This window comes from Ochotona princeps, chromosome 1, assembly GCF_030435755.1.
Source record: "Ochotona princeps isolate mOchPri1 chromosome 1, mOchPri1.hap1, whole genome shotgun sequence".
Lineage (NCBI taxonomy): Eukaryota > Metazoa > Chordata > Mammalia > Lagomorpha > Ochotonidae > Ochotona > Ochotona princeps.
This window is the reverse complement of record NC_080832.1, coordinates 73,884,251-73,956,339: the sequence shown is the minus strand read 5'-3', so window position 1 is coordinate 73,956,339 and position 72,089 is coordinate 73,884,251. Positions and strand designations below refer to the sequence as shown.

Genomic DNA, 72,089 nt, shown 5'->3' with positions numbered 1-72,089 from the left:
AAACTTTTAAAAGATCTAAAAGCATATTATAGACTGGTGTGGCAAAGGGTTCATGTTAAATTGTGAAATACCTAGCAGTTAACATTCAACTATTGAATTCAAAGTGCTAAAGTGTAATAAATGTGTGTGCTTGGTGCACATATATCAGCACAATAATTAAATCATCATATGTCATACAATTCCAGCCTTTGAAAGAAAAATTCAGATCAACATCCATCTCCTGTCTCTTGTCTACTGCTGATGCATAAAAACACGATAATTTCTTGGGCCATTCTATGCATCTGTGGCAACAAAGAGTTGCCAAAAATAGTATAAGAAAAATTATGTATTAAATTATGAGCAATTTAACACAGGATGAGCATTATTCATTTTTCTTGGATATTGCTCAATTTCTCTACTCCTCGGGGAAGAATAAAACTCTACATTTCAGTTTTATTTTGCAATAGAATAATCTGAAACACTCTAACTTATGAACTGAAATGCCTCCTTTAAAATCTGATGAAAACTATGACTTTGCTGACTAGTTCAAAACAGTTGCAAATGCATGGTCTATAATTTAGAGCCTGAGCAAATTTAAACTGCTTCCTGTCCTGCCCAAGGCCATTGGAGTTGTTGCAATGGGCTCCAGAGTCAGGTTGCAAGGGAACCAGTGAATGCATGAAAGGCCGTCTAAAATTTACATTGTCTTTTGTTTCTGTATCACTCAGGGATACTGAATGAGCCAAGAGTCCATGCACAGAGCTTCATCTCTTGATTAGAATGCAAACACTTGATTTGGAGACGATTTTGCTCTTTGGTATCACCTTTTTGGCCTGAAACAATACACATGTATTTACATACATTTCTATGTGTAAAATATCCTAGCCCTGACTTTGGGAATGAAATAACTACACCAGAAATCCACTGTCTGAGCTTTCTGTTTAAATAGCTTCAGAAAAACTCATTCAGCGTTACCGGGTGCGAAAAAGATCATGCCAGACAAGTCTAAGATGTAATAAGGAGTCTTTATTAACCAAGCTTGGCAATGGCAGAGCCCACTAGAAATTAGCAAATGACAAGTCACCATGGCAATTCAGTCTGAATCAAAACTCTGAGAGGGACAAGTGGTCACAGCCGCAAAGTCCATCTATTAAACTGAAGACCTATGTTCCAGCTTCCGCAGCAATATAAATTATCGTCTCCCATCCAAGTACTAACCAGGCCCGACCCTGCTTAGCTTCCGAGATCAGACAAGATCGGGCACATTCAGGGTGGTATGGCCATAGACTAAATTACTGTAAAATTTGTCAGCAAACAACCTGGACACACTTACAAAAGTGCAACCATTCTCCCTTTACTGGTTTCTCTTTCCACATTCCATTACTGCTACGCCTCACCTCTCCAGGAATTCTTGAAAGTACACAAATTAGAAATAAGCATCTTAGCATTTGCAACTTCACTGACTTCTCAAAGCAGTGAACGTGAACAGAGGGTGAGGAACACAGACATTCAGGGACCATGTTCAGAGGCTCTCTGTCCTCGAAGTCTGTCCATGGGAAGCCAGAGAGCAAGCAGGTACTGGGGAGGTCAAGAATCAAATGCCAGAGCAATGGAAGCATGCTACCAAGAAAGCAAGCCTGTCTCCTTTAGGGGCTTTTACAGGGGCTGGTGAGGGGAGTGGTTATGCAACAACACAATACTGCCTTCTTTCAGGTCCCAGGTAGTGAGAGGTGAGCATCATTTGACCACAGATGGGCAGAAAGGATTACATGGGTAGGAAGGTGTGACTTCCAAGCTCCTGACCCTGAACTAGCTTCCTAAGACCATAACATTAGAACATAGCTAGAGACAAAGTACATTTTTTAAAGCTCATCAAAAATTAAATTTTAAGGTAGTTAATTACACTTAAATAACAGACTGATGGACTTAGGAGTGCTTATGAAGGACTATACTATTATAATAATGTGTGAGGAGTCAGAAAGGAAAGTAGGCAGTTAGCGTTTTCTGGGTCCGCAGTCATTTTTCTCAAATGCAAAAATGGTATTTTCTCCCCCATGACTTAAATTCACCAAAGCATGTTTCTTCCAAGAGACAAGGGCAAAACTAATATATAAGCTCCCCACCTAAAGCATCCCCCAATTCCACTTTCAGGCCATTGTCAAGGGGGTAGTGTCTGAATGATAAGATTATCATTAGAAAAGGACTGAGGAAGCTAACCCATAACATCTTTCTGAGCTTTCTGTCTCAGAACCAGGTACCAGGGAAACCAGTGTTTTTCCTTGTTTTTGAAAAAACTTCTTTGAAGTGAAGTTTTAGAAGACACTATCTCCGTCCACTATTAACTTGGGTTTTACTCCTACTACTCTGGCAGGTCTGGGTTTTTCCTCCCTTGGAGTCCCCTCCTGTCACTAAGGCAGGAGCTCTTTCTTTCCTAAATAAATCATACTTTGCTAACTAGAGTGTGTCTGCATGAACATTCTTGTTTCATGTGAGACAAGAATTGAGATTGCTGTCGTGTCTTGTGTCGAAAAGTTCTACAACAATAATAGGAAAATCAGCCGATGGGGGGGGTGCGAACTTGGGGGGAGGAGGTAGGGAAATCCCAGTCCCTATGGAATTGTACCATAAATTTCAAAATTAAAAAAATAAATAAATAAAGGTAGTTAATTTTGAGACAAATAAAATTTAAAATCTATGCATACATAGAATTTCTATGGTAAATATTTTTCATAAGTTTTTGAAGATCTGTTTTTAAATAAGTTTAGACCCATAGCAATTCATTTGGGATTTTAAAACTGTTTTGAAGATTTATTTATTTTTATTGGAAAGGCAACTTGTGGAAAGGAGGAGAAACAGAAAACAAGATCTTCCATCTGCTAATTCACCCCTCAAATGGTTGCAACAGTCAGAGCTGTGCCAATCCTGAAGCCAGGAGCCAGGATCTGGGTCTTATTCTGGGTCTCCCACACAGGTACAGGGCCCCAAGACTGTACCATCCTCTCTATTGCTTTCCTAGGCCACAAGTAAGAGGCTGGACTGGAAGCAGAACAATTGGGATACAAATCGGCACTCATACGGGATCCCAGCGCATGGAAGTTGAGAACTTCAGCCACTAGGCTATTGTACTGGACCCTGAATTTTTAAATTTTTATTCAAACATTTATTGAATATATACTGGCTACATGTTAACTTTCTCAGTACTTGAAGTTGAATGTTGCACCCAAAGAGCTCACTATCTTAACCCTAAAGCTTAAATTTAATTCTTGATTAATTGATAATGATTTTCAGATCCTCCAGAATATCCCATAGATACACACTTTTCTAAATAGTACTTAACTTGGCTTCCAATGGGTATATAAAAAATAAAGGCTTTCTATAAGTAAGGGAAGCTTGCCCATGGAAAGGATCTCATTCATTCCATGTAATTCCTGCTCTTTTCTCTAGCACAAGAATGGGAGGGGAGATGTTAGAAAAAGGATGTTGACACCTGAAAAGGAAAGAGCTGGCAAGGGGCGGAGGCACAGCTCTTTCAACAGAACACTACGGAGTTGTAATCCCAAATGAGTTGGAGTTCTTCTGCCCTACCTTTAAATCCCATTAAATAAATGCACTTGGAAAGAGTAACAAAAATTTCAATAGCTATTTTTAGGGATTCCCTCCCTTTGTTTGCACATTTGGCTCTCATTGCTTTTGGAACTATCCTCTACAGAATGTGTTTCCTAATTGTTAGTTAAATGTTCTTGTTTCAAGATCGCTTTCTGTCTTTCAAATAAAGATAAAATAATTTTTTAAAATATTTTTACTTCTTCCAACAAAACTTTAAAGTGAAGAAGCATGGAACAAAGAAGCTTAAAATTTTTTTTTCATTTTATTTTGTTTCATTTTATGACACAGTTTCATAGGCTCTGCGATTCCCAAAATCCTTCCCCATGCCTTCCACCCATGGTGGATTCCTCCACATTGTTGCAGTATTGCAGTTCAAATTCAGTCATGATTCCTTCATTGCAAGCATGTACCATGCATAAAGTTCATTCAGCATCTTATTGTCCAGATAAGTTCAACAGTTTCTTGGGGAGACCATCTCTGGTTTAAAAGCAGAGATCAGTCAGCTTGGACTCACATATACCCTACTAGGTAGTACACAAAGATTAATTACTCCTCATTAAGGTATTGAAGATTTCTCTGCACACCCCTCCTAAAACTGTTCTGCACCTCAGTTGTTAAAATATGCCTTGTTAGAGTTATAAGCCACTATGGACTATCCTAAAATTCACCAAGTTCAGTAAAAATCATGCTTTAAAATTTTTTTAAAGTCCCCCAAAATTTTTGTACTGAAGGGTGGAACAACACAGGTTCTTAATGCTGGAAAGTTTCAAATCTTTTCCTACATTTGCCCTGAAGTTAGCCATTCTTCGGACTCAACTATTTCAGGAATGAACCAAGACTGAAGGAATCAGAGTTGGCAAGGAAAACGTCTTTTCCTCTGCAGCTTCTAGCTGCATACTCGATAAAGACAGGATATTTGAAGTAAGAGCATAATTGACTTGTCAGAAACATTTTGATTTCTCTTAAGTACCAGGCAATCTGACAACCACTTTTCCCACAACTAAGCAGAATCTACTAACATGAGAGGCACTTGCAGACGTGTTAAAATTTTTGTAGCTATTAACACATTCCTAAGACAAATACTGCTGGAGACACAAGAAAGCCAAGGATAACAATCTTCTCCTTCCAGTGAAAACGTTTAATCTGTTTGATTAAAGGAAGATAAATGAAGGGGCAAAGGGAGCTCACCTCATATTCAATGCTACAGTTTGGTCTGCCTGGAGATCAAATTGTCTAGATTAAGGGAAAATGGCAGTCCTTCTTTAAAGACCCTATATTCCTGAGGCAGAGAATCTGGTAAAACTGCTTAAAACTCAGTGAAGATCCTGACTGGCTCAGAAGGGCTTTGTTTAAGGTGTAGCTCTGGTAAAGGGTAAGAAGAGACAAAGTTTCCATAAGAATGCAGCATAACCCTCTGCACCAGAAGACCTGAGCTCTGGTCCCCAGTTTTACAACAACTGTGACCTTGGACAAGTCATTGGTACCTTCTGAGTTTCAGGAATAAGGGTGTTTTGATTCAAACACTTATTGAATATATACTGGCTACATGTTACTTTCTCAGTACTTGAAGATGATTATTGCAACCAAAGAGCTCACTATCTTAACCCTAAAGCTTAAATTTAATTCTTGATTGATAATAATTTTCAGATACCTACAGAATATCCCATAGATACACACTTTTCTAAGTAGTACTTAACTTGGCTTCCAATGGGTATATAAAAATAAAGGCTTTCAGTAGATAAGGGAAGCTTACCCATAATATTGAAAAACTAATATTTTTCAAACTGAGGTATAGTTATTGGTATAGCATAAATCATCTTGGTAGGGGTCATCATAAGGGAACTTTTCAGAAAAATTTAGAGATGTATTTATGTATTTGAAAGGTAGAAAAATGGAGAGGCTAATGACTGTAATAGCTGGAACTGGGCTAGGATCCTGGAACTCCATCCAGGATTACCATTTGGGTGCAGGGGCCCAAGAACTTGAGCCATCTTCTGCTGCTTTATCAGCCCCCATTAGCAGGGAGCTGGACCAGAAATGGAGCACCCAGGATTCTGGCTAGCACGTCCTGGGGCTCTGTACCACACCAGAGCCACACACTAGGGAACTTTTACAAAGAAGATGGAAGAGAACAGAACAGGACAAGGCAGGAAAGGGTAAAAACATTACCATGTTGCATCACAAATTGTTTCATGAAACTTTTGTTTCAGTTATTTGTGTGAGGCTTTTGCTTCAATTATTTGTGTATATATGTGTGTATCCATGAATACACGTGTTAATCGTTCTTATTTTTTATTGTGTCAAGTTCTTTGGCAAACCCTGAATTTAAAACCTTCTTCAATTTTCCCTGACTTCAGTTACCTGTAGTTAGGTAATGCATGTAGATACCATTCTGACCAATCTGTACTGTTGGCCTACTGTAGATCTTAGTATACTTTGTTACTGAACATGAGTTTTTTTTATATAATTTGAGCTCACTGAAATCTTGCATATGTCTGTGTATTGAGATGCATGCATATTTGTGTTTTTATCTAAGCTAACATATTGTCTATACAGAAAGCTAGCATTAAAATATAACATGATTATTATAAAATATATATGTATATACATCTATGTATTCACAAACCAGTGACCTCCAAGTTCAGAGGAATCCATTTCCAGATAAGCATCCTTTATGCCTGAAGCTGTTTTTCCCTGAGGCACAATAACAGAAAGACAGCTATCCATACATTGCAATAGTCTGATAGCTAGAAGTCAAGAACTACTGTAAAAATGATGATTTTGAATATAGAACCATAATAATCTCCATAGCTCAGATTTTTTCATGAAAATGTTCCTATAAGAGAGTTATTGTTCACTTCACTAATAACTCCCTTCCCCAGTATCACATATAGTCAAATGCCTTGTTACAAACACATAGCACTTCCCACCACTGGAACTCGGTGAGAACAAACTAAAGAGACAGAATGATTTATTTTTATTTGAGCCTACAGAACATAAAGAACTATATGTCATGCCAGATAAAAATCAGAAGTGAATACAGGTAAGATGTCAAAGCCCATGAAATTTTAAGTTCCATGACTACCAACTTTCCTTGATTTTTCTTCTCTTACAATGGTTCTATGCTGTCTAAGGATAGGGAAGATAGGAATATTCTAATAAAGCCAAACAAAGTACATATCCCTGTTGAAAACAAGGGTGAGAACAAATCTTTAATATTTTTATTCTTTCTACAAAACAATTCACAGTCCTGCTTGATGGCCTAGGAGTAACAACTCATTTCTTGCAGTGGGTTATGACTTAGAGCATTTAACCCCCACGTTTTCAATTTAAATTAATTCTCTTCATAAAAATTCATAAGGTATGTGTTGTTAAGTCTCTCAGGAAGTATGGGTGTGGCACGATGGCTCAGCAGCTAAGTCTTTCAGGAAGTAGGCTATATCTTACATATGTGATTTTTATTGCTAACCTCCCCTTATTACTGTTTTTTCTTGTATAAATTGTAGGATTTTTTTATTTTTAAAGAGTTATTTATTTTTACTGGAAAGGCTGTTTACAGAGGGAAGGAAAGACAGAAAAATTTTCCATCTGCTGATTCACTCCCCAGATGGCCACAACAGCAAACCTGAGCTGATCCACATCCAGGAGCCAGGAGCCAGGAGCTTTTCTGGATTTTCCACATAGATGCAGGGACCCAAAAACTTGAGCCATCCTCCACTGCTTTCCCAGGCCACTAGGAAGCTGGACTAAAAGTAGATCAGCCAGGATAAGAATCAGCACTCATATGAGATGCTGGCACTGCAAGGTGGAGGATTAGCTTGTCCAGCTATATCACCTGAGCCAGTTTTGTTTTCTATTTTGTAGGAAGCATTAATATAATTGCAAATATGCTCTAGGATTTTTGGAGATGAACCATTCTATTTTCATTCATCTGGAACGAGCTTCCACTTGCTGAATAAAGCTCCACATGGTCTTTGTTTAAGAGTATATGGTGGGGCCCGGTGGCATGGCCTAGCGGCTTAAGTCCTCGCCTTGAACACCCCGGGATCCCATATGCACGCCGGTTCTAATCCCAGAAGCTCCACTTCCCATCCAGCTCCCTGCTTGTGGCCTGGGAAAGCAGTTGAGGACGGCCCAATGCAGTGGGACCCTGCACCCGTGTGGGAGACCTGGAAGAGGTTCCTGGTTCCCGGCATCGGATCGGCACAGCACTGGCCCATTGTGGCTCACTTGGGGAGTGAATCATCAGACGGAAGATCTTCCTCTCTGTCTCTCCTCCTCTTTGTATATCTGACTTTGCAATAAAAATAAATAGATCTTTAAAAAAAAAAAGAGTATATGATGAAGAGGTAGGATGGGTATTGTAAGGAATAATTCTAGTATACTTAAATACTATCAAGCTTTGGTGTGTGAATGTATGTAACAAAGCATAATAATCATTGCTACTGTCATATTTTTTTTCTTACCCAATATAAACATGAAATTTTTGGCCTCTACCAAGTTGATAGGAAAGCAAAGGACAGGGATGAGAATATAAATTTATTCATAACTGATGGACCTATTTATTGAATAATCAATTTTGAAAAACAGTAATAATAATAATAATGCAGAATTTGACATACAGATAAGTGTGAAGAATGCCTAACAACAGTCTGCAAGGTTGTATCTCTTTATCTGCCAAAATCAATATAAAGAAGCTACAAAAGGGGGCTGGTACCAGGTTTAGCTGGCTAAGCCTCTCCCTGCAATGCCAGCAATCTGTACACATGTGTTCTACCTGCTCCACTTTCAATCCAGCTCCCTGCATATGATCTGGGAAAGCAGCAGAGGATGACTCAAGTCTTGAGTCCCCCTGCACCACTGTGGGAGACCCAGAAGAAGCTCCTGGATCTTGGCTTTAGTTTGGCTCAGCTCTAACAGTTGAGGCCATTTGGGCAGTGAATCAGCAAAGACCTCTGTCTCTCCTCTCTGTAACTATCCCTTTCAAATAAAAATAAAATAAATACTTTACAGAAGATCCTACAAAGGAAGAAATATTTACGGATCTCAGAAGTAGAATAACTATAAGGAAGGAGAAAGCAACAGAACTCTTTTGACAAGAAGAGAGCAATGGAAAAGGATTTTCAGCTGGTTAGGAGGGGGTTGAAGTACTGGGTTCTGAAAATAGATTTCTGATGTATTACTATTTGGATCAGCCAAATAATCAACAATGGGTAATCTGGGGAGACCATTTCACTCTTCATTCCACTGCAGGCAAGACTGTGTTGATGTATAAATGTACGTTCTGGTTTCCAATTGTTGTATTCACTCAGCAATGAAGCATGAAGCCTGGGAAACCACAGATATTTAGACCTAAGAAGATATTTTATTTCCCCTCCACAGGGCTGCAAAGTGGAAAATACACAAGACACTTCATCTTAGTCCTGTGAGTTCTCATAGACTTGTAACTTTCTTTCTCTAAGCTTCATGCTCATTAACTTGCTCTATACATAATTCCATTGTTAAAAGGGCTCCCAGGCCAGGATGGGTAAAATTGCATTTCTCTGCAGGGGCTGCACACCTTACTCTGATAACAACTGCATGGAAAAGACTATGTTCAAAGGAAGTTGTAAGGAAAAGACTATGTTCAAATGAAAAGAGTTTTTGCAATTTTCAGTTGCAAGGAAAACTATGTTCAAATAAGCAGTATCAATCTTCTATCAGGGAAGAAAAGGGGATCAAACGATGAATTAAGTTTCCCAGCATGGTTTTTGCTTTCCCAAAACCTTAGAGAACTCCTTCCACAACTTTTTTCCCAGCTGTACTTGGAAGCTGTTACAGATCCAGAGACCATTTTAGAACCTCATTTGTATTGTCCTGACACTCAGGAATCCAGTTTCTGTTAGAGAGATGTCATCAAAGTTGGTGGGCTCAAAACATGACCTACTTTTTAAAACCCATCTGTTAGAAGCCTATAGATTTTCTTGGTTTGTTTGTTTCTGACTGTCTACAGAAAGAGCAACAGCAACGTTCTCACTTTCCAAGGCCTCCCCCAAATAGCAATAAACTGAATGTTCACTATGAAGGAACTGAATGCCTTCCAAATATGCAGCAAGAATACACACACACACTCACACACCAGTGATTTTCCTTAATCTGAAGGAAGAAAAATGAAGATCAGGAAGAAGTATTCAATTTAATTAATACACACCTTTTTTTAGGCTATTTTTCCTCAAAAATGTATTGTGGCCCAAAGAACAACTTTACAAACCAGAATCAGCTTACCATGTTTTTTCCTCTGTGATGGCCATGATGTCGCATTTCTCTCTAACAATGGGGGTTCCTAAAATCACACATAGAGAAGGAGCTTTGTGGACTGCAAGTTGAAGTTAATAAATCTTATCACTGCAAACCAAGGCACTTGTACTGGTGACTAGCTCTTTAATGTTTCATCTCCACTAATTTTACCTCAGCTCCCTGACCACACACACACACACACACTGGAATTTCCAATGGTACAAAGTCAATTATGCCTGGATTAGAATATAGCTACAAATACAGGCATAGTGTATATGAAATGGGAGGGAAAGAGGAAAGACTAAAAGGAGAGAGGAAGAAAAGAGTTGAAGAGGGGGAAGGAAAGAGTGGGAAGAAAGGAACAGGAAAAGCAGGAAGAAAAAACAGAACACATATGTGTTGGTTCTTCAGCTAGGTTGTTCACCTACTAAAAAAATCAGATTCCAGATTTGTGAATGTTTATTTTCGTGTGTCACAGACCCAGATCTAGATTTAGTTACTTGTGAGATGCTTCAGAATCATATTTTAGAGTTTTTTTTAACTAAAACCCCACCTCCTCACTTACAAACTTCTTCCAATGTCCAATTCCATAAGGAATCTTCTTTTCTTTTTGGGGGGAGGGGGGAATGTCAAAATTGCAATAAAAGATACACCTTTAGAAATCTGTAATTCATGTATAACTTTATGGTCACTGATTTCCAACATTCCAACAATCAAAAAATAGAATCACATCATGCTCTAAATTATGCTCCTCAATTCATACATCTGTCCAATTCACTACATCTTTTTAATTTAAAAAAACCTTCAATATTATTTTTCTTATACAGTTCCATAGGCATAGGGATGTTGCAGTATGCATCTCTGCTGCTAATAAAAGGAAGACTCCCAATGAAACTGTTATTTATACCTTGACAATAGGACACTAGACTATCTACCATCACCTATACCTACAATGCTATGATACACTAAGTAGCAAAATGTTGGACTTGTAACTATTGCTGAAGGAGTATACTACTGTAATAATATGGGGAGATAAAGGGGGCCTTGAGGCAGAGGGGGGAATCCCTGGGCCTCTGGAATCTCTCTTAAAATTGACACTCTACTCCTCTTTACTCTTGCCTCTCTTGTGCTCAAAATTTTATCAGTGGCTTTGCCATGTGCCTAGAAAATGTTAAAAATGGCCTAACATTCAAAATCTGCTAAAACTGACTCAAACCTTCAATTTAAAAATTTTCTTCCTGCCTTCACTAGGATGCTCACAAAATGGCTTTTCTACCTTGGGTTGTTTCTATATTTTTGAGTGAGAATAAGAAGAAAAAAGTTAGAAAAAAGTAATAAAAGCTTTCAGCTATACCAGTAAAGCAGAAACTTCTCAAGAAATACCTAAAACATCAATTTGTATCTTATATTTCAAAGGGCTCAAATGGTCACCAATAGCTGCAAAGGCGTCTTGGAAGGATAATAATTCTCTGTGAAAACCAAGATTCTGGAAGGAAGGAGGGAAGAACAGTCAATAGATAAACAATTTGCAAACTCTCCAAAAGTGCCAAAAGTCAATGATGGAAAGCTGTTCCAACATATTTTGGTAACATTCTTTACGTCTACTCCAACTGGTAAATAAGGTTGAACTTTAACCAGGAAAGGGAAATTAAATTGCTTGACAATCCAGTTTGATTATAGTGAAACTATTTCTTTAAGGGATCAAGGAGGAGTGGGCATTTGGCTCGGTAGGCAAATCGCCCCTTGTAATGTGCACATTCCATACCACAGTGCCTGGTCTGAGTCCAGGCTGCTCTGTTTCCAATTCTACTTCCTGTGAATGCACCCTGTGAGTCATCAAGTGATAGTTCAAACAATAGGGTCCCTGCCACACATGTAGTAGTCTGGAATTGAGTGGTAGGCTTTTGGCTTCAGCCTGGTCCATCTCTGGCTGCAATCAGCCTTTGGGATGTGAACACATAGATGAAAGATCTCTCTATCTCCCATACCCCCTGGCCCATTTATGAGTGTGTGTGTATTTGTGACTTTCAAATATATTTAAAATAAATAAGAAACAAGGAGATTTCACACATAGTTATACACTAGCAGAGAAACTTCCTATCTCCATTTAGTCACCAGTGACTACTAATATGGACTTGATTTCTCACTTTTTGGTACTCTTATTTTTGGTTTCTATAATATCTTAACTTTTAAGCCAAAGTTATCGTAGATTTGTGTTTCTAATTTAATTTTAGCAAGCTTCTAAGCCCACACCAAAAATAAGTGTTCTGCACACAAATCTGTAGAAATATAGGCACAACTGAAGTACCCAGCCTTTCAAGCTGCACTTTGCAGTTTCCCTCTGTGCTGGGTTAAGACAATTCATCTCTCTTCTTCCATCCCTTTCTTTTTGAGTGGAAATAACAGCAGTCATCCTTACTTACTGCACTGTTTCTTTTATCATTAAACATTTATTAGACACACACATGTATGACACAAAGTTGGAGCTGTAGAGATTAAGCCAGAGAGGCACTGTCCTTGATTTCAGATAGTTTTCCTGGCACAAAACACAGGCAGAACACGTGCACGTATATACAGAGTAAGTGTATACAAACATGCACGTGTGTGCACTAAAGAACAAAGGCTGGAATCATAGCCCTTTGCCATTTTTTTGACATGTATTTTCCTTGATTTAGGATTATCTCTGACTATGAAAAAATAGAAATATACTTGATTTTCAAAAATGTTGTACTTTATGCAAGTAAATAACCAGATTCTTCATCCTTTGTTGTTTGCACAGGGGACATTCACTGACATCTATCAGAAGTGCACAGGAACACATCTGACTTCCCCAGAATATCAAGCAATCAAACTCAGCATCAACAAGTTGTCCTGTACTGGTATGATCTGAGTGCATAACATCACAGTGACAGTGCTTATTGCAGTAAAAGACTGTATTGTAATGATTATTTCTGCTAACAAAATACTTTCTCTGACCAGAATAAGTAATTTAGAGAAAGAGTAATAATGGGATGCAGAATGGAAATTACCTTATTATTTATACATCTTTAGCAAAGAAGTCCCAGCTTTTCCCACTAACATTGTGCCAGTTGATATTATTAAAACACAGCCAATTTGCGAGGTACATTGCAATCTTTTTAAGCAAATAATAGCTGGAAGTTTTCATCTGGGTCTTAGTGTGTTTTTCTTGTTTGCTTAATCTAGGCTTTCAGTCTTCCTCAAAGATGAAAGTCTGCCATTTTAGCCTCAATACCTCTTAATATGTATGTTAAACTCAGCACTGCCTCATTATTTATTAATGTCAAGTTGTTATACTTCAGTGGAGGATGGGGGCTGAAGCCACAATGGTGACAGATGTTCCAACAGATCAGCTTATATAATGAGAAGTTGGGCCAAATCTGTTGAAAGGGGTGTTTTTAAAAAAAACACTCTGACTTCAAAGAAATGAGTTGTGGCATCTGTAACATCTATGGAATAGTGTCAGTGGAGGCAAGCAGCTCTGCAGACAAGCAGCTCAAGTCATGCGATTATTGGAGCTTGGAGCGCAATGACTGGAACAACATCTGGGCTGCAGCAAGCTGGCCAGGACACTTTAAAAGAGCTCCTGTGGTGCCTCAAACTTTGATTTTACGGATCTGCAGGGAAAGAAAACGGCTGCATTCAAAAGCTCGTGTGTTTTGGCTCACACATTTTATCCTCCATCACTGTGAAAGGCCCACTCCACAGCCAAACCTAAGTATTTCTCTGGGATAGTCATTGCCTGCCCACTTTGCTAGCTCTGTGAGCTTGTGCTGCAATTGCTGCAAAGGATGTAAAATAAGAAATATCCTTCACCAATCCATGGAAATTTCACTTGCTCTTTTTCAGTAAGAAACTCTCAAGAGATGAATCTGTGAAAGAAATTAACACCTACTCATTGGATTTGGATAGTATGCCAGCTGGAAACTAAAAAGTGTGTTATGTGTATGTGTTACTATGAGGATAAGGATATTACTTCCTAAAACTTGGAAGTAAGAATTTATATCCAAAGAATCCATTCCACATACAACAGTGTTATAAGTACTTGTTTCACGCCCCTTCCTACATTCGTTTTTTGAACAAATATTATTGTGAAACTGCTGTGTATGTGATATATAATAGGAAGCATGTTGGGCAAAGAGGTCCAAAACTGACTCTTGGCCCTGCACTTCTCCAGTTCAGTGATCATACTGCTGCAACGCTTTGGAAAACACTTAAATGGTATTTGGATCTCTGAAGCCCAGGAACATTATGAATGTGGTAGGATAGCATTGTGATGGGGACATGGTCCCTGCATCCAAAACCCTTGGATACAATTTTTTACTTTGCAATTCACAGGCTGTATGAACTTTGGCACATCATTTTTTAAAGAGGTGATAAAAACATGACACATTACAGAGACTTGTTGATGGGGGCAAATGCATTAATACTGACAGAATTTAATTGGCACTTAGGAAGAATTATGTCAGCATTTGCTCCTTTAAAACACACTGTCTCTTCTCCCCTTCTCTTTTTCCTTTTTCCCTTTCTCCCTCTTTCCTTTCCTTCCCTCTCATATTTCTCTCACTTTCTTCCTCCCTTTGTCCCCAGAGCCTACAGAGGCACACATGTCAGAGTTCCTAGTTGAGTCCATGGTCAACCTATAACCACAGATCAAATTCAGGGAGGAGTATGGGATACAGAAAGGCCTAAGCCAGTAAAAAGGAAGAAAAAAGAAACCTATTTCTTTGCTTTTCTTCATTTTAAGTCACAGATGCTTAACTGTATGAAAATGCTATTCCTCATTTATTGGTTGAAAATAAACGAATTGATGAAAATCTTCATTGTATTTAGTTAGGGGGGAAAAGTCACAATAGGGCTAGCACGAGGAAAAAAATTCAGAGTCTATGGAAAAGAAATATTGTTTTAAACAATGTCAAGGACTTGAAGTTTAATGCCTAAGAATCCAAATTCACCAACAAAGATAACTTCAATAATTATTATATTTTGTCTGTGCTATATCGAAGCTGATCCAGTCTATACAAGTGAGTCTTATAATGGCAGAACATTTTATGTCCACAGACATAAAGGACTTACAAAAATCATCCTGATTTGGAAACCCATAAATAAGACACTTTAGGAACAGCAGGTTTAGTTTCTTTTTATAAACTCGTAAACAGATCATAGCCTATAGAAGCCATAGTGAAACTCTCTATCCAACTCATTTTCACTTCAGGATGGAGATGGTGTTGGGAACCAGAGAGTTTTCTTGGATTATGACGGACCAGCTAAACAACCAACCTCTTCTTTGATATCTCTCTTTTCTTCATTATCTAAGCCAACTCCACTTTTTATTAGATGTCCACTACTTCGATCCTTGTGATTTCAGTTCCTGTGATTGTGTTTATTTGAAAGGCAGAATTATAGAGAGAAGGAGAGAGAGAGTGTGTGTGCTTCCATCCACTGGTTCACTCCCCAAATGACCACAATGGCTGGAGCTGAGCTGATCCAAAGCCAGGATCCAAAAACTTCTATTGGATTTCCCATATGGCTGCAGGGACCCAACGAATTGAGCTCCTCCACTGCCTTCCTGGTTCTATAATCAGGGAACTGGATCAGAAGTGGAGCAGCCAGGACATAAGCCAACGTCAATATAGGATGCCAATGCCACAAGTGGAGGATTAGCATCCTAGCTACCAAGTTTTTTTTAACAGTTACAGCGCTGGCCCCAAGTTTTTGTAACTGTTACAGCTAATGGAAGTTTATCAATTTTAATATCATTAGTTAAATCACTGCATCATGAAGGGCTGGCATATTCCCATGATAAGTTGCTACCTTGTCCTCCAGCCTAGAAATATTGGCATAGTGCTTTGTTGGAGAGCCTGAACTACATCTACAGCCATGTCTCAGTGCCAGAGCCTAAACACAGACAATCCTGAGAAGATTTAGGCTGAAGAAAAAGCACTACTCTCTGGGAATCAATAGGAAAATGGTTATACTCAAAATGACTCCAGCAACCAGTTTAAATGAATGAGAAAGTTCACTTGCTTCTTCAATATCACCTGTCCCACTCAGAGCCGTCAACACTTACAATAGTGACAAGTAAGTCCAGAATCTAATTTTATCTATGCCTCCTTTCTTAAATACATGCAATTCTAACACGCTAGGAATAATTAGTATTTATTAATTACAGACAATTATTTTAATGTAGCATGAGAGATATTCCTTTTTTTTTCTCCAGAAATCATGCTAAGATTGTCTTTATTGAGGACCTATCCTGTATCCCAACAACTTAACCACCTACATTTGTACTAAGTACCAAAAAAAAAGGTAGGATGGGATAAAGTAGAAAAGTAGAGTATATTGACATTTACTAGCATCTTTTATGCATTTGTTCTCCTTTGCAACTTCATGTAACTTTCATTCATATTGCGAATGATAGCTGCCAAGCTCCTAAGGATAGACCCCACATTTTAAGCACTGTTGAAATCTCTGGTCCATCTCTATCAGCTTCTGTTTGCAGGCCTTCTTTCCTAAAGAAAAAAGATGTTCTTAATGTCCCAGTTTCCAAATAAACCCTAGGAATCACAATACTTATATTGCTCATTCTACCAGTAACGCAGGAATAAGACCACATTTGCTAAAAGTCTATGAAAAATGAAGATTCTATTTTTATCAATAATGTCCAAGAACTATGCCGTCCAGCATGGCAGCCAAGAGACTTGTGGGAGATTAAGTACTTGATATATGCCAAATGTAGCTGCAGAACTAGATTTCCTATTTTACTCAACCTTAATATTTAAGGTTACATTTAAAAACAGAATCCATGTAAATTATTTTGGTATAGGTCTAACTTCATTATTTTGGAAGGGCTATACTGAAAATTCAGAAGCTGAATTGTGATATGTTGTTAGAGTCAAATAGACTTTGCAAACTTAGGAGAAACAAAAGAATATATAATCTTTCATTTATAAGCTTTATATTTAATTACATATTGAAACAATAACATTTAGGATATACTGGGTCAGATAAATTATTGGAGTTAATCTCACCTCTTATTCAATGTAGCCTTTAAAAGTTTTTACATTATATGTGTGACTCATTTAATGTTCCTACTGAGTTGTAATGATCTAGACAGAGAATCTAGAACAAAGAGTATTTTCTACGTTGAAACAGAGGGCAGGGCCAACAATGTCACACAGCAGGTTGAACTGCTGCCTGCAATGCCAGCATACTATCTGGGCCTCAATTCAGGACCTGGTTTCTCAACTTCCACCCCAACTCCCCGCCAAAGTGCCCAAAGAAAAAGTGAAAGATGGTCCAAGAACCTGAGAATGAAGCATCTTGATTCAGCCTGGTCCAGCCGCAACCATTATAGTCATTTGGGCAGTAAACCAGCAAATGGAAGATCTCTATTTTTTTCCACCTTTCTCCCAGTAACTTTGCTTTGAGACAAATAAAATATATTTTTAAAAAAGAAATGCAAACTACAAAGAAAAGAGCGGAAAATCAGAAAAACAAATTTAGCCTAGCAAAATATATGAATGAATTATAATCTGGGTCGGGCACATGAAGCGGAACTCTGCTTCATCAGCCAAGATTGGCCGATGAAATGGATGAAGCAGCCCACCCTCCCGGCCACTTTTTAAGCAGTTGGCACCGTCTTTATTCGGTGGGCTGCCCTCCAATGAGCTCTGGGGAGTTGCGGTGATGAAATATTGCCTATGGACATCCATGGATACGGACACCATATGTGAAAGTGAGGAATTAATCCTGAAGGACACCCAACAACAGGGTCATAATATTGGCTGTTAAGCGAGGGGACTGAGACCTGGTGGTATGGAGGGGAGAGACTGGAAGATCTGTATGGCTCAGACTGATTCACAAACCCACATAGGAGTCCTGAGATGGGCTTGTTAGAACAGAGCATCACTGACCACCACAAGCCATACCACACGACAGCTATGGCTGGGGGCCTGTCTAGCAGACCTAGATCCAAGTACCTGATCGAGTGTTGGAACAGGGAATAGGTCACATCAGGCAGGGCCATCACACTAACCAGCACATGAGAGAACGAGGCCTGGGAGTAGATTCTGTGGAGGATAAGTGGGCCCAACCCTATGGAAATACAAGTACTGCTGGTTAGCTCAAGAGTTAGGGTGGTGACTGGCTGAATTAGGAGTGAACATGGAACCCAGCAACACTCATGGGGTACTGGAGCTGAAACAGGCTGGGCAGATCCAAGCTCCAGCACCTGCATGTGCATCCTAAAACAGGGTGTAGTGTGGGCCAGCCTGAAACATCCACCAGCTCAAAGGCCAAGATGGAGGGGCAGTCTATGCCGGGCAAGGGCTTAGAACCTGCTGGAGCATGTGAGATCTGGGCATGGGAGTGGACTGAGTGGGGAAACAGGTAGACTCCCCTACTGGACCATAGCTCCCACTGGTGAGCATGTGGTCCAGACCTAGGGGTCAGGCAAGCTGGGCAAGGTAGCCCCACACGTTGGCAAGTGTGTGGTTTGGTTTTGGAAGGGGGCAGGGCTGAGCATATCTTAGCCCACTGGCAAGTGCAGAAACCAGGCTGGAGTGTAGGTCATGCTGGACTACGGTATTGCACCTACTGGCTCACATGAGATGGGAGCAGAGCCAGGTTGCAGCACCCGCCAGCGAGAGTTGGGACAGGGGGCTGGATAGGTCAGGCCAGGCTACAGCATCCGAAGGCAAAGGCTAAGATGGATGGGGGCTATGCCAGGCCAGGTCACAGCAAGTACTGGCCTGGCACGAAATCTGTGGAGTGGAGCAGGTCTGGCTGGGGAGCTAAGGGGAGCCCTGGCCGGGTTGTGATTCTCATTTGAGAGTGTGAGGGCCAGGGTGGGGGCTGTGGTCTGGTCTGGATATGGCTGCAGAATCGCTCATCCTGTGTGTGGGCTGGATATGGGATGCACCAGACTGGGCTAGAATCCAGCACCCATTGGTACTCATGAGAACCAGGGTAGGTATAGGATGAGCTAGGCCAGGTCTCTGCCCCCGCTAAGCCATGTGTGAGCTGTATCTGGGTATGGAGCAGCCTTGGCTGGGCTGTAGCACACAGCAACAAGAACCGGAATGGGTGAGGGATGGTGAGGAAAGGCCACTGTTCCTGCTAGGACAGGAGGTGGAATAAGTAGGGCTGGCCCATGGACCCACTGGTGTGCACAAGATCTGGCACTGGGAGAGACCTGGATGGAGGAGCATGGGGTACTCCTCTGTTGGGACACATTCCCTGCAGGTGAGTGCAAGAGCTAAGATGGGGCAGCCCAGACCAGGACAAAATACGGTACCCACCAGCATACATTTGGTGCAGGTGAGGGGCAGACCAGACTGGGTCAGTCCATATCACCAACTGGCGAATCTGAGTGTCAGAAAGGAGTGTGGGTCAGGCTGGGTCAGGGTGCAATACCAGCCAGTCCACATGAGGGCCAGGATTGGGGGCTGGCAGGGCTGAACTAAGCTATAGCCCCCACCAGCGTGAGTTGGAATTGGGGGTAGGCCAGACTGGGCCGCAGCACCCAACCAGCACATGTGAAACATGGGGGGGGGGTAGCACATGGTCCCAGTGAGAGGCCCCCCTATTGGGCCACTACTCCCACTGGCTAGCACAAGAGCTGGGATGGGGGCAGATCAGGCCAGGCAGGGCCATATCCAATGGCCTACGTGTGAGGTAGATCAGAGAAAAGCAAGGCTGGGCCAACTGTACTTTCTGGTACATGCATAAGCCAGTGTTGGTGTTCACTGATTGGGCTTTGACGCAGCATCAGCTGGAAGATGCTGGCACGGGGCCAAATTCTGTCAGGCGCAGACATAGCCTAGATAGATGATGGCACCCACTGGCACCAGTGTGGATTGGATACCGGGGCTGGTTGGGATGAACTGGGCTTCAATATCCATCAACATGTATGAGAGCTGAATGGGATGTGGGACAGACTGAACAAGTCTGCTGTACATATTGGCAAGCACAGGAACCAGGGCAGGGGCAGGCCTGGTGGAGGGTTTTGTGGGTCGCTCCAACTTGGCTGAAGCTCCCATTGGTTTATGTGAAGGCCGAGTATGGGGTGGGCAGGATTGAGCTGGGCTCCAACACCCAATCGGGTTTCATAAAACACAAGGCTGGAGACAGAACTGACCCAGCAATTGCAACTACCAGTGTGCGTGTAGGCTGATTCGGGTGACAGACAGTGCCAGACCCTGTATTGGCAAACACACAAGAATAAGGTCTGGAATGGTCTCAGAAGTTTCTTGGGTGATTCCCTACCAACTAAACTGCTGGATTCAGAACCCTAACCATGGAGAGAATTGTGGGAGTGGATGTGTCAGAGCTGGGCCTCCTCAGTAGCTCAGATAGAGCAGAGCACAGCATATCCAAATGTACATGGAGGAGATGGCAACACATTGGAGCCTCCAGAGGACACCTGATACCATGGCAGAGGATGGAGGACAGAACAAATTGATCAGCCAGCTACCTCAGCCAATCATTGGCTGTGAAGATCTGGGCATAGGGAGACACTAAGGTGGACTATAGCAGCCAGTGGATTCGGGAGAGATTTCATTGTGATTGGAGTGGCGGGATCTCCAGCAATTCAGGACTGTTGAACTATCAAAATCTCTTGAGAAATTCATGGTGTTGTAAATTTCTATTTTTCTTCCTGTTGTTGATTTTGTATTGTGGCTTTTCATTTAATAGGGATGTGTGCTGACTGTGTAATGGATACTATCATGTCCAGATATGAGGTTGCAGTGTGCATCTCTACTTCCAGATTAAAGATGGACTCCCAATGAAACTATTAGCTGTATCTTGACAATGGGAGGCTGGACCCTCTGCCACTGTCCATGCCTGCAATGATGAACATGTGACTGTTTATGAAGAGCTATGCTATAGTAATAATGTAGGGGAATTTGGTGGGGGGAGGGGATTTGGGGAGGGGGCAGGGGAAATAAAAATAATACGTACATACATACATACATAAAAGAATTATAATCTAATTTGGAAGTAAATCCTGGGCTTGTAATTTGCAGAAGGGTTAATTTCTATTGCATGTTCCTAATCAAAACTGACCTTGGGAAACCTCCACTGGCAGCTTCCCAGTGCTGAGATGCTGTGTGATGCTGACTACCCAAGGTCTGAGCTTACTACACACACACACACATATTATCTAAGTACTTAAAATGGTGTCAAGCACAGCTTACAGCAATAGCAGTAAATGTCCCCCACCCCGTATGGTATTTGTGTGGAGCATAATGAGATGGAAGGATAGCAAGAAAAGTTTGTGTGAAAATGACTCTTTAAAGTGAGACTGTAGATCAAAGTTCACCACGGCTAAATATACAACTTGAGAACAAACTCAAGTGCTGCTATTAATCATGGTTTCTGGGGATCTGATGACACAGATTAAACTGCTAAACAGAATACTGCTGTGCATCATGTTCTTGCAACTGTCATCAACGCTTCCACCAAGTGTCCGCAGATCAGGGAAAAAGTTGCTCAGCTTTTACTGGAGGTGTCTCTTTCACTGAGCTTAGTCAGGAAGCTGAGCAACTGGTTTAGGTCTGTGACAACATCTCAAAGCTATCTGCAAAGCCATAGCTTTCTTAGGAAAGAAAAGTCTTGAAGTAATTGAAAGATAAAGTAGAAATGTGTCATGAGAAGAATCAAACTGAGATCATAAAGGACTTTCCCGTGCAAGTGTATCGTGGCCCAGAACAGGATGCCTACAACCCATAGGAGTGTCTGGGGGGTTTCAATCCCACCTACATGTGTCATTTCAGTTTACTTCTAATGTACTCCCTGGGAGGCATCAGGTTACGGCTCTAATATTTGGGTCCCTGCCACACACATGAAAAGTTTAGTTCCTGACCCCTAGCTTTAGCCCTGGACTAGCCTTAGCTGTTGTAGACACTTGGGGAATGAACCAGTGGATGGGAGTCATTTATTTTCTTTCTCTCCATCTGCACACACCAAAAGGCAGAGAAAGAGAAAGAAAAGGCAAAAATATGACATTACTCAAATATGTGGTTATCATAAATAATTATATCAATCCCATATTTTATTACAAAGCAAAATCAAATCCTTGATAGAGCCAAACAAATATAAATCAACATATAGTTTGTTTGAGATATGTACCAAAAGATAGCTTATATCTTTCCAAACTATGCCATACAAGACATAACTTCATAAACAATAGGGCAGGTATTTAGCCTAGCAGTAATCAAGCCCATGTCCAACATCAGAATACCTGAATATGATTCCTGGTCTGGCTCTTGACCCAAGCTTCCTTCAGACAGATGGTAACAGACAGTGCTGACAGCCAGTTTTGATTCCTTGCTACCTACATGGGAGACTGGGATTGAGCTACGAGGTCCCAAGTTTGGCATTTGAATAGTGAACCAGCAGATGGATATTGCCTCTGTCTGTGTCTCTCTCTCTTTCTGCCTCTGAAATAAATAAATTATTTGAAAACAAGAGATATTGTGAATGTTGCAGAGTACTATGGAATAGTCTTTGAATCAGGTTTAACTGCATATTTTCCATCTTAGTGGTTCAAAATATGTTAACACATTTTAGGTTCAAAAAAATAATATATAGTGTATAAAAGTGAGTATCTAAACCTTGCTTTCTCAGTTTATTTTGGACAGCACTAAAACACTAGATGGGGCTTCCTGGTCTTTGGGCAAACAATAAGTTGTCTCTTACTTTCTAACATAAGAGATGCTTGGAAATGATTTAAGTATCTCCTTGTTTGCTTTTCCAGATGGTTGATATAAATATATAAATCGCTTGGTTTTTACATATTAACAACATGCAGTTACAATTTCTCTGTGTGCTCTAACCTATAAATAACATTAAGTGATCTTCTTTTCTTTACTCAAGGTGTAATAGAAACAACCATAGAGATTTACCAAATAATGTTCACAGACTGTTTTGATTGGCATGAGACTCAAATGCTTATAAATTAGAAGAGAATCAGCATAAACCTGTTGCATTTGTGACAAAAGCGCAGGTTCATTTGTGTACCATGCTTTGTGTGCCACACTTTGGTAGTCATGAAAGAAGTATTTCCCTTTCCTTTTCAGTAAAACAATGTCACAAATATACTTGGTTTGCAATGATGAAGAACTTGGGAGGTCACTGCTATATACATTGTAATAGAGGCAACAGGATATTTCACCCTGCAAGCAAGTGCACAAGTCTAGGTTTCCTATTTACAATCCTTCTCTCTTACATTTGTTCTCCTGGCACTGTAGATGGATTTCTCATGGAGGACACTAGCACTGCAGTGACTATGTTCCTTTTTAGTTATCATTGAGACATGTCTGTTTCCTCTGTTAGACTGCATCTGCTATGTGTACAGGAAAATTCTTTGTTTTTGCCAATATTCCCAATGTCTGGAATGAAGTCTGATTCATAACTGATGCTCAGCAATATTTGTTGCATAATGAAAAAATGAAGGCATACATAATTGTGCAATTTATTTTCTGAAAGCCATGCCAACTCTCTTTTACTGCAATTAATTCAGTGTTAGGAATGTGCTAGCATCTTGTTTAAATTTTTATTGTTATAAAATATGTATAACTTTAAAGTTTGTTACTTTAAAGAATTATATGATTCTGTGGAATTAAATACATTCACACTGGCATGTATCCATCACCACAATCCATTTTTTTATCTTCCCAAATTGAACTCTGTACCCATAAAACCCTTAATTTAATCTGATCTCTCCTCTCCCAACCGTTGGTAACTACCATTTTATCCCTGCTGTTATGAATATGACTTCTCTAGTAGCCATACAAATGAAAATATAATATTTATCCTTTTATGTCTAACTTATTTCACTTGACATGTTTTCAAGATTCATCCATATTGCAACATGTGTCAGAACTGAATTCCTTTTTAAAGCTGAGTAATATTCCAATAAATGTATATACAACACTTTTTATCCAATTTTTCATCAACTGTCTCTCCTCTCTGTGTATCTGACTTTCCAATAAAAATGAATCTTAACAAAAAAATTCTAAAAATTTTAAAAAGAATAATCTGGTATCATTGTTCTATATATCTTCACTAATTCAACATATTCTGCAATAGAAGTCACCTCACTCATCTAAGATGCTCTCTTCCACACAGCTAGCTTCTTAGTCAATAGTCATGCATAGGCTTTCTCAAAGCAAAGGTAAGTAGATGTCTTGGATCCATACCAAGAAAGAAAAAAAACATACTTTGCCAGGTGATCCTTAATCTATGGGTATTTAGAGAAATCCCCAGGTCCTTTTATCTTATCATTCCATAGTAGGAAACAGGCAGTCTTTATTATTATTGTATCATATTTATTGCAGTAGCAGCTCACCTATACTTTTGCAAAATCAACAATCTAGAGGTAGTAGTAGCTTAAGACTGAAATTCCTTTAGAGGATTACCTGGTCGCCATATTCCCATCTCATGGGAATCCAGAGCTTCTCCACCACCTTGTTTCATTGTAATCAATAATACACATTTAGCCAAAGGGATGTGCTAGGATTTGAAAAGATTCACTTTCTAAAAGTCATTTCCAGACTAGACTCTAGGGGCTGCCTGCAACAGAAGCACAGAGTTCCAGATGCTAGAGCACAGGATATGCATCCCTTGGGTTGCCTTTGATACCCTCTTCCCTTATAAGTACTTCCCTTTAAGATTCATAGAACCCCCTGGTGATTTTGGAAGACGTGATATAAAGAACGTCTAGAGTTTAGGCAGAAACAGTTTATTTAGATGCTAACACAACCTCCCTCACTTCCCTTCACTCCCTTCCCTTCCCCTCCTTTCCTCCCTCCCCTGCCCCCTCCTTCACTCTCTCACTTCCCTTTCCTACCCCTCCCTTTCCTTCCCTTTTCTCTGCTCCCTCTTCCCCTCCCTCCTTCCCCCTCCTCCCTTTCTACTTCCTTCCCTGCCCACCTCATTCCCTCCCCTTCTCTCCTTCCTCTTTCCTCCCCCTTCTCTTTTCTTCCCTTCCTTTCCCTTCCCTCCCCTTCCCCCTCCTCACTCCCTTGCTCCCTCCTTCCTTCTCCTCCAACTCCTTCCCTTCCAACCCCTTCCCCTTCCCTTCCCTCCCTCCCTTCTCCTCCCTTGCTCCTCTTGTCTTCCGTCCCTTGCTTGGCTCCCCTCTCCTTCCCTTCCTTGCTCCACTCCCCACTCCCCTTCTCTTCCTCCACTCCCCTTCCACTTCCCTCCCTCCCCTGGCCTCCCCCTTCTCTCCATCCCCTTCCCTCCCCTTTCCCTCCCTACTACCTCCTTTCCTCCCTCCCCTCCTCTCTTCTCCCTCCCCTCCCCTCCCCTATCTCTTGTTGCTCTGTTTTTCTCTTTTTCTCCATTGGTCTTATTGCCAACTATATAAATGAATAAGCAATTCTTCTTTTCAAAAAAAATAAAATGCTTGATAAGTTAAGCAAATCATTTCTAAGTGAGCTTAGAAAAGAAAAGAAAATGCTTGGTAAGTTAAGTGAATTGTCTCTGAATGAGCTTAGTACCCTCTATGAAGCTTGTGGATTAGTCAAAATGTCTAACAGGAAGTCTGCAAAGTTTCTCTCTGCTATGGCCGGGATATTGTTTGAGTATGATCCCCAAAGTTTTATGTGCTGGAAGCTTTACCCACAGAATGATGACAGTAAAAACTCATAAAAGCCTTAATGATATTATCACTTATGGAAGGTAAGTAACTCATAAAGGCATGGTATTATAAGAAATTAATGCTAGGTTCATGAAGTGAGATTTTGAAAGACTTACAAAATAGGATGACATACTTAGTCTCTGCCATACATAGCCTGCTGCTCTGCCATGATGCAAAACACAGCCAGGAGGCACTTGCCAGGATGCCAACACTTTCCTGTTTGGACCTTCCAGCCACCAGAATCCTGAGCCAAATAGACTTCTTTTCGTTACTGGGTACCCAGTCCAGAGTATTCTCTTACAGCAACACAAAGTAGACTATGCGACTCTCCTACGTAATCTCTGAGGAACTTATAGTACTACATTTTTGTGTGTTCCTGCCTTCTCAGAATCCTCAAGGTAAAACTGAGTAGACAGCAAGGATCTAAACATACACCAGTGCTACTATTTCTCTTCCTCATACACCAAAGTCACAAAACAGAAAATCAAATATGCATGGGACGCTACATGGGATCCACATGATGTTCACTCACTGTGAGCCAACTTTCCCCAAGAAATGAGACTACTGTGCCTTTGCGAAATTCCTTGATAAAGACCCCAGCACAATGGTTCAATTGGCTAATCTGCCCTACACAAGTTCTGAGATCCCATATGGGTGCCAGTTTGTGTCCCAACTGCTCCACTTTCCATCCAGTTCCCTGTTTATGACCTGGGAAAGCAGTGGAGGATGGTCCAAAGCCTTGCGACCTGCAGCCATGTGGGAGACCTGGAGGACTGCTCCTGGCTTCAGATCAGCTCAGTTACAGTAGCCATTTGGGGAGTGAACCAGCAGATAGAAACTCTTTCTCTCTGTAGATCTGACTTTCCAATTAAAAAATGAATAAATCTTAAAAAAAGAAGAAATAAAGAAACCCCTTGATAGAAGCACCTTTAAACATTGTCTTCATTGTTTTCCAATAAGAACTTCCATTTTGTTTGGGCAACATGTGTTCAGATAATTTTCCCTCAAATTATTCAGACAAATTTTAAAAATACATCAGTAAATCTCTGCAATCCATTTTACCAAATACCTTTAGGAAAAAACATGTGAAGGTTTTCCAAAACCCCAACAAGCAAGGTTTTCCTTTCCTGCTAGTAATAGAGAAATATCTTATTACACTTCTGCAAACATGGCCAAACTTTAAGAAAAAAAATTAAATATTCTTAGAGTTTCCAAAGAAAACCACAAAGCAAATGCTGAGTTAAGGCGATAATGCATCCCTGTTGTATCTTGGCACATGAGCAAGTGTTCTGCAGTGACCAGTTGGGATATGTAATATTCTAATAAGGGTGAGGGCACCCACTCATAGAAAAATCAGAAGGGGGCTTTTAAATGTCAGTGTGATATACTGCAGAATGAATTTTTTTTCTATAGCAAACTGGCATTTCAACTTAAAAATGGCATTTGGAGACACCAAATGTGTAATTCACTGTGGTATAACCTAATGTTTAAAACAATGCCAAGTAAACAGACAATGTTCAATAAATATTTACTGACTGAATAAATATTCAAAGTGCCAACTATGTACAATGGTAATTCAAAGATTACAATGCCTTTGAATCCTTTTAAGTTTTCTTAAGACACTGAAGGATTTATTTTCCCAAGATCATTTTAGGAGTTTGGGAGGGAGGATAATTTATTATGTACTTTAAAATGAATATCCTTGTACTTTTAAAATGCACTTCTGCTACTACTGCTTATATTATGAATCTGAAACAGCAGATTAAAAGAGTTCATCAAAATATTTGGGCTTCATTTCAAAAGCACAATCAACAAGATGAAGAAAAGGGATAAATGAAACCAAAAAGTTAAAACCTTTTTGTAGAGCAAGAGTCACCAATAAGAAAGTTAAAAGACAGTCCACAGAATGGGAGAAAGTATTGGGAATCATGTCTTACAATGGATTTGTTGCCTGAATCTGCACGCAACTTAGACCTCAATAACAAAGACAACACAGTTAACATATGTACAAAACACCAGAACATAAATTTCTCCAAAAAGATATGCAAATGGCCAATAAAGCTTATGAAGAATATTCAAAATCAGCAGTCATCAGGAAAATGAACTAAAACTGCAATGAGGTATCATCACATGCCCATGGGACTGGCTGTAGTAAAAACAGACTGGTAATAAATGTTGCTGAGAATGAATTCTCACTTTTGTTAGTAAGCATGTGTAATAGTGTAAATGTTTTGCAAAATAGGTGGCAGCACTTCAGTAGGAACCTACAATTCTACTTCTAGGTACATACTGAAAAGAAATACAAGTATTGTGCCCACACTATAACTTAGGCAGCATTGTTTGGAATAGCTAGAAATAACCCACATTTTCATCATCTGACTTAAAAACAAATTGTGGCAGGTTGCTACAGTGTAATATAAGGCATTAAAAGAAAACAAGATATTGACATATGCCACAGTATGAATAACCTTGAAGATTTAAGTGAAAAAAGAAAGTAACAGAGGATCACATATTTTATGACACTATTTACATGGAGTGTACACAATAGGAAATCTATGAAAAGAGAAAGTAGATGCCTGGGACTCGGGAGTAAGGAAGGAGTGGAGCAAAGGAGAGTTAACTGTTAAAAGTGTTTGTGTTTCTGGGGATATGTATTTTTTGAAGTGATGAAAATATTCACAAAGTGACCATAATGATAGTTGTATAATGCTGAATTTTAAAAATCACTGGATTATCTAATTTAAATAGATACATTATATGGCATGTGAATTAATTTCAACAAAACTATTATTTAGGAAAAAGTGTCTTGCCTTATTAAGTAATTCCAGTACCTTGATTACTATGATTGAAAAGATGGACACACAGGATGTGTATGTTGACCCAGCCTTAGCTAAACTCAGCAAGTTGCAGAGTAATAAACCTCTTCATGTTATTGTATCTGAGTCTCAGCATGTATAAACTCTATGAAAAGACAAGTTCAAATGTTTTCTCAAGGGTTTAAATGCATTTTGAACGGGCTTAGAATGATCTCTGTGTTGCTAGACTTGTCAGATCCTAAAATGAAAAGTTTTTTATGCTATGCAAATAAAACTACCATGAAAAATAAATTTTAATAAACCTTTATGTTCACTGTAAAGATTTTAAATATAAGGCCTGGTACAGTAGCCTAGTGGATCAAGTTCTCGCCTTGCACGCACCAGGATCCTTTATACATGCTGCTTCTTGTCCCAGCTGCTCATTTCCCACTTAGCTCCCTGCTTGTGGTCTGGGAAAGCAGTCGAAGACGGCCCAAAGCCTTGCCTTTCACCCATGTGGGACACCCAGAAGAAGCTCCTGGCTTCGGATTTGCTCACCTCTGGCCACTGCGGAAACTTGGGGTGTGAATCAGCTTATGGAATATCTTTCTCTTTGTCTCTCCTTCTCTCTGCAGATCTGGCTTTCCTATTATGACTAAGCGAAGCAGTTTCATTTAAAAGATAAATTCTAAGTAACCTAATAGCTTGAAAATAATCCTTTAAAATCCAAAAGTGTGTGTGTGTGTACATATACCCACACATATTTACATATATACACATCTTTCTAAAGTTGCAATAGTTTTCTAAAACTATTTCTGTGATGTTGAGCTGCTTATACATGAGGGTCATATAAATTTGAAACTAAAACACATAGTAAAGATTCTTATCTCAGCCACTTCTTCAATACATAAGAGAACTGCTTTACCCAGTTTCATTAAGAAATCCACAATTTGAAATAAGTTGTCTAGTTCTTAAGGATACTTTCGCAACATCAAAATTCAGAAAAAAAAAACATAATTATTTGAAAATCTATCAGCATGTAGAGTGATACTAAGTCTATATATCTTGTGGCTATTTCTATACTTGAATGTGTATTCTGTCATAATGTTAACTTTCAAGTTTAGAGATTTAGCATTCTGTACTCATGTGTATGCATACAACTGCTCACATGCTTAACTCACTCTCTACTTGTCTTAACACATTTTAAAAAAGGATGACCCATGAGAGTAAAACACAAGATGTAATAACATTATTTTTGGGAGTAGGTGTTGTGTTGTAGATGTGGTGCCTGCAACACTGGTATCCAATAAATTACCCATTGCTGACACAACTCCTGTTGCTAATGGGCCTTGGGAAGCAGCGTAAGATGGCCCAAGAACCTGGGCCCTTGTGACTACGTGGGAGACCTGGAACAAGCTCCAGCTTCCGCCTGACCCAGCCCTAACCATTATGACCATTTGGGAAGTAAAACAGCAGATATAAGATTCTCTCTCTCTCTCTCTCTTCCTTTCTCCCCGTCCCCTTTCTTTGAGACTCTTTCAAATATATAAACAAAATTTAAACTTCAAAAAATATTTAAATCCCAACAGAAAGGAAAACCTTCATTGATGTGATTCAATAAATTCTCCTGAGGAACCCTACCCCACATACACTTTAAAATTCAACTCCTGGGTCCCACAAGGTAGCCTGGTGGGTAAAATCCTCCCCTTGAATGCACTGGAATCCCATATTGGCACCAATTTGTATCCCAGAGGCACAACTTCCCACCCAGCTCTCTGCTTGAGGCCTGGGAAACAGCTGAGGATGGCCCAAAGCCTTAGGACCCTGTGCCCATGTTAGGAGACCCGGAAGAAGTTCAAGGGTCTTGGCTTCAGATTGGCTAAGATCCAGCCATTGTGGTCACTTGGGGAGTGAACCAACTGATGGAAGATCTTCCTCTCTGCCTCTCCTTCTCTCTGTAAAACTGACTTTCCAATAAAAAATAAATATTTTAAAAATTTACAAAAGGGCCTGGCTCAGTAGCCACTGGCTAAAGTCCTCGCCTTGCATGCGCCAGGATCCCTTCTGGGCGTCGATTCTAATCCTGCTGGCCTCATTTTCCATCCAGTTCCCTGCCTGAGACCTGGGAAAGCAGCTCAGGATGGCCCAAGGCCTTGAGTGCCTTCACCCGTGTGGGAGACCCAGAAGAGGCTCCTTCCTGGCTTTGAATAGGTGCAGCTCTGGCTGTTTTGGCCAACTGAGGTGTGAGTCAGCAGACAGAAGATCTTCCTCTCTGTCTCTCCTCTTCTCTGTATATCTGACTTTCCAGTAAACAAAAATAATAAATTGTTTAAAAAATAAAATAGAAACAAATTAGAAATTACCAAAAAATAAAAAAATCAAGGTCCTTTACGAACCTGCCTAAGCATAGAGAATCTCTAGTGGTATTCACCAACTACTCTGTGACTCCTGAAAGCTCATGAAATGATTGTTTTAGTGGATCTGTGCCAGAACTTCATGTGAATCTGCAGATTGTTTAAAGATTTCTCTTGTATTTCTTTTTCTCCATGAAAATATTCCCAGAACTGCCCTGACACAATTATTTATTTCCTTCTTAATCAAACCTCCAGCAATCAAGAAAACCTCTGCTTATTTATTTTACTCTAATTGGACAATGGTGAGCTCTTTGTATTTTGAAAGATTTCCTTTTTAGAGAATGAGTGTGGTCCTTCTTTATACAGGCTACAATGTGCCCCAACCTCCTCTGATGGCCACCAAGGACTCCTGACCTCCTACATTCCAGCCATCAGGGGTCAGCAACTGGGTGCCGCACTTGTGAAAAAGTTGTTGACCTCTGGAAGGAAGCTGGTGTGGAAGCAAGTGTTAATTTTCAGAATGTGACTGGTTTGATAGCAGCAACCTCATCTCATCTTGATGTCTCTTGGAATGCTTTCTGGCCAAGGGGCCTAGAAGTCATCTGTCATCACTGGAAGCGATGCAACAGCTTATTCTTGCATCTTTGCATTTCTCTCCTGCATGTGAAACAAAACATCCAACTCCATCCTCCTTTCACATTCAAGTTTTCACGTGTTCAACATTTGTCAGGGCCTTCACCTTGAATGACATGGTCAACACCAAGAAATTATACTTCACATATGGAAAGTGAATAACAAGTCCATGTCCTTTTGCCTTGTGAATTAGCTGTTGTAAATTTAAAACTAATTTACATTTGGAGTGTGATTATTCCTGAAACAATATTTATAGACACTTAAAATGATTACCCTCCAAAATCCACAAAAGGGTTTAATAACACACTTTAATATAGTTTCATAACCATTTTAATACAGATATATAATTATAATTATCAATGTACCTATATCATCCAGTATGATAAAAGACTATCTTTGAAATGATATGGTGATTAATATTTACAGTAAAACAAAACGGGAACATCATCTACCCAATATTGCTATTTCATCCACAAAAGATTTAAAAGAAAATCTACTAATATGGTGGTGTTATCTCAAGCTATCAATAACAAAAACAAAGATGCTCTCCTTATTAATACATGTGGATATAGAGCATTCCTTTCCACGATTCCTGCAGAAGGAAAGGATTTTTTATTCCTTAGATTATACCAAGCACTAGTGTTGGGATGAACACACTTTCAGAATCTTTTCCCAAATCTTCGCAAAAATATTCATATATATAAACATCTTACAACGATACACCTATTGCAGATATTTTATGTCCCTTCATACCATTTTCAAATTTAAAAATCAGTACTAGTTCGACAAACTGCTATAGAACCCAGAAGGAAATTTATCAACATCCTTAGAGTACACCTTGTGCAAATTCTGTTCAAACATCATATTCCCCTAAATATTTCACACTGACACTAGTTAAAAGTAAAGAGGAAAATCAGGAGCTATACCATTTAAACTAGAAACAATCCTGATTAGCAATAAAAGGAAATCACACACAGTCCTTTTTCTTCTTGAAAGTTGCTTAGGTGAGGGGCCAACACATCACTTTGGTTTCTCAGCAGAAGGGGAATGCACCTCATCACCCTCTCTTAGCTTTTTCTAGCTAACTTGCAATATTCTATCAAAGCTATTTGTTTTGAACTACTAAGTCATGGTCACATTATTTTAGGTTTTTTTTTTTAATAAAGCTGTTTTCATTTCTGTGGTTCCCAGGTTAGAATGCAACAGAGGTTAAAAGTTTTATAGTTCCTTTATCATAATTAGTATCTTCCTCCTTAGTCCTCCAAGAGGACCTTTATTGTAATGGGTTTTGGCCTTTGCACTACAACCCCCAAAAGACAGATTGCTGAAGATAACCCACTTAAATTCCTTACCCGGTTATTTAACACCATAAAGGCTCTAAACCAATCTGTTTAGGGAAAGACCTAGACAAGAGACAAGGTTCAGGAAGGAGATTTCATTCTGCAGGAGTTAGAAGATGTAGGTAACATAAATGCCATCTCCTTACATACAGAGCGTGGGTTGGGAATCTCAAAGCTAGTGCCTTAAATTAAAAGCCAAACTTTACATAAATTCAAGAAACAACTGGCAATATTATTCTTCTAGACTTAAAAAGATAGATATTTCTCACTGGAATCACAGAATTTGAGATGCATTTATTCTTCTTTTCACCATGTCATTCGTATCACACATTCCTTCCCTGATGAAAACTGGATTTTAAAAATGTTTGTAGAACATTCTTTAATGGTCTAGTGGATAAAGTAAATAAACTAGCAAAAAAATCAAATTACTGGAAATTCATTCTCTGTGGCTGAGTAGGTACAACTCATGTGTCCAATGGAAAGTGAAAAAAAAATAAAGAAGCTTCTCCTCCACCTTCCTTAAGAAAACAGCAATTACTATAGGTTACAAGTTTTATAGACCCAAAGTCATATAGTATGAGTAGTAAATAAAAACCAGCAGCAATCCAAAGCTAATCCTTCATTATTACAAATATTTCAGAACTAAGATAAAGACTTCAAATGGATTTTGCACTTTTGATTTTTTCAAACTGTGTCCAAGAAAAACAGAAATCACAAAAATTTATATGCTGGTTACTCCTGGTTATCAACACTCAAGTATGGAACTGTTTAGAACATTTTTCTAACAAATTAAGCTATAAGTCTTTGGTTAGTATCATGCCAAGTTTTAAGTTTACCACTTTATTTTTACAAGAGTCTGAGAATTTGGGCTAAAAATATGACATGTGTGTCAACACTACGTGCCACTGGATGAATCAGGATGAACAAGGAGAAATAACAGAAGCTGCAGTATTCAACATGCCTTGTATATACAGTCTACATACATACAGTCTTGCCATGAGAAAGTTAAAAACCTCAGTAAGTCCCTTTTCTTTTATATGTACATTTTAGAAGCTACAGATAGTTTCTTTCCACATCGCTTTTAAAAACTACGTCTGACAGATCCAAATGTAGTTCAACGTGGAGGCTTCATCAGACCATATGTGCAGACACTTGAGATGATGACAGAGTTAAGCTTCCTAGGGTCCTAGAGTCAAAGAAACTCTGCTGACCCCCACTGCTAAGCAGGTGCACTCCTTCCACGGGGGGCAACATCTGCCGATCAGTCATGGTTCCACTCGGTGAGGATCCCAAGAAACTTCCTTGAGAAGAAACAATTTTCTCAGGACTGGCAGCCAGTTTGGGGGATGTGGAGAAGTTATATCCATACAAAGCACAAGGACTGTGTAATCTGAAAGTGTTGTAAGAACCCTGATGGGTCTGGTTGGTAGCAAAGGCATTGCCGGAGGGTGAAGGCATGATATACTGGAGCTGAGGGGACATTCCCGAAATCTGCATGGACAAGCTTGTCTGTGGGCAGCTGAAGGTGTCCCCATCAGTGCCACTCATGGACATGTTCACAGAGGTGCTGCTGCTGACGCCCACATAGGAAGGAGTTCTGGGTGGGGCGAAAGTCTCGCCGGACTGGTTGGTGAGTCTGTTGTAAGTCTCCGCCAAGGACGTGCTGTATCGGTTGAGGGCAAGGCCTGAACGGGCGCAGGTGGAATAGTCAGCCGGAGCCAGGCTACAGAGTTGGCTGGAGTTGGGCCCCAGATGGAAGGCAGGAGAGGAGCAAGAAGAACCAGACAAAAGGTGAGGGTGGGTGGCAGGGACGCCATTCCCAGAACTTTGGAGTAGGGTGGAAGAACTTGCATTGCCTAGAAAAGAAGTTGAAATGTAAAGAACGACTCCACAGCCATGTTTTCCTTTTAATGTTGACAATATGATGAGACACAGCTTGTTACAAAGTGGGGGCTGGAGTGAGGTTTACAAAGATGAACAGAAAATGGTATTGGTTTTTAGGAAATTTGTAATTTAATTGAATTCAGATGGAAATAATTTAAACAAAGGTCCTCTCAGTATTTTTAGGATAAATTATCTCTGTATATTTTTGTTAAATGATAGGACACTACATGGGATTTTTATATTTTCTCCCTTCATTAGATTTCTTCAAATTATCTTGTAATAAACTTCACAAATTCTGAATAGACCAGCAACTTTAAACAGTATGTTTTATCTCTCTCTGTATCTTATTCCCAAAGTCTAACTACCTCTTCCATTCATCCTTTACCCTTTCGTTCAGCGAACTCTGGATAAAAATATTTTCTTGCAAAGAAAAGGAAGCATCTGGGGGCCAGTACAGTGGTGCGGTACGCTAATTGTCTGCCTGCGATTGGCAGCATCTCATATGGGTACTGGTTCCTGTCCTAGCTGTTCCACTTCCACTCCAGCTTCCTGCTTGTTGCCTGAGAAAGCAGTAGAGGATGGCTCAAATCCTTAGGATCCTGCACCCATACAGGAGATCAAGAAGAAACTCCTGACTCCTGGCTTTGAGTTGGCTCAGCTCCGGTTGTTGCAGCCTTTTGGGGGAGTGAACCGGTGGATGTAAGATCTCACTCTATCTCTCCTTTTCTCTGTAAAATGTGGCTTTCAACTAAAAACTAAATAAATAAATCTTTTTTAAAAAGTACAAAAGGGAAGTATCTATAAGAGCCAAATGCTACAAGGTTTGCACAGCCTCAAATATATCCGTGGCCCCTAGCTAAAAGTTTGTGTATAAGCAATACGACTATCACACACAGTTTGCCAATGCATCAGAGCAACAGCTTAGCATTTCAAAAATATAACTGCCATACAGAAGACAGGTTGTTGAATCACGTCCTAACACAAGAACAGAGGTCCAGCAAATAAACAGACCTATGAAACTTTTAAGAAGGTAGCTGACCTTGCATCCAATCAATAACACTGTTGGTGGCTGACTCCCCACTCTGGATTAGCTGGCAGATTGATGTTTGCAAACCTGACAGAACTTAGGGGAGAAGAGAATTCCAAAGAGGTGGATAGGCTGTAAAACCTTCACTGGTGTAGCAACACTGTTTTATATAGCTTCTCAAAATAATCTATGAGCCAAATCTAAACAATGATAATTATCTGAAGCCTAGCATGTGAAGTTGTCCCTGGAAGTTGAAAGGATCCTGGTAAAAAGTCTAACTGCAAGCATGAACTGGGGATACTACTTATCATGCAGACCAGAGAGAAGATGCTATCCCTTTCTGCATAACTTGTCCCTGAGAGAAAATTAGCCCTAAAAGATTTAATCGAGAGTACCTAACCTTCTCATGTTAAAACCAATGAAAGCACCCTGACTAAAGACAAACTGATGAAGAAGGGAAGAAACAAGCTGGGAAGGAAGACTAAGACTACCATCACCAATTTCTTGTGAAGTATACTTGTCTTCACAGCCCATCAGGCAATCTTCAATTTGAATATGAAATTTAAGAATTAGATAAAAGTCTTGGGGCCACTGTTGTGGCAAGGTTGGTGAAGCCACTGCCTGTGACACTGGCATCCCATACGAACACTAACTCAAGCTACCTCCTAATGCACCAGGAGAAGCAGCAGACAAAAGACCAAGTATTTGCATGCCTGCCTCTCATGTAGGAGATCTGAATGGATCTTCAGGTTCCTGACTTCAGCCTGGTTCAGCACCAGTCACTTGAAGATCTCTCTCTCTGTTTCATTCTCTCTCTGTGTTAACTCTGCCTTTCAAATAAATAAATAGATAAATTAAGTAAATCTTTAACATGTAAGATGGCATCATTTACAAAAACAAGGCAAAGGTCTTGATTTTCAAAAGTTAATTGCAGTTGGATTGAAAGGTAAGGTTATTTTGGTATGCAAAAAAATTGAAATTTATGCATGCTTTCTTGAATAATTTTTATTTCTCATCAACCCTTTGAAAATTCCTTGTATGCATGGATTTCAAAAATATTGCACCTATTTTAATTTCATTTTCCATAAACTCTTTGAAGTACCTCATATAAACAGCCTAAAGCATCAAAGATTGAAGCTTTAACCATGACCATTATTATTACCAGGCCATCTCCATTCCATGCAGAAAACAGATGGAGTACATAGTGGAAAGATGATGAGGCCACCATTACAGGTGTAAATGACAACATGTACAGTTGCTAGTGCCTGGCATTTAGACACAAATGAGCTCCATGTATACCCAGGAGACTGTGAATTACCTTGCTTGGGAATTCCAGGGATATCTTCAAAGGTAAGAGTCCGTAATGAAGGCCGCCAGAATGCATATGACTCCACCAGGGCTTCCAAACCCATTCTAAATGGAAGGGTCAGGATGGGAGTGGACAAAGGAAGTTTAGTTAAGAGCAGCTGGAGCTTTCACTGGTAATAAGCATGTCAGAAAACAATAGCCATATTGATGGGACTTCCCACACTGGCAGACTATGAGGCTGCCATAGGCACAAAGAAATGCTTTGGAGATGGGCTACCATTCTATCACCAGGAACAGGAGAAAACAGAAACTACCCAGGATGCCTATCAGACTTCTCAGCAAACTAGTCCCACCTGCAGAGATGAAGAGCAATCGCCTTGAGCTAAGGAACTGAGATGAAGAGAGTCCACCCAGGCCGCTGTGAGTCCAAGGGTCAACTGTGATCTGGAATATTCCTTCTAATACAGGCAGGGTCACCAAAATATGACCTGTGAAACCACCTATGTTCTGCACCTGGGCAGCCAGTTGAGGAGATCACTCATCCAAAGAAACATGACCCTTCTCAGGGTCACAATCTCCACCACAGCTCATGCAGTCAGGCTGCATTCTGCCTTAAGCCACAGAAGGGCCAGGAGGGGGCAGCACCTGTCTCTTCCCACAATGTGTAGGTGGTGAGAAGGTAATCTTACAGGGATGTCTAGTATGTGGAGGCAGTACAAGAGGTTTATAAGAAGTTCGTGGAAAATGTACAATATGAAAGCACTATGCATTTCAAAAATGTTTGTACCTAAACAAATACATCTTATAATTCCATTTCTCAAAAACTTTTTGAATTACCCTTGTAGTTTAAACATACTGTAGCTCATCATCAAAATTAATTAATTAAACATACTGTGCAATGTTATGTTGAAGCCACAACACAATTTAATGTATCACAAGATAAACTAGATATGGGAAACATGCCAAAGATATATTTTAAAGCAGAATCAACTACTCTATATATCTGAATAACCCCCTATACAGGAATTCAGAAGTTCCCTTTTCTATATCAAGTTCCTAATCCCCTAAGAAATGAAGCCTGTTAATCAACTAGTCTATGTTCAGGAACGTTAGAATTCACCACATGTTCCTAAGCAAGTTGTTAATCCAGGAGACACTGTGCTTTAAATGAAACTTACACTAGTTCTCAGGTATCTGATACTATTCAGACATCTCATGTGATCCTTACATATTTTTAAGTATCTTTGACACTAGGTATTACCTAATCTGATTTTGAACTATGAGCTAAAACTAAAGAAAGCCATATCGAAGCATCACACCAGCTACACAATACAGTGAAATTTGCCCAAACCCCTGTGTAACAGATATGTACCTATGAAATTATTTCTCATTACTTTCTCTTCTGTTTTCAGGCTTTACTTAGAGAATTTGCTTCCCTAGAGTGTGCAGGGTACAATGTTTACTAAGTTACTGATCTCTGTCTTCATTCAATGAGAAACAGATTAATCCCATCTTCATGACAGAAGATAGTTGTGCATGTGGAAGGGGTAGTGCATCCATGCATAGGCTTGCATGAATCAACACATCTGATTATGAGGCCATATGTGCACATGAATCAACTTTTAAGACACAGACTCAGGAGTGTGGACATGGGAGGACTTCAAAGAGAAGTTCCCTTTCCCTCCATAGATGCTAGCAAGGGCTGCCAAGGGGGAGAGCAGGGCACAAAGGAACCTGCACCTGCTTTACCTGAATTACCTAAGAGGGAAAAATAGACTCTGGTCCCTAATACAACTAAGATTATTTTGTACTAAAGACAATAGACTGGGGTCAGGAGAACTGGGCTGCTGACTGACAACACTCTAAAACTCACGGTGTGATCTTACCTTAATTTCTTCACCTCTTGGATTTCAGTTTCCCACAGAGTAACAATTAGACAACAAAAGCTCTGAAACCCCTTCCACTCCTGAATTTGTTTCATTTTAAGGGGTGGTTTCTAAATCAGACGTAATAGCTGTGGCTAAACTACAATTAAATCCAACGTAATAGCATACTCAGTGATATATCTTGTTAGCTAAAAAATATTGATTTCTAGGGAGTCTGGCAGGGTTCATCGATCTCAAAACTCCATGTTGCCTGTTGCACAATTTCAGAGGGCTTTTTGCACCAAATTAGACTTATATTTTAGTATCACTGTTCCATGAACAAACAAGTGAACTTATAAATGTTGGGTGCTATTAGCTGATTACCCTATATTTACTCTATTTCAATACAAATTATTATGACTTTCAGCATCAAGATTTTTCAAAATGTAAGAGACAGTTAGGAAACAGCTTTGCTTTTAAAAATTGCTTTTTATTAGGCCTCGCATGGTAGCCTAGTGGCTAAATCCTTGCCTTGCATGTGCCAAAATCCCATATGAGCTCTGGTCCCTTTCCCACCTGCTCCACTTCCCATCCTGCTCCCTGCCTGGGGCCTGACAAGGCAATAGAGGATGGCCTGAAGCCTTGGGAGCCTGCACCCATGTGGGAGACCCAGAAGAATCTCCTTGCTCCTGGCTTTAGATGGGCTCAGCTCCAGCTATTGCGTCAATTTGAGGAGTGAACCAACAGATGGAAGATCTTTCTGTTTCTCCTTCCCTTTGTAAATCTTTCTAATAATAAATAAATAAATCTTTAAAAACAAAGACCTGCTTTTTACTAACATATACATAAGTTTTGATGACGATCATTTTACATATTGAAGACACCAAAGCTGTTACAGCTAAAAAGTATTCACTGTACTTGGAAAGTTATTAATTATACAGATATCCACTGCTACATTGTGTGCTTTACAATGTAAGCTTTATTATACTTCAAATATAAATTTGTAAATCACATTCTAGGCAAAAGTTATTGATGCTTACAAATACATGAGCTATAAAGATGCTCTAAAGGTGGTATTTCTACACATGATCTGTTTTGAAGCTACTGATATTTTTCCAGAGGCTGCTGTTTCACACTGCAAGTTCCAGAAAGGATTTCAGATATTTTGCAGGAAACAGTTATAAAATATTTATTAGCTGAATCTGGACTTTTGTTAAAAAGCCATCATTTTCTCCAGTAATGGAGACTTACCCGTCTAGTCAAAGAAAAGATAAAAGGCACCTCCTGCAGGAGTGTAGCCAAGGCGATAATTTATACAAGATGCCTTTGAACCATTTCCACATTTTATCACCACTTAATTTATGCTATCAAATGACCAAGTTTATTTAGTAAAATTGTTATGTTTTTCCTGAAGTATTTAAAGAGAAGAAATTTTTGTACCTTCCTGAGTAAAAATTTTATAGGGTCAAAGCTAAGGCCTAACTGAAGAATGAAACTATTCTCAGCACATAAATTCTCTCTCACAGAACAAATGTCTTGTGGGAGAGCTTTTAAGGGCTGAAGCTACTGATTTCTATAAAGCAGGAGCCATAAATAGCCAGGAAGGGATCATTTTGAATTAAATCAAATCATTTTATAAAGTTTGAGCAATTGCACAAGTCCATGTTTATTTCTTGTCCTACTCCATTTGTTTACTTCATTTATGGAGGAAAATAAAAACAGAATTAGCTTTTTAAAAGAGTAACAACAGCACAGCAGGACCAGAAGTAATAAAGGAATATTATGAACTTTTTCTCATGGATTTTTCTCTCTGTCAATATGTCAAAAAACATTACAATACCCCTCCATGCTCCCCAAAACATTACACTGTCCACCATGTCTTACATATTATTAGGTTATTTTAAAGGAAATAACAGAAATTTGACATTAAAATTGACCAAATTTTCTCTTTTTTTTGTATCTATCATTGAAAAATATTAAAATCAAATTTTTAAATGATAAATGTTGACTGATATTCTGTATTCCAAAGTGAGAAATGAAGAAATGATCCGTGATAAACAAAAATTTTAAAAATAATTTCAGTGAGAAAAAGCACTGATACTTTATTTCACCGGCCAGAGAATTACATATAGGTCCAGCATGCTTTACCTGTAGCAAGATATTAACACCTGACACAAAATTTAAAAATCAAATTTTAACAGCATGTTAAGTGTTTAAATACAATTCCTTATTTACCACATCCCCATTAAAAACATTCACTGTTTTAGAACAAGAAAGAAACAGTAGCAAACACTGCAGATATCATGTCTACACACTCCTGAAACAGCCAAGAGGTAGGAAATATTCACATGGAACCTATCATTTTGACCTTACTATACCAACAGGTTTGGTAGTTTTTTTTTTTCACCAATGCCACTGATCATTTTTTTCACCCGTGAAATTTAAATAACCAGGTGTTTTTCGTTTTGCTCACATATTCAGAATTGATACAGAACTTGATATATGCAACTTGTAGAAGGCTCACTTACTTTTACTATAGATCTGAAACACACTTAAAACACTGAATTTATTTCATACTAAATGAACTGAGAGGATAAAAGCAGCGTGACCTCCCAGTGCCATCAATAGTGATGTCCTTGCAAGAGAAACCAATCAACATATTGGACAGCCTTCCTGATGTATCGACTCCAAGCCTGAGTGTTGCTCTCCTGGAATTCTAGCGTTTTACAAAATTCACTTTTGTTTTTAAAAAGTGAACTGAAAGCAATGAATACTCTTACATGAATAAATACTATTCTTCTAAAGCAAAATTCATAAAAATTAGTCAAAGCATTTATAAAGACAGAAAAGGAATCAACCCAAAGGTACCCTTAGCTTCCCCACTGAGTGACCATTTCAGGTTACTAAATTATGGTTCAGCTTGTATGTAATTTTTAAACAACTATCAGTCACTAAGGTAACATAATGGAAGCTATGCAATTTTTTCTTCACATTGAACTAAAAAGACATAAAATAATTTAACATAGAGGATAACTATTGAAATACAAGGATTATGAAAAAGTTCATGGAAAATACAGTTAGAAGACAAGAGTTTTGGGTGAAAAAAAATTGAAATCCATGTATATTTTCTCACTAATATCAATTTTCCATGAACTTTTTGAAAATCTCATATTAACAATGCTTTCCATGGAGAGAATTTAAGAGCTAAGCCTGCTATTCTTACTGATCAACCAACACTAAGTTAAAAGTCACTCCAGTCCTTGTGATTTCTTGTTGCATTACAATTCTCATACTCAGGAAGTATAAATTTCATCAGTGTGTAAAAATAAAACAGAAAAAGTTATGATATTTAGTCTCTAGAAGCATTGAGTATATTCTGAGAAATGAACTGTCACCTACCTTATCCGATTAATTCAGCTGAAATTATTAAAATTCTAAATTATTCTAAGCCTGTTTTCTCTCTAAAATTTCAAATGAAATTGTCCCTAGAATCGAAGATTCTTATTTCACTTAGATACAGTGCACATGTATCAGCATTAATACCAAGTTTTCCAGGAGTATTAGACAAATTTGCAGAATAAAGATTGTCCAAATACTTAAGAATGCTTTCAAGAACATTTAAGTTAAAACCTTACTCTAAAAGGGCATTTGGAGAACAACAGTCTATTGCTACTTTCTAACCTATCAACAGTTATTTTAGAAAATGTTTCGGGCCCAGTGCTATAGCATAGTGGTTAAGGTCCTCCCCTTGCACGCCCGGGATCCCATATGGGCACTGGTTCTAATCCCAGCAGCCCTGCTTCCCATCCAGCTCCCTGCTTGTGGCTTGGGAAAGCAGTCGAGGATAGCCAAAAGCCTTGGGACCCTGCACCCATGTTAGGAGACCCAGAAGAAGCTCCAGGCTCCCTGGCTTCAGATTGGCTCAGCACCAGCCATTGTGGCCACTTGGGGAGTGAATCATCGGACAGAAGGTCTTCCTCTCTGGCTCTCCTCCTCTCTGTATATCTGACTTTGCAATAAAAATAAATAAATCTTTAAAAAAAAGAAAATGTTTCACTGAAGTGCACTGGAATCAAATCATCTGAATAAATTTAAAAACCCTTGGCATACAAACTTGATGATCTGCTTTTTGATAAAAGCAATAGAGTTCAATTTACTGTTCAATTTATTGTAGCTTTCCCATTTACTAACTTAATACTAACATCATACAATACAATGGAAGAAAAAAAAAACAAGTGTGTGTTTGTGAGCAGAGCCAAGACAAATTTGGAAACTAAAGAATATCAGCTCTGTTGGCAATAAAGCAGTAATTTCATATTCCAGTTGGATATCTGAATTAGCAAGAAACCCTGGCATTCACCCTTGACAGAAACATCACTAAGCAAATGCTAAATCAATTTCAGAGCAGTTGGGCCATTGAGGCCCTTAGGTCTATTAACTCAGGACTTTTCAAGACTCCTTTAAAGCAAAGTCGTTCCTAAAAGCTTACATCTTCCCCCACTACATCATGGCTGAAAATTCACCTTAGGGCAGGCCACATCATTAAACTCTGAAAATAAATAACATCCAAGGTATAACCATCTGAGCAAATTATTTCAACACCAAATCAGTCGAATCTAACCATCTACTTTGGAATAGAAAATTCACAATAAATATCAAATATGCTTCCCATAATGGAATGTTCTTCACTGACACATACCTATTTCGCCCAGAGTCTCGGAAGCCTTTGGCAAATGGATTTCTGTCTATCTTCAGACGGGTAATCTGAAAGGTAGAAAAAAAATCACATCAACTCTCATATCAATGTCAAGTAAGGTTATTGCCAATAGAAATGACTGCAGATGTTAAGCATCTGCACAGCCCTCTCTTCCTCAGAACTAGATAAAACATACATTCCATTGATTTTCTGCTTCTGTACTATTTTCTCTCCTTTAGTCTTCTTTATGAATCTCAAAGTTGTTCTCAGTCATCTTCTACATGTGGAGACTGCATCTGGTCAAAGCACTGCAGGGACTGAGTAATCATAGTTAACCAATACTTGAAGGTCCAGACAGGATCATCATGTATGTACAAGAAATAAGTGTTTTAATCTTAACTAAGATTCCAATATGTTGACTCATAATCAGCTTCTTGTCCACTAAGATGCCAAGATTTGTGGAAGAATAACTTTTAAAATGTTCTAATCATCCCTGTTAATTTTTTTAATTGTGCAAAACTTGCTGAACTTAACACTAATAAATAGTAATCTGTTTATTACCAAATCCTACTTTGCCGGAGAAGTTAACAGCCTATTTTCTGGGAGACACATTATATTTTGTTTCCCAAATGCTTTGGTCTAAAGAAATCTGTTAAGGAACATACTTTTGATTGCTCTGCTTAGATAAAAGGCAAAATTTGCTGCAACTATTTACTGAAAAAACCTCTCTGGAAAATGATCTGCTGTCCCCTTATATAGCTTACCCACGTTCTCAGTCAAAATTCTGGACAAATGTGTCCCATATGATCCTATCTTAGTACATGGATAAAACTGCATTTTAAATAACATAGTGAAAGGATTTTCTAATCAATTCACATCCACCATTCTGTCACTGAAAAAGATTTCTTTATAAATCATTATAGCTCAATTTTACGTTCAAACAATATTTAAGCAATCTTAAATAAACATTCATTTAAAAATGTTAGAGTAAAAAACAAAATTTCTAAAAATCAAAAGTATATTTTAAAGAGTATAGATTTATATTCATATAATGATACCTTGTCTAAACAGAAATACATCAAAAAATACATCACAATTACTATCTTAAGTATTATTTTACTAATTTCACTATATTTATTGAGTGCATACCACATTTGCTTTGCTACACTATTCAATTATTAAGGTAGCTTAAGAATAGCTGATTGCAAATTCTGGGTTTTTCTTCCCCCAAACTGAGGTATAAGTAACTTTGCTAAGATCATACGATTACTTGCCAGGAGGAATGAGCTAAGAGTTTGGCTATGGAGTCCATACTGCTAACAAATAGGCAAGTACCAATTTTCTGTAACTCAAAATAGTAGTTAGAAAAAAACTTTCAAATGTATTTGCCTATTTATTTATTTGCAAGTCGGAGTTACAGAGGAAGAAAGAGGGAGAGAATATCTTCATTTGCTGGTTCACTCCCCAGACAGTCACAATAGCCAGAGCTCAGGCAGGCCAAATTTGGCAGCCAGGTGCTTCATCTAGATCTATCATGTGGGTGGTAGGGCCCCAAGCACTTTGACCATGTTCTACTGCTTTTCTGGAGTAGCAGCAGGGGTTGGCTAGGAAGTGAAGCAGCCAGAACACAAACTGGTGTCTATGTAGGATGCTGGTGTGTGGTAGGTTAATTTTTTTTAAGATATTTATTTTCATTGGAAAGGCAGTTCCACAGAGAAAAAGAAAGACAGAAAGATCCTCCATCTATCATTCTGGAGCTGAGCAGACCCAAAGTCAGGAGCCACGAGCACCCCACCCTATCTTTCTCACATGAACTTAGGGCCCCAAGGCTCTGGGCCACTCCCCACTGCCCTCCCAGGCCACAAGCAGGGAGAAAGCTGGATGGGAAAGGGAGCACTTGGGAACACAACCAGGCCCCATAGGATGCAAGGGCTCGGAAGTGGAGGATTAGTCAGCAGAGCCACTGTGCTGGCCTCTAATGTGCAGCTGTTGGAACTGCTATACCACACTATTGGCCCCAGCAGCCAAACAATCTAAAAGTCACTTTGATTGTATTTTATCAAATTCCTTTCTGATTTTCTGCCCTCTTAGACAACTTGTCAATGTTAGATAATTGTTGCTAGTCACCAGCATGTCATTGAAAGCCCATTGCAAAGTACTTCTGTACTACAGAGAGGGGGAGAAAATACAAATAACACAGGTATGCAGAAGACAAAGGTACAAGGAAAGACAATAATAGGTTATTAAAAGGATATTAAATATGTCCATTTTCTCCTTATGCATTATTTATTTTCCTTAAAACATCATTTTCTCTTGCTAGTACATTTTAAGTGTGTCTTCCTGCAGGATAGGAGGAGTGGAAAGGGCAAAAGGAGTTAGAATTTCAAAAATATGAGAAGCTAGGTGTGGTTCATTAATACTGACAAGAATACTAATATGAAATGTTAGTAACAGCAGAGGTAGGCACATAGGAACTCCCTGCCGCATAATTTTTGTTTTATCGTTTTCTGACTGTTTTGAAATAAAATGTATCTTTCTGATTTCTAAAGTTACACTTTATGTTCCTGCCTGTAACCATGCAGAGAACAGTAATTGTATGAGGGCAGGACAGCTCTGGTTAAGAACTGGCATGTTGGGCCTGGCGCAGTGGCCTAGCGGCTAAAGTCCTAGCCTTGAATGCGCCGGGTTCCCATATGGGCTGGTTCTAATCCCGGCAGCTCCACTTCCCATCCAGCTCCCTGTTTGTGGCCTGGGAAAGCAGGAGAGGACGGCCCAAAGCTTTGGGACCCTGCACCCACGTGGGATACCTGGAAGAGGTTCCTGGTTCCCGGCATCGGATCAGCACCGCACCAGCTGTTGCGGTCACTTGGGGAGTGAATCATCGGACGGAAGATCTTCCTCTCTGTCTCTCCTCCTCTCTGTATATCTGACTTTGCAATAAAAAATAAATAAATCTTGAAAAAAAAAAAAAGAACTGGCATGTCACTCCAGTGAGGGCAGCTGAGCCTCTCAGTGTGTCCTGCACAGACTCCAAAGCTACCAAGCAGCTCTGCAATAGAAATGACAACAAAAAGCATAAAACCTAACCTTTTAAACTGAGGTTTATAAAAGTGCAAGGAGGCAGAGACCTAAAACAACTCTGCTAAATATTAGGAATGTTTTAAATCTGCCACAGACTACACCATCTTCCAGTACAAGCTGTGCCTTATGAACTCACTGGAATTGCACTCTAGATTGCATTAAATATTTGCTTCTAATACGATTATCCCCATATGTGACACATGTAAATACAGCCTCAAAGACACACATATATTTATCCATACAAAAAATTTCACTTCATAGATTATTTCCAACTTTTGTAAAGTGGCCAATTTCTGAGATTACACAACTGCAGATCTCTCAAGCTATAAAAATATACATCTGCCTGTCACAATTAAACCATATCTTGAAAGAAACAGCCTGATTTGTATAAACAACAAAATGATCTACAGGATAAATTCCTCTGAAATACCTCTTATAATCCATGGGTTATAATCTTAAATGAAAGTGAGTTTCAAAATTCCATGCTCCATGACACAATTCACATTTTAATATGTTACACATCTATTTCCGAGTAATCAATACACTGATTTTAATTGTGACATCATCATTCAATATCTTAAAATAGCAAGTAAATCTGTGCTGTAGTCACAAGATGCATTCTCAACTAAAGCAGTACTTGCTAGGATTACTTGGGGAATCATCAAAAGGAAATGTTGTGTGTGTGTTTAATATATATATATGGTACTACAAAAGTTAATACAAAAATAAACATCTTTCAATTACATTTTGGTAAACAGAAAGGAATAGCTATGTTATCATTAACTGCTGAATTGAAATACTGAGAAAAGCATCAATTAAGGCAACTATACCTGCTGATTCTGGTAGGCAGTGACAGTTGTGAAGACGGTTTCTGAAAAGGAGAAGGCCTTAACTCCCTCCCCGATTGGGACAGGCTTGATGGGAGAAAGATCATCTCCACTGTCTTTACGGATGACGTGCACTCGAGGTTGGTATTTATGCATAGAATGAAGAATGATCTACATCAAGGAAAGAAAAGCCAAGTTTATCAGAATCATCAACCCAATCTTGACACCATGGCTAAATACTTATGTATAAAAAAACTTCTTTGGAAAATTAACATTTTCAAGGAGCCCAGAGTGTCAATTTAATAAACTACATGAGTAGCAGATAGGGAGGGCTAGGAAGCTTTTGTAAAATGTACATAAAAATATAAAATAAACAGCTCTATGTCTTTGAAACCCTAGACAATCATGTGAACCTATCAAATTTTCTGTTGTTGGAACATACAAGAAAAATTCTTAAGCATTTTATTTGTAATGATCCAAAGGGAACAGAATCCAAACCAATAAAACCGAGACTGGAATGCTTATTTAAATTGTACCACATCCATTCTCTAAAAATAATTACTTGCAAACCAGGTTTTTGTAGAAGAAAATTCTCCCTCCATCACTGACTATAAATGTCCATCCAAGGCCAAAGGGAATGTTAGGAACATTTCACTATCTTTGTGTGTGGCTCACAAAGTTTCTGGTCAGGAAAGTTTGCTATCAAGGCCCCCATTGTAACAAAGCACCCAAGACTTAAATTCCAGAGAATGGAAAAGCTGATTCTCTCAAATTCAGCATGGGAATTTGATAATGTGGTTCAACTATCTTCTGTCCAGTTATTCCATTTCTTTAATCCTAAGGAAATACTCCCACTCAGAACAGTTTCTTATGTACAAAGATGTGCGTCACATAATTTGTAACAGTGAGGAAACTATCAACCCCTTATATATTCCAAGTAAATTCACTACATAATTGAAAATCCTCACAATGGAATACAATATTACTAACATGGCTTAGGAAAATTTAAGAAATAATCAAATGCTTCTTTTTAAATATTTTGCTTACTTTTACTTTGAAAGAGACAGAACCACAAAAGCAAGAACTCTCCATCTGCAGGTTCAATTCCCCAAACGTTGATAACAGCTGGAGTTAGGTCAGGCCAAAGCCAGCAGCCTAGAACTCATTTTGGGTCTCTAACTTGGGTAACTAGGACTCAAATACTTGAACAGTCACTGCTGCCTTTCAGCATGCACATTATCAGGAAGGTGGGATTGGGAGCAGAGCTGGAACTCAAATCAGGTAATTCCCATACCTATAAGTAATTCAAACTGTAACCAAATGCCCACCTTTTTTTATAAGAGTTAAATAATAAAGGGGATGTAATTTATTTATAAACCTACCACAACTACACAGAGTAAAATTTAAAAACTCAGGCAAATATACAAATAGCAGTCATCTCTGGAAGTTGGTATTATGGGTGGCTTTTTTCTTCTTTTTAAGTTTTATACTTTCAAGAGTGAGACAAACTAAAGAAATCACTTATCCAATGGGATTACTGGCTGTTGGGATTCCATATTCAGTTATTTATTAATTAGCTTAATTAGCAAGGCTGAATCTTTGCTGAGATAAAATCTGACTTTGTATTTTTGGGTGTTATGAATTTGGAGGGAAAGCATTTAAATCAGAAAATTCAGGGATTGACTAGCTTTTCAGAATTTAACATGCTGCATTTGGAATCCTTAGGGCCATCCCAGACACCAACAGTCCTGTATATGGAAAGTGTGCCTGCTGCAATAACACAAGCAGTCACAAGCACTGAGGTCAGGGGTTTTTGTTTTGTTTTGCTTTGTTTTGTTTTGTTTTACCGTAAAGTATTCCCTCTCTCAATGGAACAAGTGCCTGAATAGCAGACATAATGAGTGTCCTAGAAGACATGCTTAATGGGCAAGTAGCAAGAGAATGCAAGAAGATCAAGTGGAAACAAAAGCTCAAATTATCACCTACAGACATGCACAGGGATCTGTAAGCCCTGGAAAGTTCTCTTTCAAAGTCTAACTGAAAGGAAGAATTTCAATGACCACTAGTGGTCCACGAAATCAATTTATAGCATTGCAGAGATATTTCAAATAAAAAATTATAAAGGAATACATAAACTAGAAAATGCTCCTTATATTAATGCTAAGTACTTTTTCGTATATTTTCTGTTATCTGTGTGTATGTGTACATATTAGATCATAGCATAAATTGTAAGTCTGAAAAACACAGAAGTAACATTTATTTCCACTGATTCTAACAATCAGCATACTCAGATTTTCAGTGAATATGCAATGTTTTATCTTCATTTCCTCAGTATATTATCTGAGCATAATGTTCACTAATATTAATTTTGAAATATCAGCAGGGCTGAACGCTGTCTTGAAATATTTGAACCAAGTAGTTTTTCCCCAGAGCTATTGAGGCAAAAGAGAATAGGTCAAGGCAGAAGTTGAGGCTTGCTCCTCGCCCTCATTCAAGAAGTGCTCCCCTTCTCGGATTAACAGGTAGGATTCTGCATGACGTTACCTATGACATATTTAAATCTCAACAAAACAGACACTAACGGGCTCAGCACAGCAGCCTGGTGGCTAAAGTCCTCACATCACATGCACCAAGATGCCATATGGACGCCGGTTCTTACCTGGCTGCTGTACTTCCCTTCCAGTTTCCTACCTGTGGGCTAGGAAAGCAGTGGAGGATGACCCAAGGCCTTGGGACCCTGCACCTACGTGGGAGACCCAGAGGAAGTTTCTGGTTCCTGGCTTCAGATTGGTCCAGCTCTGGCCTTGACAGCCACTTGGGGAATAAACCAGTGAATGGGGGATCTTTCTCTCTGTCTCTCCTTCTCTCTGCGAATCTGACTTTCTAATAAAAAAATAAATAAATCTTAAAAAAAGAAATCAGACAGACACTAACACCCTAATGTATAGCTGAAGAAGCTAAGGTCCATTGGAAGCAAAATGGTTTCTAAACCCTCAGTTCTGGACCTGGAAGCTGGGTTCCCTGGCCATCATTTTAGCACAAAAATGTGTGTGTGTATGCAATACCACAGAGGCAGGTGCCACAAAGGGCACACAAAGAAGCAGACAATTAAGGTAAACCCCACCCGCTGCTTCATTTACCATATAACCCAGAAAAAAATAATTATCTTATCTTAGTCCTTTTCTCAAATAACTTATTATATATTTTTACCTTAACATATTCTTTTGAATGTGAGCATAAAGCAGCAAATGACCAATTATGTAACAAAAGCTGTTGAATTCTGTCTTTTCCCCTTCTTTAAACTTGATATCCTGTCTAGTAGGAAAGTTTGAGAAAAAATCCTCCTCTTCTCCAAGATACTAAAGTCAATAGTAAGTAAATATCAATAAACAAAAGAGCAGCATTTATAAACTTATAGGGAGAATTAGCAGACCTTTTAGAAACAAGTTTCAAAGCAGAAAGAAAATTGGAAAAATTCACTTCACATTAAATATACAAAAATAAATCCACAATCCATTTCAGAAGCATAGAATGAACTGATTTGGAATGAAGGAAACAAGTATTTATTTGGGTTTCTATTTAACAATCAATGAAAAGTAAGATTATTTACTTATTTGAAAGGCAGAGTAACATATAAGGATGCGGACAAGGAGATATTCCAAGCATTAATTCATTCTTCAAATGCCTAAAACAGCTGGAAATAAATCAAGTCAAAGCCAGAATCCAGCAACTCTATTTAGGGTTCCCACAGCAATGGCACTGTCTACTGTCTTTCCAGGAGCACCAGCAGGAGGCAAGATCTGAAGCAGAGCATCTAGGACATGGCCTAGCACTCTAATCCTGGATGCATGGTCCCACACAAGTGCCTTAATCTGCTGACAAGGCCCACTCTAGTTACATACCCTTTAATTTATTTCTCATATACTTATTACATTTCAAAAAAGAATTGTGAATGGAGTATAGTGCAATAAGAAACAAAAATATCTGTGATATCCCTGTATTTTTACATTAAGGAACAACTACTAATAGTAACCTGAAATTTATTTAAGAAAATATTTTATAAAGTAACTGAAGGACAAATTTTAAACAAGTCTCAGTTCTTTATGCAGTAACATTATTTGTTTTGAATGGACTTTAATAACGATGTGTAGTCAACCATATTTTGAATAAGCAGAACTAGGAGAAGTACTGTTCTTATAGACAACAAGGCCACAATGATAATACCCACCACTGAAATTGACGTAATTACATCTTGTGGAAGTGATCTATGCTCTCCATTTTGTTTTGGTAGAAAATTAGGGAGGAGGGTTCTGTTAGTATACAGAATTACGCAGAGGAATACTTTCCCATGAACAGGCTGATACACATGTTTCTACTCAAAAGATACCAGAAGTGAGTCAAATGAAGCATACTACTATTTATTTATGATAAGATGAGTCAAAAGAGTCTGAAGTTTGACAGACAGGTGGCTAGGTCAAGTGTTACAGGATCCTCCACGGGGAAACACTTCCTGCTGACTGGAAAGTTTCCAGATGACCTAAACTACCCAGCTGTAGTAACTCAAGACAGGGACCAAGGCGAATTAGATAACAAAACTTGGGATTCCTGTATTTTTGGTGATACCAGGTACCTACACACTTTAAATGGTAGGAGGTAAAGGCTATAGTTAGATTCTAGCAATAAATCATAAGTTCCATAGAAGGTGGTCTTACTATTGCCTTATGCACGGTGCTGCATACAAAGCACTCCTTACAAACATGTACTTTCAAGTTCAGCAGCTCATTTGACTGACTCAGCCTTGTGTGATTCCAAAATGACTCAAGACAAAACCAAGCCTGAGAGAGAGAAGAACGTTGTTTATGAACACAAATATGTGCTTCTTCTAAGTCCCTCCCAAGTTCCTTCTACCAGGAAGAACTCAGCAACTTCTGTAATACCTTTTCTTTTTTTTTTTAAGTTTATTTTTACCTTTATTTAAGTCTCAGTATGGAAATATTAAATCTAAATTTAGGTTAGTGACATATTTAGATGTGTTTTCTTGCTTCTTTTTGTAATACCTTTTCAACACCTGATTCTCAAAGATAAATGAGAAGAGAATGAAGCCATCCTGGTATTTAGAAAGCCCAAAAGACCCTTTGGGGAAAATAACACATCTTCTCATGCCTCATATGGTCCTATGTCCAGTCACAATCCTGGGAGGATTTGATTACTGCAATCATGTTGTTGTTATTAACAAAACCCCCCTAGGTCATCAAGACATTATGATACACACTTTCACATCTTCTGCAAAAAACAAACAAACAAACAAAAACACAAAAAACTGTGAAGTGAGAGGACAAGATAGCATGAAAGTAATTTTCAAAGAAAATTAGGAAATCATTTCTCATGATGTGAGTCCCCATGTTGCTGAGAGTAATGTTACTTCCTCTAGAACTATGGAGAGATATGAGTCCCTGGGAAGTCTCTAAATCAGGAAAGAGACAGCTGAATTAGAAAGTGCCACTATAAGGGCTGGTGTGGTGGCACAGCATGTGGGTGTTCCTCCTACAGAACTGGTTTCCCATAAGAGCACTGGCTCAAGTCCCACAGGCTGCACTTCTGATCCAGTTCCCTGCTAACAGTCTAAGAAAGCAGAGGAAGATGATCCAAGACCTTGAACATCTTCACCCATGTGAGAGACTTAGAAGAAGCTCCTGGCTGCCAACTTCAGACCTGCCAAGCTCTGGCTATTGCATAGCCATTTACTGGCTATTTATTCCATTTGGGGAGTAAACCAGGAGGTGGAAGACCTCTGTCTCTCCCTCTCTTTTTGTATTTCTGACTTTCAAGTAAAATACATGTTTTTTAAAATGAAAGAACTATAGGCCTAGCATGGTAGCCTAGTGGCTAAAGTCTTCACCTTGAATGCCCCAAGATCCCATATGGGTGCTGATTCTAATCCCAGAGGCCCCATTTCCCTTCCAACTCCCTGCTTGTGGCCTGGGAAAGCAGTTGAACTCAGCCAAAAGCCTTGGGACCCTGCACCTGTGTTAGGAGACCCAGAAGAAGCTCCAGGCTCTGGGCTCCTGGCTTCAGATCAGCGCAGCTCAAGCCGTTGCAGCCACCTGGGGTGTGAATCAACAGATGGAAGATATTCCTCTCTGTCTCTCCTCCTCTCTGTATATCTGACTTTCCAATAAAAAAAAAAAAAACCTTTAATGACATGCCTATCTACTTTGAATCTGCAACACTATCATCTGTAGAATTAAAATACATTCCTAATCTAGCCTCTTCTAGAGCCATCAAACTGAGTAAATAAACAACTGCTGTCATCTTTCTGAAGCCTTCTCAATCCATTCTACCTGGACTAAGGTAGGACCTGCACTCCTCTGAGCTGGCAGGATGGTAATCGTGCACATCTTCTTTCCCCGCTTAGGCTAGAAACTCACCGAAGGAAGACACCATGGCTTTGTATCTTTTACATTTTACCAAGTTCTCAAAACTTCTTTAAAATAAATAATGGAAGAGCAATGCATCCTCCTTAAGTATCAACTGGTCCCTTTATAGATTTTTAATTTTTACCATTTGCACAGCTGGCTCGCTCTCTCACTTGCTTGCTCTCTCTCCCTCTCTCTCTCCCTCCTTCCCTCCCTCCCTTTCTCCCATACACTAGCTACTTCCCTTTGGTAAACTAGCACATCCTGCCACAACTTCAAAGGAGAATGTTCACTAACCACACACACTTCCCTAGCTCATGTCTCTTTTTTTGTATTTCTAAAATTTTTCTAATAGTGAAATACTACAACTATTTAGCTTTAAGCAACTGACTTTCAATTTGCAGCCCAGTCTCTCATAATTCAAACAAATACTGTGTGACAGGAAATTTTATATGTCAAAATCAAAAAAAAAAAAAAGCAAATATATGTCAATTTAGCTAGCCCCAAGATCCAGTTCATTGGTCCAATATTAGTCTCAAGTTCCTGAGAAGGCATCTTTAGGTACAATTAGTACTCCCTCGTGATGTGAGTGGGCCTCATCTAACCAGTTGAAGGCTTTAAAAGAACAAAGACTCAGAGGCCCAGAAAAAGGGACAATTTTGAGTGCAGATTACCTTCAGACTTGGGCTGCAACATCACCTCCTTCCTGGAGCTCTAGCTTGCCAGCCTGTTTTACTGATTTCAGACCTGCTATCCTCCACAATCACATGAAGTAATGCCTTAAAATAACACACACATACATCCTATTTCCTGGAGAATACTGTTTCAAATAAAGTCTGGTGATATTACAAAGTTTTAAATCACAGATGCACAAATTACTAGATCTATATATAACATTAGATACATGATTTATTAAACACAAGTATAATGCCAGTAACTGAAAGAATTAGATTTGAAATATTATACTGATTTAAGTCATTTAAGTTTATGGCTTATGTATGAGAATATATAATTTTTAAATCTAACTATCCCTTCAAAACATATATTCTTAAGCTATAAAACTTAGAAAAGTGTAGGATACTTAAGATTTTGATAGCAAATTAACATTAAATAGATTTTAAGTCCAACATTTCCCACTCTAAAAAATACAGAAGGCCTTTCAATGGGTATGCATTTAACAGCGCTCTCATGAAGATAGGAAAATAATGGTGTTCTTTCACTAAAGCCAACTGAAAAGTAATTGTTTCAACTTGATCATGTTTAATTATAAAAATAACATAAAAAATAAGAAAACAAAGCAATGTACTAAAATATAGGGCCAAGAGAGGAGTAGTTAGCCTAGTGAAATAAACATAAAAAAAAAAAGAAAACAAAGCAAGTTACTAAAATATAAGGCCCAGAGAGGAGCAGTTAGCCTAGTGGTTAAACTGCATCCCAAATAAGAATGCTTAGATTTTTCCTGGCTGCAGCTCATGATTCCATGTTCCTGCCAAATCGGACTTGGAGGAACAGTGGTAATGACTTCAGTAACAGGCTCTGCCACCTACATGGGACACTTGGATTGTCTCCTGCTTCCTGAACCCCTATGTTGCCTAGAGGGATTCAACCAATAGAAGGAACCCTGTCTGTCTTCATCTCCATCACTCTCTGAATCTTGAAAAATAAATAACTTACTAAAATATTAGTATGAATAATTTCTATTAGCTTCTGTTATTTGAGTAGGCTTCTTATTGATATAGGATTTAAATGCCTTTTGAAGAATGCATTATGCACAAAATAACAAATTAATAAACTATAGGGCATAAAGTTGGATTCAGAAAAAGAAAATTATCATTTTACTTTTCTGATTCTGCTTTATAAAATTTCAACAATCAATGAAAAAACACTGGACTTGTGAGCTATTACTCTGTGTAGTAAAAATCCAAATAATGTATTTGTATCATAAGAAAATTTGTACTTGGATAGTTGCATTAAAGTTAATTGTGTAGCAACATGCAAACCACACTGTATCATTTATATCACTAACTTATGAAATTCCATTTTTGCTTTAAAATATTTGCTCTTAAACACACTATCTTTATGTCATTGCTTTGAGAAATGAACAAGTCAGTATTCCATTTATATATGATGTATTCTTCAAAAAGCACTTCATTCCCACCCCAATTGAAAACCTTCTCAAAGAAGAGAAACTAACAGACATGCTAAATTTAAACAGAAATCAGCATGCATCCAGTTACTCACTTATTTAAACAGTAATGTAGAAATCCTGCCTAGGAACAATACTCCATAAAAATTAATAAAGTGTTAAAAAGACTATTTTTGGAACGGCTGAACTTTGACTTACATATCACGTTTCAGCAGTTTCCAGACTAAAAGGAATTATTGTTGTAACACATTTTGACACATTAGATGTTATTGCAAAACAACTGGGAACTTACAGATGGAACACACCAACAGCCTCAGCCTAAGCCTTTACTGAGAAGCAATAAGCCTCAGCGGGAAAAGAGCAGTATGCAGGCATGGCCAATAAATCATGATCCCTGTTTACCCAACTCCCCAGTAGTATTCATATTCAGAGTATAATAATTAGCACCTCATGGGATTCTACACCAATGTTTTGACCAAAAAAAATCTCTGCCTAAGATTCTTTCATTACAACAGAAATGTAGCTATATCTAGATTTTAACTTATTAAACACTTTAAGGCATATTCCAGCTAGTCACGATCTCTAATAAAAAACATAACCTTGATTTTTTCCACAGATCATACACATGCTGAAAATCTTGAATATATGCACATTGGAAACATCATTCACTTTAGTTAGGCACACTGTAGATGAGCCTATGTCAGCCAAGGTGGTACAACAGAGCGGCCGTCTACTTACATGGCCCTGATCATCCAGTTCATTGTTGGTGAGCTTCAGCTTATCAAAGCTGATTACTTGTCTCATCCAAGTCTCCCCCGAGGCAGGCGAGTCTGGATGAATGTACACTCGAGGTGGCACAGGGGAATCTGCATTACCCGCCACCATCCATTTAGAGCTGTGATAAACATACCTAGAAGGCAACAACAATGCTCTCAGCTTAAGGACTGTTCACCGCTTGGAACTTCCAACTCACAGAATTACACAAGCACACATACCTTTTAAAATGTCTAGAATAAATCAACATCCTTTTTACACGCAAAAAGATTTCAAACACTTTTTTAAAAATTTTCTGAGACAGCAGTGTCCCAATGAAAACTCAGAGTAACTGATACATGAGTGGTTTGATGAAAAAATACACATTGTCAGCCCTAGAAACGCATTCATCTTAATTCTTACAAATACTGACATTCCTAATAGGCATTCCTTCTACATTCTGATATTTTCACTTTTTTATATGGATTTTAATTGGCTTAAACAAACTATTAAGTTGTCAAAATCACCTTTAAGTAAATGAAAATACTTCAAAGTTATATCTTACAAGAGTCTCACTTCCTTTAAGACCAATTCCATGTTAGTTTATGTACTGGCTGATGGAAGACAGTAATACACTGCCAACAGGAAATTGTAAGACATTCCAGTAACTTCTATTTTGACAAAAAAAGTTTTATCACTACAGTTTAAAATCATTTTTCTACGTTAAAACACAGTAGGTAAGTGTTCAGTTAATTTTAACTGAGTATATAATCATAAAATGCATCGTATTTTCGTAATATACATTTATCATGAGCTTTTTGAAGACTCCTCATATGTACAAACCTCAAAAATTTCTGCACCATAGTAAATCTTTTATTTTAATTTTGTTTTCCACAAACTTTTGGAAGTGTCCTTGTAGTAACATTTTTTTAAATCAAATCAATTTAAAAACTAGAAATTAGCTATTGAAGACAAAGTATAAATAAAATTATAAATGTATGCTTTGCTTCCATTTTGTCTTAAAATGTAACAGAATTTAAAGAAATATTTTGGTGATGATTTCAGTAAATTTTGCGTACATAGTATATAAATCTCCTTATAAATGAGCACAAAAGATTTCCATAGTCTTTAGGGTGAGGTCCCTTGTTTGAATTATTGTCATATATTTCATTCTCTTTTGAGGTCAACATGCTTTCTATTCTCTAATTCATGTTCGTGGCAGAAATACATACTGACAAAATTGAGAATAATTTGTTAAAATCTTCCTTTAATTGCTATGGTGTAATTTCAGTAAGTAAGTTTCTGTGGGCTTTTGTGGCTATTAATTTTACATCCTAACAAGACGAGTGACAATCATTTTCAACTTAACCAAATGCCACTCAGACACCAGACAATAGCCAAGAATGTTTTTTTTTTCTTCCTAACACTACTGAAAAAGTTACAGAAGAAAACGGAAATTTTAGAAATTCCAGCAAAAAATTCAATTTTGATATGAATAGGGTTACTACCAAAATAGAGAAAAGATACATACTGAATAGATTAAAACTCCCCACACACTAAGAATAAATGCTACATGTCATACATTCTCTGCAAAACATTCTAAATATAAATGCCAAAGCCAAACTTCTTCTTGGGGAGCAATAAAAGTGAAAGAAAATTTATATTTACAATTTCATCTATCATCTTCATACTAACTTATAAAATTTTCTTGCTTTCTAAGAAAGTAAATAAAAATCAGCCATGTAAAATAAATTGTCTATAGATAAGTGGAAGAAACTTGGAGAACGCAAGAGACAAATTCAAAAATGAATAGTATGCAGATCATTAAGACTCAGATTATCTTCTTAAGTACAAAACCAAAATTAGAATGTGGATTTTAACCAAAGCACGCTTCAATACTTCCAAGTTTCTCTTGTCCAGTATAGAATTTAAATAAAACTGAATGACTTAATTAAAGCAGCACACCATACTATAAACAAAACATAAATAATGAAACTTTCTCGTTACCCATTTTGTAGAATTTCATATGGCCATGTGCCAATTAAAAGTTGAATGCTCTGATAATATACGCCTGTTTCACAAAAGCAGTTCCTTAAATTTTCAAGTTAAAAAACTACGTATTATTTCATTTAAAAACAGACTAAACTTTCTATATATTTTTTAAGAAAAAATACAGATGAGCAAATTTTAAAATAGCGTTTCTGATCTTCACTCAAAACTTCATTCTATAAATGCTAGCATCCTTAAATCTTCAAGAAAATAAAAAGCCTCATCATTAAAAACTGCTGATTTACTTTCTTACAGTAAAGAAAGAAAAGCAAAAGTATACTTCGGAATGAAGAACAGCTCTTTTCAAAGTTCACTTGAGGTTGAGATAAACAGAGTCTCTTTCAAAACCCAAATATTGTAAAGGTTTTTAAAATTTATTGTGGTACTCCAAAAGGCAACAAAAAGCAACAATTTATTACTAACTTAGGACATGTTAATATCCTTATGAATTATGAGACTATTTTCTTATTTATAGAAAACTTAAGTAATTGTTACAGCGAAAAGGTCTGCAAGAATTTATGATTTATGATTTTGAACACTGCAAGATTAAGTAAATTTATATGAAGATGAAAAACTCAGAAAGAAAATACATTTAATATACTATCAACAGACTTTTTACATTTCCTACCAAAATTCTAATTAAAATAAGAAACAATATAAAAAACACATTTAGTTCGACAATACCAAACTGGCCCCTATTAACATCCTCAATATTTGTAAAACATTTTTGTTATCTATTAAAGCCAAACAAAAACAAAAGTTTCTGTATTTTCTGCAAGATTTGGAACTAACTTGGCTGTTGGAACCATGGTTATTGCTGAATTACAGAACTGAAAATTCTTCAAAGACCACAACTATCACAGATCACACGGGAACTGGCTGTAAAACCCTAGCATTGTTTTTGTTGTGTATCCAATCACTGTACCTGTATCTTTTGTTGTCCACTGGCACAATATCCATGGCAATGTAATATTGCTGGTGAGGATCTAATCCAGAGATCTTCACTCTCATTGCTGGAAACATGCGCCTATTTATAAGGGAGGGGAGAGGCAGGCTTTGGATTTTATTTTTATTTGGAATAGGACTGAGGACGAATAAGCAAAGAAACATCTTGAATTTCTTCTTAAATTTAAGCATTCATTCTAATAATTCATTCTGATATTAATAATTCTGATAATCCATTCTGATATTAATTCAAGGAGTTAGAACATGGAGAATTATTTTTTTAAAGGGTAGGGATTTTAAAAGTAATTTTTAGCACCCTGCATATAAGAGTTCCATGTTTACTAACCTGTCAGAGTGGCTGAAACTAAAAGAACTTTGCACTGAAACCATCATGGCACTACAAGACGCACTTCATCTTTAAAAACGAAATCTAGAAGCGTATTTACTTTAATAACATAAACACAAAATGTACCAAATGGCAAAACAGAAAAACTTAGATTTCTTAAAGTGATAAAATATATTATAATGTGAAATTTTAAAAGGGTTATAAAAAAACCACAAGGAGCCAATGTGCCATGCTATAACCAAACAATATGTTCTTTATTGAGACAGGACTTCCTGTCTGCAGCATGGTAAAGGTGAAGTGCAAAAGTTGCTCTAAATTTGAAAGGTATAGTAAAACTTCTTTATTGAAAGCAGAAACTAAACACAATTTATATTTACCAAATCATTCCGGCCCTCACCAAACCTTGAAAACGCATTTTTAAAGCCACACTTACCCAAAGCTTGGCTAATTAAAACAAGCGAATATCTGTGTATCTTTACTTTCCAGAAAAGTGTGTCAAAGGAAATGCTGAAGGAAATGCACTTACTTTTGAAAAAGGCACGACAGCAGGAATACTAGAGCAAATCACTGCATATCAAAAACAAATGCAGCAGTTTCTTCTATCTGAAAATTTGATCTAATGATTTATGTATATGACCCTTCCAGCTAATCTAATTTTTGCTAATTTGACCTTATAACACAAATTTTAGTACTGTTATTATTTACCAAATTTTTCTCATAACAATAATGCCATTAAAGACTACTTCCACAGAAAAGAAAGTCCATTATTCCTAACTAGGCATGAGAACAATTTACTACTACACTGGCTTTTTAAATGTTATTTCAGTGCACCTGTAAGATAAAGCGTCGAGGTCTTTAACTACATCCTTTATAAGACAACTGTTGCTTTGTATTGTTGAAGACTGAATTTGGATCATTAATAAAGGCTCTGTGAAAATGTAGAAGGGAGCATATGGATTCAATAAAATATGTTTTTGTAATTTCTAATAAGTTTGGATACTTTTATGCTCTCCAGGTTTTTACCATGTGTACTCCCTGGAAGACCGGAGTGTGCTTTTTAAAGTTCCTTTTAAGGAAGCATATTATTCATAGATTTCATTGCACTAACTGAACTGAAAACTTTAAAATGTAAATATCTCAGTGCCTACCTCAAATGAATATAATCTGGCCAACAACTCCATTTAGTAACCGATGGCTGTGCACATTTCACACTCTGACACCAATATGACTTAACCATATCAGCAAAACTTTAAAAAAAAAATCTACAATGTAGGTTAATGTGTTGATATTATTTGAAAAAAAATTAACTATGCAGAAACAGGATGTCACAAATTCAGGATAGTTCTTCTTGCAGTCCTATTTGTTTAAACTTGGATTACGGATAATTCCTGTGATTTTTCATCCTGGTCTCAAATCCAAATAGAACTGTACACCATGTTCTCACAGTGCCAAGAAGCCTGATAAAGAACCAAGCTGCAAGTGCCCTAAAAGTCGGTCACAATATGCCAAAGAGCAAACAGGTTTTTAAATATTTGAAAGAACCTGGGTTTGGAAGGCGTCTCCTGGTTCCAGAACTGAAAGCCGGCGTCCACGTCAGGGCGACCTGGACTCGAGCGCGGCGGCGGGAGACGCGGCACCCGCGGCCACCAGCCCGCCACCAGCCCGCCACCAGCCCGCCACCAGCCCGGGCTCCTCCCCGGCCCGTCCGTCCGAGCCCGCTGACCAGAGCCCCGGCCGCGCTCGCCCGGAGCGACGCTGAGCAGAAGCCGGGGCCCAGGCAGTGTCGGCGCCAGCCTTTACCTGCCCGCCTTGGTGATGATCATCTCCGTGCCAATCTCGTGGAAGCGCTTCCACAGCTCCGCTCCCTGTAGATCCACCCGCGGCGTCTGAGGCGAGGGCAGCGGAGTCCCCGGCCTGCCCAGGGCGGGCGTCGGGGACCCTTTCGGGGAGCCTGCAGGGGACGCCAGAGGCGGAGCGCCCGGCGGGAAGCCGTCCTCGCAGCTGCCTGGACAGCAAAGGGCAGACAAGGGCGACCGTGAGGGTTTCGGAGGAGAAACGGGCCGAGGGATTGTGGGGGGAGAGCGGCAAAAGTGGCAGCTCCGATGCCGTCGAATACTGCTAAGGGACAGGTCCGGAAATGGCCACCCGCTCTTTGGCTGCCCACGGGCGCTCGGCGCTTCAGTGAGGCCTGCCCGGCTGCCACGTCCCAGCCCGGGGAACAGTTGTGTCGGCCGCGGCGGCCGCACCGCGGGCCTTCCCTGGGCCAGGACAAGACCCGCCGGCGTCCGTGAGGCGTGCGCGGCGGATCTGAGTCCCCCCGCCGGCGTCCGTGAGGCGCGAGGCGCGGCGGACCTGAGTCCCCACGGCCGACCCGGGAATAACCGGCGCCTCAAGCCTCTGGCTCCCGGCCCTTCCCTTCGCTAGAAACTTCTGAGGCGCCCGGAGGCAGGGCCGCCCGGAGGCACGTTCTAGAAAGTTCTTCAGCCCCCTTTAATGTCAAACGCTCCCACTGCCCTGTGTCTCTCCGGTCAGGCCCGCGAGAGGACAGCATAGGGGAAAACCAAGCTGCGGGCACCGTCAGCCTGGGCGAAACAGCCGGGAGAAGGGGAAACACCGCTACCCCCGGGGGAAACAACGTTTGCAAACAGGCCGCCTTCTTCCTGGTTGGCACCACTGGTTTCGGGCAGTCGTTCCGGTTACGGGGAAGTTAGACTGCCGCCTTCCCTACACCAACTCACCTCATCCCTCCCGCCAAGCCTCAGGCTTTTAAAAGTTAGGAAAGAACAAACAAATAAATAAATAAAAGAGCACCCACTGGCTAGAACCCCAAGGGAGGCAGACGCGGAAAGCACCGTAGCGAGCCTCTCTGGGCGCGGGTCACCTCGAGCCGCCGCGGCCGAGAGGGGCGCAGGTTGCGGAGTGGACAGAACCGTCTGGCGGGCAACCAGGTGGCGCCGCGACCCGGACGGCCCACACCCGTGGCCAGCACGCCGGCGGCTGAGGTGCTTCGGCCACGTACACGCGGCGCGCACGCACACACACGGACTCCCGCCCTCTCGGGCTCGCGGCGGCCCTGGGGACCCAGGGAGCGGACGTGCCCGGCAGAAGTGCGGGCGCAGGGAAGGGGCCGACTCACCCGCGGCGCCGCGGGAGCCACAGCTCCGCTCGGGCTCTGCGCAGCTCCGGGCGGCCGCGGACGCCGCGCCTTCGTCTCCCTCCGGGGAGCCCTTTTCACCCGCGCCACTGCGGCTACAGCCTCCGCTGTCGCCCGGCCCGGCCGCCGTCTCCTCCGCGCCCAACTTTCGCCGCTTCTTCTGAAGCTGCTGCTGCTGCTGCTTTTCCTTTTCGGCGCCGATGAGCGCCTCCACGGAGAAGGCGTGCGCCTTGAGGCTCAGCATGCTGCACGGCGAGCCTCTCCGCTTCTCGGCCATCCCCGCCGCCCGGCGCCCGCCCGCCCCTCTCTCATATACACTTACACTGGCACACGCGCGCACTCGCACACCTCCCCACCAAAACCTGAGCGGCTCTCGGGGCCTCTCGAGGTCTTCCCCCTTCCCCGCAGCGGGCAAAAAGACAAGTTTGGCGTTTCCTCCTTCGCGCTGCTGTTGGGATCCGAGGAGCCAGCGACGCCACCGCCAAGTTTCCTTCCTCGGGTCTCTCGCACGCTCTCACTAAGGCACTCCTTCGCGCCCACCCCCTCCACCTCCTCCTGCTGCTCCAAGATCTGCCTCGACTGATGCGCCAGAGAGCACTAGCATGGGTAAAAAACACTCTGCGGACACAAATTAGGGATTGTAATTGAAATTTGTTGCCTTGATCTGTCAGCACTTCCAGGCAGGAGAGCGGTGGGAAGAACTTGCTCATTAGTGTCAATAAAGCGGCGGAGGCGGAGCCCGGGGTCCTGTCCATCTGCCAGACGGCCGGCCAATCAGGAGGCGGCTGTTCCCCGCCGTCCGCGCCCACTTCCTTACAAGGTTGCAAAAAACCGGGAGTGGAAAGCGCCGCCGTCTGGCTTGGCTGTGCCAGCCCCTGGTGAGCTGAACTCTGTGGGTCCCCTGCCACCCACCGCCCACCACAGCTCCGAAGCCTCCAGCTTTCTTCCCCAGGACGAACGAGCGGGAAAGCTGAGGCTTCTGGCTTTTAATAGAGGATCACCAAGTTAGAATATCAAGGATCTTTGAAAGAATCTTAAACTCTGGCACCACATTCACATTAAAAGTTCCTACAGCTCCAAACGTTTTGGGAGGTGGGAGAATTCGTAGCCACCAGGTCCATGGGTTGTCATCTAAGCATTTCAAGGTTCTGGTAGCGCCTATTCTGCTGCTGGCAAAACACTAGGCTTGGTGTTGCTACGGGGGATGGGCACAAAATTTTTCAATCCCCTAGATTTAAGGATGCAAAAATATTACATAGTTGCTCAGTCTTTGGAAAAACCTACACCCCCACCCCCAGCATGCCTTTTCCGGGGGCCCCTTTTTTCTTTCAAAGAGTGCATTCCCCTGAGTAGTTATTTTTTTAAAGTAAGTCGTGTGATCTTAGTTGCTATGTCATTGGTGATACGGATCTAACTGGAAAGCTCTTTAAAATTTCGCCAAGTAAGTTTGAACATGAAATAAAAATTCCCGACTAGTTTTTGAAAAAATTTTCCGATTTGATGCACCTTTTTATTTCTCCAGAATTGACAGTTTACCACTGTTGTCTCTGCTTTTTAAAGAGTTGACGTGTTCCTTTAGGATAAATTAAAAAGAAAGCAACAACTTTCAATTGAATGACACCAACCCATAAATGCACAATTTGTTTTGTAGTTTCAACTCGACTTTCTGTTAGGATTAACCCCCCAAAATGCATTTGATGTAACAGTTATAGAATGCAGCTCACCCTGCGTATTCTCTTGTTCTTTGGTATAAACTACGAGACAGGTAACTGCTTTTTCTCTCCCTCTATTCTCCATCACCTTTAACTGCCCTATTTTCTTCTGTCTTCTCTGGATGTGGAGTAGTTTCTGGTAGTTCTCCGTTGTCACCAAGCCTTTCACCTGCAGCTCAGGGGAAATGTGCATTTCCCAGTCCGAGCGAGTCGGGAGGGAGCTGCAGGAACCTAGAAGACTCGTCCAGAGACACTTGCAAGACGCCCAGCGGGGCTCACACCCTCTGGATTGAAACTGTCTTCAAACTATTCTCGGAACCCCGGGGTTTAAAAAAAATAAGCTTCAGGAAATAAAGTCAGCTGAGAGAAGTTGTTTTGCATTTGTCAAAGAAAGGCTTGGTGATCCATTTTGAACTGTCCTGGGAGAGCAGAAACTCCGCGGCGACTCAGGCCGCTATTAATGGGGTAAAACTAAGCGTCAGTTTTGTTTCTGAAACCCGCCGGCCCGGGAGCGGAGGAGAGGCCGCCTGAGAGACGTGCGCCAGAAATGGAGGTGCGATGAAGTGCGAGGCAGACGTTGCAAGCTGCTACTCTCTGCACACGTGGGCAAGTGAAGCCTCGGCAGCGAGCGAAGATCCAGGGCATCCCACCTCAGGCCCAGGAATTCGCGGACCCGGAGGAGAAGCGACCCTCTACCTTTCAGAACTGCCCTTGTAGCCGTGGAAACGCGACAGAGTCGTTGAGTCTTCGGGCCCATTCAGGACCAGAGATTGGAGAAGGGGAGGCGGCGATTGTGACAGATCGCCAGGACCGAGGCGAAGCCTGCTTTGTAGAGGAGGTCTTGCCCCCTCTATAGGCTCAGCAACTCAAACAGATTTAAGACTTTCCAGGCCTGCAGTGAGCTCTCGGAATCACACACAGCCACAGCAGTCCTCTTTTCCGCCACCACGTCTTTTGCCTTTACTCGTGGCAACTAAAGGTACAGATCCCCAAATGCAGGAACTTGTGTCAGTAACAGCTGCCAAGGAAGAAAGCCGCCACCACCGACATCTACTGCGTCAAGACAGAGTGCGGCCCCTGCACAAAACCCGAATGTGCGCTGGGCACCGGGACTGGACGAGGGCGCTCGTTCCCTAGATTCTGGGCCAGAGCGGACTTTGGGAACCAAACCGCACCACAGCTAATTCGAATGAATGGGGCTTGGGCCCCTGGACCTATTCGGAGCCGAGCCGCTGCCACCAACTTGGTGGAGCAGTGGGTTGCACGCCACAGCGCACTCGGACCTTAGCTAGTAGAGGGCGTGGTGCCTGTCCTGGGCATGCGAGTTGGCCGGCGTTATCAGGGCCTTCAAGATGCTGGAGAAGCCCTGGCGCTGGCAAGGCCTCTTCTCAAAACAGCAATGCCTGCCAGTCAGGGCAGAAGCAGGCCCTCCAGCCTGGCCAGCGAAAACATCAAAGAAAACCCGGGAGGCAGGGCGTGCGTTCGCGAGAAGACTGCTCGTCGACATACAATCGCGTGTTCACATGTCTGGATGTGCGCTACGCGCGTGAGTGCACGCGTTCCTGTGTGCTGAGTGACTGCACCAGTGCACCTGCTCGCGTGTAAACGTTGGGGCGGGGGTTCTGTGTGATGGGAATGCATGCCTTATGGCCGTTTTAGGAACGAAAATGCCTTTTTCCAGTAGGAGCCAGGCTATAAAAATGTTTGAATCTATAATTAACTACCAGCCTTCTGTCAAAACCAGCCGGACTACATTTGAAATTAAAAAAAAAAAAAAGCCTCAGCAAAGAACATTAGAATAAGCCAGCCCGTGAGGTTCGGGGAAGTGGAAAGGGAAAAAGGGCTTCGAGCTCTGTTTTTTCCAGATGTAAGGGAAAGCTACCTGTGGGATCCCTGTCCACCCCAGCTCAAGCAGCAGCACTGCCTGTGCCAAAGGAACTGCGTTTCTAGAAAGCATAGCCTGCCTCTGCACTTTTCTTGGTGCTTTTCAACTGTGGATGATTTTGAGTTTTTTTTTTAAATGAAAAATCCATGTTAGCTCTTGGTATGCAATTCAGTTTAGAGTCAGTTTACTACCTTTGATTCTAGAGATAGCTCGAAATTTCATTTTACCAGACTTATGAGATATTTGTATCTTATTTACAAACAATGGTTTAGGTTTTAAGTTGGAAAGGTCTTGCGTGTTAGGATTTCATTTTTGGTAGATTTTTTTTTCTTTTATGTTTGACAATCACCTTACTGTTTAAGCCTTACATTTTATTGCCTTGACTGATACCATGAAACACAGGGAGGGGAGCTCTGGCATGCACTAGTCTGTGATGGGATCCTGAACTTAGGGCGCATCCAGTTATCCCAGGTTTCCCAATAGGAGTCGAACTTCCTACCCATGCTTAACAAGACGTTTAAATAGGCCTGAGAGTGGTAGTGAACAGCCAAATCCAAGCACTAATAGGAGCATATGTTTAGCGACGATGCTTTGTAATTTTATCTGGGAAGGAACCATAGAATATGGCTGAGATGTGGCTGGGAGTCCCCTCACCTGGCAGCGCTGCACCGGGAGGTTAGGGCATCTTCTCTCAACCCCTCCTCTCTACCTTTCCCTCTTGCTTCTTTCTTTTTTGTACTTACTCTTTCATTCGCCTCTTTCTCTGATCTGTGTTAGTGAAAAATAATAAATTATAACCTGCGTACATTTACAAGGGCAGCGGGAATGAAGCCAGGCAGCCGGGCTCGACATTTGCGCTCCCGACTGCTTCCTCCCTGCCTGGTGTCGGGCTGCAGCTGCAACCCCAGGCCCCGAGGAGCCGCAGTTCCGGCCTGCTCGTGCCTACTTGAAGCGCGCACACACACGCACAGGGATCACCTCCACACGTGTTGGCAGATGTTTGCCTCTCTTCTTTACTTCACCCCACCTCTTCGTGGTCCTGATCGTGCCCACTCTCAAGTGCTGATTTTCCAGTGAATGTGCACTTCTTTCTGGAGTCCAGAGTGAGAGTGTATTCGGAGGGTGTGATTATCTTCATCCATCGCTCTTTCCACCTCAAAGGGTCTCTAGCTCAGAGAGGGAGAACTGCCAAGAAACAAGGGCGTCTCAGACCCTCCAAGCCCAGTAACAGAGGAGCCTGAGCTTCAGGGTTCAGGTTCCATCCACTTTCCATGCCATCTGCCGACCTCCAGACACTGCATTTTCCCCCCACAGAAAGGCTGAAAAACCGTCGTCCTTGCTTTTTCTCGGGTTGACCCACACTCCTCACAAACACACAGGTGAGGGGTCCACAGGGCAGCATTCCAGAAGGCCACACTTGTCTACCACTGATATCTGATCTAAACACGAGCTGTGTTCCAGAAGGATACACGTGTCTCTGTGACGAATATCTGATTTAAATATGAGCTGATGTGAAAGAGATGAGGGACTTGACACCTGGATATAAAGACTGAGTTGAACATTATTGATATTGTAATAGGTCGATTTGGACAAAAACAATGAACAGCAAGATTAAATAACACTGTCCAAGGACATTGTAACACTGTTTCACCTCACATCATTTAAAAATATTATTTGACATTGAATTTAAAATATCCAGCTTCATAGTATTGACTAAACACTTAATGTATTTTTCCTGTAAATAAAGATTACCTTCAATCTGCTAGGCTAACAATAATGAATTAAAAATGAGTTGAACATTCCCAGAGGCCCTTTCAAGAATCACTATGTTTGATATTTAGCCTTCAATAAAATTTATTATTCCCTCAGATTGGCTGTAAATTGGGCTCTGTTCTCTATTTTGCATCTGTGGATACCAGCAGTTCTTAAACAGTGGAAATTGTATGCACATCTGTATATTCTTTTGACAATATGAACAATAAGGAATGTGGCTGTAATTTGTTCACATCTTTGCCCTACAAATCTGTGGAATTTCAGTTTCAATTGGATGAGAGGACTTTGAATAGCTTAGTTGAAAGAAAACATTGAACCTGTGCATAAAGAACTGAGTTATTGAGAAACAGCATCACCATTAGAAGAAGACATTGCATTTAAACACATAAGCAAAAGGTTCTCGAGCAGTAATGGTGCTTCTCTATGACTTTTAATTTTGTTTTCACTTTTAATTGGTTAACTCTTAATGATGTTTTCCAAACAACTTAGAAATAAAAAAGGAACGAAGTTAGGGATTTTTTCCCTTTCACTATAAAATATTTTAAATTTTGTCTTAATTAAAATACTGGAATATATTCCCAAACTAAATTTTCAGGAAAAGTCAGACGAAAATCTGTGAGCAAAAAGTTGAACAGTGTTAGTAACACAAGGAAGACTACTAAACATATTCCGGACATGTTCCTTATGAAGAATCTCTGACATGTACTAGAACAACATTGTATTTCCAAATTGTTGCATTTGTAAATTCATTCACATGAATAAAGAGGGAGGGAAAAACTGTCTCAGGCCACGCATTAATAGGTGGTGTAAATTTAGAATAACTAGCATTTCTAGAGGGACTTGAACTTTTTTATGTTCACCTTTGGTCTTTGGTATGGGTTCCTTCTCAAATTACATAAAATGTACTTTAAGAAGCACTCACTACCTGCTACAGATGTCCAGGAAAACTGAATTATGGAAGTCGGAAACATATGGCAGTTGCCTATTGCACAAGGAAGGTACATATGAAAGTTATAAATTTCTTTAAGTCAGCATTGTAAACGCATTTTACAGGGTTCACAGCATGTATTACATTTGTAGATTTAATCTTTAAAAAAAGGTTTTTTGAGATATTTGTGGTTTGAGATTCTAAGAGAAAGGACTCATCTCGGTGTATTAAAAATAGTGTGGGGGGAAAAAAGTCAACCAGTAAAAATAAATATGTGGAGAGGCAGACATTTTTCTTTGATTTCCCAGCTGGTTATACTGAAAAGGCCATCAGGCTGTCTATTGGCAAAGGATTACTCGCAACACAGGAGGTACCCGTCAGCTGCATCTCCTGAGATCCAGTTCTGAGTTCTGACGCAGCAGAGACATCAATCTGAGTAAAGCCAGCTTGAGACTGATACCAATGCCCCACAAGAAGTACTGGACCACGCAAATGTTACAATTCTTTCTGCTCAATTTGCTCTCGAGAACATGCTTCAAATACTTACTGATTTCTTTCCAATCAAAATAATGTATTTAATTTTAATATTTCACTTAATGCTTTTGAAACTATGTGTTGTTCTCAACAGCATTGTAATATTCGGTATCAACAATAGATACCAAGTACTATTAACTTCCAAGGTATCTGCTTACACCTTTAAAGTTATTTTTAAAATAATGCCTCTGATTTTCTACCTGATGTCTCCTGTGTTATATTTGAATTTCATTTTGCGGTTTTTAAGAGTGGTGGCTCTGGTTCCAGTTTATTTGAAGAATTATTAGAAGTGAATAATGTGAACAGTCTTGGAAAAAATGAATTCAAATTCATGCTTGTTAAAAACCCTAACAGTGGGGCAGGTGCCAACAGGTAAGGTCACTGTTGGTGCACTGCAAGGGAAGCCTTCCTCCCATTTCATATGGAACCACAGGGAAATGCGTGAGTCTGTTGTGCCCTTGATTGTGCTAGAATGAAAATTACTTTGGCGGGGGGGAAGAGGAGGAAGAATTCATGCAAAATAAGAGCAGATGGGCCCTTCTGGGGCAGAATCTGTATTTGCTCCTGTTTTGAATTCCTCCTTTGGGATCCATTGTTGAGTGGTCCCTTGTATCGGATTTTCTCTTCCGTTTTCTGCCTTGCTGCGGCTTGTCCTGGCCAGGCTTTGATCCCTTCATCTGCTCGACACGGCTAAAAGACAGCAGTGAATGCCGTGGGCTTCCAGATAGACGCGGGCGAGGAGTTCTGGAGTCGCAGAAACAATGGTCAGATTCTTGTGGAAACCAGCAAAGTGCCCGGAAATTTTCTGATCTTCTTTTCTAAGTTTCAGGTCACCTGAACTCCTATCGGATCCTGTTCATGCCATTTGCTTCATTTCCAATTAATTATAATTAAGAGTTCTGAGGAGGGTAGATTCCCCGATCCGATTTCACCTGAAAATATGTTTGGTTTGGTTTTATTAATAGTGCAAGCAGTATTTTAAATAATATCTAGTAACAAAACAACAATACAGTTAAAAGGTAAATTGCTTCTGGACACCCTAGAGTCCCTAGGGATCCTGTTGGTAGAACACTCAGAAAGTCATATTTCTGACGAAGTTCCACACCTGAAATTAAAATCCAGTGTGGCTTTCGAAGCTCATATTGCTCTATCAACTGTCTGCATTTTCTTTCATTTCGTTTCCGTTCTTTCTGGTTTTGGTGCCTTTTTTTTTTCATTGCTGAAGACAATCTGATTTACAGTTTGACTGAGAGTTGCATTTCTGCTTAGAAGGTGAAACGTCCAAGTCAGTTAGCCAAATTATTCCCCGACGGCTCCAATATTGCGCCAGAGTTCCAGAGTCAGTTATTTTTATGTCTGACTGTATATCAAATGTGCAGGGTGATAAATAAAACTAGCCTCAAGCTACAGACTATCTCAATATGATGAGGCGCAACAATTGACAAAAATTAACCCAGCCAAAGCGTTGGAGTTCTTGGGAGCAACTAGAGCGTAAATCAGCGCCTGGTGGCGTCCAGAGACAGTGCGCTCCGAATTGCGCGCCGGCTGCAGCCCCCGTAGCTGACGCTGAACTCACGCAGCCCGAGCCAGCCTCTAGCCATAGGGGCTCCAGCGGGGGATCGCATTCCGCCCAGGGTTCGGACTCATTCCAGGAGTCGGGGGTGATTGGGATACAAAGTCAAGGCCAACCTAAGGACCTCCGAGTAAATTCATCATCTTGGACCTTTTCAGTGGAGACGTGTAAATAGGACGACCTAGGAGGCAAGCTGTCGGGTGGGGGGGGGGTTCGTGGTAAAGGAGAGAGGATAACTCAGTAACAATTCCCAACTCTGGATCCCAGAGAAGTTCATTGGAAATCCATTTCAGTCACTAAGGGACCCCCCCTTTAAAAAAAAAAAATCAAGGAAGCCCTCCTAGAAAGCTCTCTGAGCCTGTGGCTAGTCCCTGGCAGTCGGGATCGCGCCTGTATATTTACTTCCCAGCGTAAGCGCCCGATTCTGGGAATCTCGCGACCCGGAACTCTCTCCCCCTTCTTTGTAGGGAAATGTCTGTCTGCCTCCTTCCCCGGGCGGGAGAGGCTCCCTTGTTCAGGCTGGACAGGGGCTTC

At 40.1% G+C, this 72,089-nt stretch overlaps 1 protein-coding gene across 3 annotated transcripts; it reads right to left on the bottom strand.

Annotated features, from left to right (window-relative positions):
- Positions 1 to 31,042: 31,042 nt before the first annotated feature.
- On the bottom strand, positions 31,043 to 64,248 carry TBX18 (T-box transcription factor 18). 3 transcript variants are annotated; one of them, XM_004580420.3, is made up of 8 exons: positions 63,133 to 64,246; positions 61,797 to 62,001; positions 59,631 to 59,732; positions 56,642 to 56,813; positions 47,345 to 47,512; positions 43,437 to 43,501; positions 36,883 to 36,977; positions 33,207 to 34,509 (listed from the first exon to the last, which is right to left on the bottom strand). In XM_004580420.3, the coding sequence occupies exons 1-8, from the start codon at positions 63,425 to 63,427 to the stop codon at positions 33,785 to 33,787; spliced, it is 1,827 nt and encodes a 608-aa protein (XP_004580477.1). In that variant the 5' UTR covers positions 63,428 to 64,246; the 3' UTR covers positions 33,207 to 33,784. The 3 variants fall into 3 exon arrangements, with proteins under 3 accessions (XP_058517031.1, XP_004580477.1, XP_058517030.1); XM_058661048.1 differs by lacking the exons at positions 33,207 to 34,509; positions 36,883 to 36,977 and adding an exon at positions 31,043 to 31,337 and having other exon boundaries at positions 63,133 to 64,248; XM_058661047.1 differs by lacking the exon at positions 36,883 to 36,977 and having other exon boundaries at positions 34,228 to 34,509; positions 63,133 to 64,247.
- Between the last annotated feature and the right edge of the window lie 7,841 nt (positions 64,249 to 72,089).

Excerpts from the sequence above, each read along its gene's own strand:
- TBX18 (XM_004580420.3), bottom strand. The coding sequence starts at position 63,427 with ATGGCCGAGAAGCGGAGAGGCTCGCCGTGCAGCATGCTGAGCCTCAAG. Across the intron at positions 59,733-61,796 it reads ATCATCACCAAGGCGGGCAG|GCGCATGTTTCCAGCAATGA; the intron begins GTAAAGGCTGGC and ends CCTTATAAATAG. Across the intron at positions 43,502-47,344 it reads CTGCCTACCAGAATCAGCAG|ATTACCCGTCTGAAGATAGA; the intron begins GTATAGTTGCCT and ends TCTACCTTTCAG.